This window comes from Lolium perenne, chromosome 4 (assembly GCF_019359855.2).
Source record: "Lolium perenne isolate Kyuss_39 chromosome 4, Kyuss_2.0, whole genome shotgun sequence".
NCBI classification, from domain to species: Eukaryota; Viridiplantae; Streptophyta; class Magnoliopsida; order Poales; family Poaceae; genus Lolium; species Lolium perenne.
Window position 1 is genome coordinate 30,648,155 of NC_067247.2, and position 72,089 is coordinate 30,720,243.

At 44.3% G+C, this 72,089-nt stretch overlaps 2 protein-coding genes and 1 long non-coding RNA gene across 3 annotated transcripts; all 3 read left to right on the top strand.

Annotated features, from left to right (window-relative positions):
- The first annotated feature begins 28,943 nt into the window (after positions 1-28,943).
- Positions 28,944-33,100, top strand: LOC139838891 (argininosuccinate lyase, chloroplastic-like). The gene is made up of 8 exons (XM_071828905.1): positions 28,944-29,096; positions 29,422-29,598; positions 29,915-30,175; positions 30,340-30,450; positions 30,675-30,757; positions 31,175-31,457; positions 31,568-31,732; positions 32,840-33,100. The coding sequence occupies exons 1-8, from the start codon at positions 28,944-28,946 to the stop codon at positions 33,098-33,100; spliced, it is 1,494 nt and encodes a 497-aa protein (XP_071685006.1).
- Positions 33,101-36,813: 3,713 nt separating this feature from the next.
- LOC127292071 (argininosuccinate lyase, chloroplastic-like) lies at positions 36,814-43,226 on the top strand. Its single transcript, XM_051321420.2, has 9 exons — positions 36,814-36,958; positions 37,394-37,676; positions 37,808-37,948; positions 38,389-38,646; positions 38,806-38,910; positions 41,529-41,620; positions 42,156-42,438; positions 42,526-42,690; positions 42,876-43,226. Exons 2-9 carry the CDS (start codon positions 37,407-37,409, stop codon positions 43,110-43,112), a joined length of 1,551 nt encoding a protein of 516 aa, XP_051177380.1. The 5' UTR covers positions 36,814-36,958; positions 37,394-37,406; the 3' UTR covers positions 43,113-43,226.
- Positions 43,227-53,937: 10,711 nt separating this feature from the next.
- On the top strand, positions 53,938-56,828 carry LOC127292072 (uncharacterized). Its single transcript, XR_007844935.2, has 2 exons — positions 53,938-55,104; positions 56,635-56,828. It is a non-coding gene; the product is annotated as an uncharacterized lncRNA (long non-coding RNA).
- Positions 56,829-72,089: the final 15,261 nt, after the last annotated feature.

Genomic DNA, 72,089 nt, shown 5'->3' on the forward strand with positions numbered 1-72,089 from the left:
TTCATCGGTGGGGTGGTGGTGTGGTACCAGTTTTTGTTCTCTGTTGTCGCTGTTTGTTTGTCGGAGAAGGTGCCCGCGGCTACGGTGGTTGCTTCTTCGGCGGAGGTTGGTGGAGGCCAATGAGTGCGCCTAGATTGTTGTGGAGTAGGGGTGATTTGTTGTTGAGTTCGTCGGAGAAGAGTGGAATTGGAGGGCACGGCTACTGTTGAGGGCTGGTAAGTGGATACGTGTTGTTTTCCGTTCATGGATGAGGTTATCTCATCTGATTCCGGTAGTCTTCATCTGATTCCATTCATGGACGCGTTATGTTCTGGTAGTCTTCATGAATGTGAGCTTGTGTTTCCGCTAGGCTTCATGGATGTTCGCTTTGCATACAACTACTTTGTCACGGATAGCTCGTCAGTGTTCACCCATGGTTGGTATGATTTTTGCCTGATTTTAGGCTCATGTTAGTTTGATGTTGTGTTCAATATTGTCTCTGTAGATTTCATGTCATATAATTCCATATGATTCTTGATAAGGGGTCACCACATGATTATGCGCATAACTAGCAAGCTGTACACGCATTACACTACACTGTTCTCATTGATTTTTAGATGATAAGGTGTCACCCTGCATTTTGATGGCTATATTCATCAAAGTTCTAAACTATCATTGATAATATGCGGATTGAGTGAGGTTTAATAGGTGTTTTGAGCTTTTTCATCCGCTCTAACTGTTATTCATCTTCATGTGCAGGGTGTCCTTTGTCTGTGTCAGTAATTCAGAATGGATTGTTTATTGGAAGCATATGGAGATGAATCAGATTCACCTCCAGGATCTATGAAGCACAATGTCAAATTCTATAAAGATGTGCTCACTGATGGTGAGAGTGATGAGTTTTCAAAGGTACAAGAAGTTTATATGAGTAATGTAAAGCATGGATTGTTTTTTTTTTTGCTTTTTGTGACTTTTTTCATCTGTGTTTGTCGTGTTTTTATGTATTTTTTGAATTGCATTTGAATTTTGCAGGAGAAAGCTTTAAAGGTGCCAAGTTTGATGAAGCACTGCTCAAGTTTTATATTAGCAATGTAGGTTTTCTGACTTGTAGTTTGGAGAGTTATTTACCTTTAATATGTGTGACTTGTAGTTTAGCTGGTAAAAGACTGTTGAAGCATGCGTCGACACAAGCCTATGTAGTCATGGTTTTCTGATGTGTGTGTTTTTGTGCAGAAAGTAAACAATTGAAGAGCAGGTTGGCGAAAACGTTTTTTTTGTGTTTTTCACTTATCTAATGCATGATACACAGAAAATTAATTACGTACTGACAAAACAAAAGAACTCGTATACTTGACAGCCGGTACAGATAGATGGCTAGTTGTCTGCTTTCTTACACATAAAGTTCCTTTTAAAAACCTTCTCTCGCCCAAATGTGTTGAAATTGTATTATTTATATAATTAGTTAACCTAGAGACTACAAAATAACTTTTACTCTTCATCTTGGCATACCTTTTGTTCATATCTTTTTAACATGTGTGTAGGATTTTATGGTATCCCTTTTGTATCGGTATACTAAAGGTACCACGATACATATCGGGTTTCGACTAAGATACTACCAAATTAAGATACTATTGCGATACGTATCGATTGGCCGCATAAATATCGCAAATCGTAAGGGCATCTCCACTGGTGGGCCCAATAACGCCTGTGATAGCCATTTCGGGGTCAGTGCCAAAATAGGGCTCACACCAGCACACCTAATAAAGCGGCGGCGCGGTTTCAAGTCCAATAGAATCACCGTCAACCCCGTGCCAGCCCCCGTCACATGGGGTGCGAATCAGGGACGCCAGCAGCCTTGTCATGTAGTGTCAACACCCGGATTTTTAAGTCCAGATGCCTATTATGCCATTCCTCGCAATCCCAGGAATATTGTTTTTGCGAGACATAATAGATTGGTATCACAATACATCATTCATTACATACCATAATTGAGTTACAAATAAAGGATCACATGATCCAGTCTCATTACAATAATAGATGATCTATTGATCAATTACAAAACACATAGCGGAAGCGAAGTAGCGTAGTAGTAGTCCATTTATTCCACATGCAACTGTTGACGTCAGGAGTGATCCTAGTTGTCGTAGATGTCCTGCTGTCCTTCTTCCGGGTTCTGATACTCCTCTTCATAGTCTGGCCATTTGAATAGCCAGGGACACAGCCATGAGTACTTAAAGTACTCGCAAACTAATAATAAGGTAAATACTATCAACTATAGTCAGGGGTTCTAAGCTCTAGTTTCATTTGCATAAAGCCAGTTTTATTTGATAAGCACTTTAATAATCCAAGCCTCTTCATTTGCCTAACTTAACTCAAGTGGGAACATTAGTGTCATTCCCACAACTTAGTTGTGATTCAAAGTCAAAGTCACATTTCAATTCAATTCACAAGTCACCATTCATATTTTTAGAAAAATTCTGATGACGGAACAGTATCGCCTTTCCAACTGTCCATGACCGCGGACGCGGTTATTCGAATAGGTTAAACTCTGCAGAGGTTGTACACTTGTGCCACAACAATTGCAATAGTTCGTCAGGGGTAACTGGCCCTGATTTATCGTACGCAGTACGCGAACTACCAATCCTAACCTTTCATTTACATACCCTAGTATAGACACCTCTCCCCATGAGCTTGGCTTCCCGGTAAAAACAAACCGTCAACCCGGGAACTGCACAGGGCTTGGGTAGGACATTCACCTCATTTCACGTCATTTCACTTTGAATGGAGGCAGCCTCGGCATAACCCCTATGACGCTTGTTTAGAGGGAACTCATACTAAAATACATAAGTTTCCAGTCAAGCCTTACCCAGATTCAGGTATTGTGGGGGTACTTAAGAATTGGAATGGTATCGCATCCGAACCCAACCATCAGTTTTGTAAAATTCACCAAGTCATTCAACAGTCATATTTACCTTCAAAATCTCTCAATAGAATGACTCATCATCCCAAGGTTTTCAAAGTCATTTCAATTCACAAGTTCCCAACTAGAGTAGTCACTTTTAATGTTTAGCACTAGCCACTAGTTATGAGGGGTGCTAAATAGCTTATAGCTCTCTAGGCTAAGTGTGATAGTCTTGTACTACTCCATAACTAAACCCAGTGAATCATAAATCAAAAAGTAACTTTGATAAATAAAATTTACACTAGTAGGAAAACCCTTATAGGCAAAGCTTAGTTCTGTGGCGCACCACTAAAAATGCGCCACAGAAACTTTTTTTGTGGCGCACCAGGCAAGGTGCGCCACAAAAATAGCTTAATTTTGTGGCGCACCAAAGAACCCTGCGCCACAAAAACTTGGTGGGCCCCACCAGCTGACACCCCCCAATCATTGGTTTTACTATTTCTATGGCGCACGTACCGCAGTGCGCCACAAAAATAAGATATTCTGTGGCGCACGGCCACGGTGCGCCACAAAAATAAGCTATTCTGTGGCGCAGCTTGGCTCGTGCGCCCACGTAAATAAGGTATTCTGTGGCGCATTTGTTCAGGTGCGCCACAGAATTAGCGAACCAGATATACAAAAGTGAGCCAACCTCCCACCTACCACACTACACAAGTCATTCTTCTTCCTCCATCTAGCTCGTCCCCCCCTTCTCTCTCATACCATTTTGACTCTACTTTTCACTTGCTTGGGTATTTATTGCACTTACTTTGGTTGATACTTAATTGGAGTTGAGGAGAAGGCTCTCCATACTCTCTCCTCCTCTCGAACTCATCGATCGCGGTCTCGTCTCGGTATCGAATCTAGAAGGTGAGTAGTTGGAGGAGACATACATATGCTTGGAGGAGACATGCATATGCTTGTAGATCTTGTGTGGCCGTCGTGTGTATGGATGCTTGTTGCAGGTGAAGCGCTTGTGTGTGTCGGTGTGGTGCATGGATGTTTGCCGAAATGTTGATTCATTTCCGTTTCGGCAAGTTTTGCACTACCCATATGTCCTACTTTGAGGAGAGGTCATGCCGAATTTTTCCGCTCCATGTAATACCTTGAGGAGAGGTACGGCCCATGCATGTGTGTGCATTTGGTGCGGTTCTAATTTCCTGTTCTATGTATACCATTTGCAGGCAAGCATGGTCCTCTTGATGAGTTCCGCTCGAATCTCTAGATACAAGATAGACGCGAAGGAGGACATGATTCGGAACAATAGGCGCCAGATAAGATGTCCGTGTCGATCATGCAAACTCGAGCGCTGGATCAACCCTGATTCCGGACAACTGGAGGAGCACCTGCTGAGGCGCGGTTTCATGCAAGACAACCAAGCGCGGCCGGCCCCATCAAATGGTGCGCATGAAGACCATGTCGAGCGAGATGACTATCATCATGAAGAAGACTATCATCATGCCGACGGGGACTATCATCATGAAGAAGAAGTCGGCGGAGAAGATCATCATGAAGAAGAAGATGCCGGCGGAGAACATCATCATGATGAAGAAGAAGATTCCGGCGCGACCCCGCTAATTTCGGCCTTGCGGGACTCTCATGTTCAAGATCTTCTCCTCCAGGAGACGAGCAACGATAGAGTTGCAGCTAGAGAGAGAGCCAAGCTGTCGCAAATGGAGAAAGACGGGATGACTCCGATCTTTCCTGGGTGTCGTCCGCAGGATACGCGCTTGCATGTAACGCTTGATTACCTGCAGATGAAGACGCAGAACAAGTGGACCGATTCCAGCTTCGAGAAGAACTTAAAATTCTGGCACGATCGTCTCCCGGAGGGGAACACATTGCCAAGTAGTACCGAGGAGGCCAAGAAAGTCGTGTGTCCCCTTGACCTACCGCACGAAAAATACCACGCCTGCATTAATGATTGTGTGATTTATAGGTGCGAGTACAAGGACAGAACCACATGTCCGGTGTGTGGCCACGGACGGTACAAGGTTGGGAACAAGAAGGTACCTCGAAAGGTGGTATGGTACTTTCCTATCACTCCCCGTCTGCAGCGGTATTTCGTGGACCCTAAGGAAGCAAAGCTCATGCAATGGCACGCGGAAAGGCGAAGCCGAAGAAGATCCAGAGATGGGCTATATCTTTGACACACCCTTCGAGACGCTGGACAAGGCAAACATTGGACATCGCCTTCCCTAGGTTCGGGGGCGACGCAAGGAACATCAGGCTGGGTATGAGCACCGATGGACTCAATCCGTTCGGCAACCAGAGTAGCACGCATAGCACCTGGCCTGTGTTTGTATGGCCTTACAACCTACCCCCGTGGATGTGCACCAAGCAAAGGTACATACACCTGAGTATTCTCATTCAGGGGCCGAAACAACGAGGTGTCGACATGCATTTGTATCTCGGGCTGCTGAAAGAGGAGTTAGACACGTTGTGGAAGACGCCACCCCGTACGTGGGACGCCTACACTAGAACTTATTTCGATATGAGAGCCGCGTTGATCACGACGGTCACGGACTATCCCTGGTTACGCATATGTATCTGCCCGGGTGGGCCACGGATTCAACGGCTGTGTGAAGTGCATGGACGATACCCCGCATCTACAACTACCAAGGGATCCCGGGTCCTCGAAAACCGTCTACCCAGGTGCTCGAAGGTGGCTTCGCTTGGATCACCCGTGGAGAAAACGCGGTGATCTGTTCAATGGTAAAGATGAGCCCGATGGACCCCCACGCCCGAGGAGCGGCGCAGAAATCGATGATCTTCTGAAAAATTGGAAGGAGTGCTCAGCGCCGGGAAAGAAGCGACCGAAGCCAGAGCCGCTGCTCGGTGTATGGAAAGCGAGGTCTGTTTTCCACGACTTGGAGTACTGGAAGGTCCTCCACACGCCCCACAGCCTCGATGTCATGCACATTACGAAGAACGTTACCGAGAGTCCGCTTGGCACTCTTTGCAACTCGTAAAAGTCCAAGGATGGACCGAAAGCAAGATACGATCTTAAACATTTTGGCATCAGGAAAGATCTTCAAGCCCCCGATACGGCCGAGGATGATGATGTTGAGGATCGGACGGAAGGGACTCAACGTCTCCGTAAAAGGGCTAAGAAGAACGCGGTGCAGCTTCCCGCTGCACAGCTTCACAACGAGTCCGGAGGAGCTCGAGCGATTTTCAGGTGCCTCCTAGGAGTGAAAGTTCCTCACGGTTACTCGGGAATATAAGCAGATATCTGGACGTAGCGAAGAAGAGGTTCACCGGGATGAAGTCTCACGATTGCCACGTGCTAATGACGCAGATACTTCCCGTTGCGATCCGAGGCATAATGGACGAGCACGTCCGTGATACGCTGTTTGGCCTATGCAACTTTTTTGACGTTATCACCAGGAAGTCGATCGGCGTGAGGCAGCTCAAGATGCTACAGGATGAGATCGTGGTGATACTATGTGAGCTCGAGATTTACTTCCCGCCCGCATTCTCGTGATATATGCGTCCATCTCCTTCTCCATGTCGTTGAAGACATCAAGCAGCTCGGCCCAACGTTCCTCCACAACATGATGCCTTTCGAAAGGCAGAACGGTGTCATGAAAGGATACGTTCGCAATAGGGCCCGTCCAGACGCAAGCATGGCCAAGGGGTTTCTAACCTACGAGTGCATCTCCTTCTGCCAGAATTATCTAAGCACCGAGGACGACGAGGATCATGTTGGTCTACCCCCCAGGACACACCTCGGGAGGCTCGCTGGAGTCGGTCACCGCGAGGGCTACCGCTCAGTCCATGTCGGCATTGAAAATCGACGCGACGACTTTGACAGGGCTCACCGGGTCGCGCTACAACACTTAAAACTGATCGAACCTTTCGTGCAAGAGCACAAAAGCATGGTCGAGCAGAATTACATCGATATGGGCCGGCCGAGGAAGATGGAAGACGTAACCAAAGAGCACAACTCCAGCTTCACGCGTTGGTTCAAGCAAACTCAACTGCTTGAAGCACAGAGAAATACGCCTTCTACCGAAGATAAAAAACTCATATACACCTTATCACAGGGACCCGCGCATAACGTAAGGACCTATCTGGGGTACGACATCAACGGTTACAGATTCTACACCGAGGAAAATGACAGAAATAGTGAAAATCAAAACTCAGGAGTAACTATGCTGTCATACGCCGATGACGAGACTAATGTCAATGAAAGATTTTTTGGAAGGATCGAGGAGATATGGGAGCTCAATTACTGTGGAGAGACGGTGCCAATGTTTCGTGTGAGATGGGCCAAGAAGGTCAAAAAGAAGGCCGATATTTCACAACCATGGTTATACCCGATGCAAAATCGAAGAACGCATCCGCGAAAAATGAGCCATGGGTACTCGGTAGCCAAGTTGACCAATGCTTCTTCATCACCGATCCGTCGAGGCCTAGCCGTGTTGTCGTCAGGAGGGGCAAGAGGAGCATCATAGGAATGCAAGGAGACGCCAACGAGGAAGACTTGGACAAGAACGGTGACCCGAAGATTGAGGAGGAATTCGACAGGCACTTCGACATGCCTACTACTAGTAAAGTAAGAAGGAAGACCTCCCTACCCTCTAAAGGTTGTCCGTTCACGCGAAGAAATCTCAAGGTGGCCGGCATAAAGTATTCAACCGCCAACAACCGAAAGGGCAAGAAGATTGCGAAGAGACGCTAGCTAGAGCTCGAAGCCGGGACGAAGAAGATCTTTTTTTGGTCTATCACATGTGTGTGAGTGTGTGTTAGACAAGTACATCCATGTGTGTGTGAGAGAAACAAGAACGTACATGTTTGTATGAGACAATTAATTTATAATACTCTACTAATTACTAAATAATGTTGTGTTATTTATTGAAATGTAACTAAAATATGAAAAAAAGGAAGAAAAATTGTGTGGCAGCCAGGGTTCGAACCTGGCTACTAATGGGCTAACATTGACCTTAACCATCGGGCTAGTGCTAAGTAACTGTCAAGACACGCAGTAAACCATTTTGTTTTGCTAAGTGTCTAAATTCTGTGGCGCACGCCTTTAGGTGCGCCACAGAATTAAGGGATTCGTGGCGCATGTCGAGCTGGTGCGCCACGAATGCTTAATTCTGTGGCGCACATGGAGGGGTGCGCCACGTAATTTAGACACTTGGTGAAATATCGATCGACCCTTTCTTCCCCACACTCACAACAAACAGCTTCCTTCCCCGACAACCCTAGCGCCACTGCAACCACCACCACCGCCAAGCGCCGCCACCCAGCGCTGCTGCCGCCGAGGAGGAGGAGGAGGAGGAGGAGGAAGGCCACGCCACCGCCGAGCAGACGCCCAAGCCCGAGCCGCCACCGCAGATCGAGGAGGAGGACGCGCGAGCCCGAGCCGCCGCCGCAGATCGAGGGGGAGGAGGACCGCCACGCCGCCACCCTAGCCGCTGCCGCCGAGGAGGAGGAGGAGGAGGAGGAGGACGGGCACGCCACCGCCGAGCAGGACGCCCAAGCCCGAGCCGCCACCGCAGATCGAGGAGGAGGACGCGCAGCCCGAGCCGCCGCCGCAGAGGAGGAGGATGTACAACGCCATCACCACCGCGCCCTGCCACCGCCGCCGTTCGGTGAGAGTCCCTCTCCCCCTCCCCACTCCCTTGTCCCCCTCCCCACTGTCTTGTGCCCGAATTTCGGAGAAGAAGGGCAACATTGGTCAGATTTTGTATTGTCTCATGTTCTTGTTGTTTGCATTGCCATGATCCAAGCCATCCAAGCCATCAAAGAATTGCCATGATCCTAACAGTAGCTAATTTCTTGGTTATGGCATTATATTCTTTCTATGTGATGAAATTCAGGGGCTCCATAGCTAGATGTAGAAAGTTCTTGCTATTTTTTTAATTCATTGGTTGCTGTTTTTTTTAATTCATTGCTTGCACTAGAGCTAATAAAGTTCTTGCTATTTTTTTAATTCATTGGTTGCTGTTTTTTTTAATTCATTGCTTGCACTAGAGCTAATAAAGTTCTTGCTATTTTTTAATTCATTGCTTGCTGTTTTCATGTAAGAAGATTATTTCATTGCTTGCTATCGTCTGATTGAATCCTAATGCAATGTAGTGAAGATTATTTCATGTAAGAAGGCTGAATAAACAAGAAGAAATACTAATGCAATGTGAATTATTTGTTTATATGTTTGGTATGTTGGTTTTGCAGTAAACAATTAATTGGTCTCTTGTGTTTTGCAGTAAACAATTATACAATTTTAGGACAATTTTAATTAGTTGATAAAGTAGCAGCAGTAGCTAGCAGTAGGTTTATTTAGTTGATATAATTTGGTGATTTAAATTTGCTACTGCTGGGTAATGCTATGCTAGCTATTGGTAGGTAATGCTATGTTAGCAATAGCTCATGCTCATTTTCTAAATTCGAATTGGCAGAGAAATGTAGATACAAATAATTGGTTGATTTAGGTTTTGAATGTAGTTAGTGAATTGGCAGATACAAATTGGTTAGTGAATGTAGTTAGTGAATTGGTTGATTTAGGTTTTGAATGTAGTTAGTGAATGTAGATACAAATTTACTACTGCTAGGTAATGTTTTGAATGTAGTTAGTGAATGTAGTTAGTATATATATAGTATATATGAACTGTGTTCGTTGAGAAAATGCAGTAGAGCTAATAAAGTTCTTGAAGTTCTCTCTGAAAAAGAATGAAGTTTGTTTAAATGAAAATTAAAATGAAGCTGCTACTACTCTGTTGATGTACATGGTTCAATAAAATGAACAATGCAGTAGGTTTTTTAATACAATGCAATAGGTTTTTTAATACAAATGAAAAAATGAACAAGCTAATGATGAAATGATACTGCCTAGTTGATTTTGAATGAAATGCTACTGCCTACTATTGAAGTCATTTTTCTAAGTCATTAGCTACTGCCTTGGCTGCACTAAATATGCTAACAGTTGGTTAAAAAGATGCTCCAGGTTTGTTGTAGTGCTCCAGGTGATTGCTCCAGGTTTTGTTTGATGTATTGTAGATTCTCCAGGTTAATTTGTTGTAGATGCTCCAGGTTAATAATATCTGTTGTATTGATGCTCTAGGTTAATAATGCCTCCTGTATAGATGCTCCAGGTTTTGTTTGATGTATTGTAGATGCTTCAGGTTAATTTGTTGTAGTGCTCCAGGTTAAAAAAAATAGGAACTATATATGTCCAGCAATATATGTCCAGGTTTTCTGGTTTGTAGTACTAACTGATATGGTGGATATGGTGGATATATGGTGTATATGGTGGATATATGGTGTATATGGTGGATATTTTTGCAGGGATTTCATTGAGTTGCCCATTTCTCCCGAAGCGTTGATTAACTTCCGTTTCGGTTGAGAAATGGGCACTCCTACGTAGAAAAAATAGCAAAGGTCATGCCGAATTTTTTGGTTCACTTTTGTACTAACTTGTTGCCTCTTTTTAATGAAGTGCAAAAATAAACATGTCGGGCAACACTTCTAAGCCCAGGAGCCAGAACGAAGAAGCGAGAGAGGCCAACAAGGACTTCTGGGAGGACTACGAGCAGCCCCGGAAGGCCGCCGCCGAGTCGCCCGACGATGAGGAAGAGGGCCGGGACACTGCCTCCGAGGGAGAGGGCCGGGGGGCCGCCGCCGACACCAGCGACGATGACGATACCTGGGACGACGCCGCCCAGACCGGTGAAGAGATGACCGGTGAAGAGAACGCGGCCAATCGCACGGAAGGTGATAGCGGAGGCAACCCTCAGGAGGGTAAGAAGAAGAGGACGGCGAGGAGGGCGAGGAGGGATCGGAGGCCGCAAGTGCTCGCCAACGTCACCGATGTTGTCACGGTAGTCTCCCCAAGTGGCCTACCGATGGAGCCTTCGTGGGTTGCCAAAGGGTACGGCATGCAACTAGGGTGCATCGTCCGTGAAACCGTGCCGATCCTAACTCATGACCTCAGAAGCAAGGAGAACGAGGCTATCGTCCAATCCCTCCTCCAGAAGCTTCACCAACGATACACGTTCCCGGAGCCGTTCAATAAGAAGGTGGACTCTTTAGCTCTCACGAAGATGAGCACCGCCTTGAGCAGCTGGAAGAACTGGCTGAAGAAAAAGATCAACGCCGGTGAAAGCTGGGAGAGGATAAGTACCAAAGAACCGTCGCTCTCCTTAGAAGACTTTAATGCATTCAAGTCTTACTTAGAGAGTGACGATGTTAAAAAATGGACCGCCTGGGGGAAGAAAATGCGGGATTTGAACTTAGGGACCCACCATTGCGGAAGCGGCGGTTACCGAGGAAAACAGCCCACTTGGGACAAGGAGGATGCCGAGATGGTACGTCTGGGGAAAGAAAACCCCTGGCACAAAATCCAGGATGAACAGGCTAGGAACTTTGTCCGGTCCCGCTACTACTTAGACTGGAAGACGGGGGAATTTATTACGGATCACGAAGACGTGAAGGATTTCGAGAAGTACCTGGTAAGGATAGTTCTATATTATTTCGCTCATCTTATTAGGCAATGAAGCCAAATGGGCTAACCTTAAGTTCCTTTGTCTGAAGGATGAAGAGTTGACGAAGGCTGGCCCGTCGTCCCAGGGGTCGACGGAACCGTGGGACACGCCTTTCAACAGGGCGATGAACAAATACAAGGAGAGGGAGCTAGACAAGCCACCGACGTCGGGTGGCCGTGTGTCCGGCTTTGGCACAAGTATGAAGCTATCCGAGTACTACGGATCGGATGCCAAGACGAGAAAGCTGGAGAGGAGGTCATCGGCAAAGGATAAATCCGAGGTTCAGGAGCTGAAGAAGAAGGTGGAGTCACTAGAGAAGCTGGTGGCCGAAAAGCCTCTGGAGAACACGGAGATGATGAACAAGTTATTGGACGAGAAGATCCGGCAGATCATCCCCCCTGGGTTGATGGAGGGGTTAGCTGCTTGGAATGCGGGAGGTCAAGTGGGGCCGATACATGTGCCCAGCATTAGCGGTAGCAACTCAAGCTTCCACGTGTCGCCGACGGTGCCGCTCCACCCGACGCCGGCGTCGGGGCTCCACCAGACGCCGCCGCAGCTCCAACCGCCGCCGCAGCTCCAACTGGTCGCATCGACGCCCCCAACCGCCGCCCTTGTATCGACAGTAGCCGAGATCGACGCCATCAAGGAGGTAAACTCATTAGTTACTCCTTCACGTCATCTTCTTTAACTATATATGCCTTTCGTGACTGCCATCTCACGATGCCCAACATGGCGCCCCTGACTCAGGATGAACAATGCATACTTCTGCAAACGGTGGAGCCCGGCGGCAAGTTGGTGGAAGTTGCTAGCGGCTATGTCATGGCTTCCCGCGTTATGCACGGCACTACATTGGCGAAAGACGTGGCGAAGGTCAAGTTGGTAATGGTAGTGCCGGAGTACCGCTACGCCATCCCCCCCTTTCAACCTCCGGGCACAGACGAAGGCGACGTTTTGCCCCTTGGGGATTGCACCTCATGGCTTATGACATGGCCGAAGAACCAGATTCGTCTGGGGGGGGGGGGGGTCTTCCGAGTGGTAAGAAAAGCACCGGCGCCACCTCCCCTATCATCCGGCCCAAGATCGCCAGCGCCGCCGACACCCTTAAGGAAACGGCGGTCGCCGCCCCCACTACCCTGAAGGAACCGGCGGTCGCCGCCCCCACTACCCTGAAGGAACCGGCGGTCGCCGCCGCCACCCGGAAGGAACCGACGATCGCCGTCACCACCAGACGCCACAAACAGTTGTTGGGAGCGCTACCGCAACGACCGTCTACTAGACACGCGGTACGCCAAGCGGCGGCATCGCAACCGCCACCACCTAAGGTCCAGGACATGGCGCCACTTGATGGCAACGATGTAGATGATGATGATGACATCGATGCCTACATCAACACTGGCGCCTGCAGCCAAGATATGTACATGCCTCCTATGGATGAACAAGCCTTCCGCACACACGGCGATCAACTTACTCGTCCCCCTACAGTCACGAAGCAACGCCTGGTCTTCATGGGTCTTTCTCAAGACACTCCTCCGGAGGCTGGCAATCCAGCTCAAGTCAAGCCTGCTACCGTTTTCAGCCCTAACACGCTGCGTAAGACGATCATCGGGGAGCCACCCAAATCAACCCCAGCAACCTCAGAAGCACCACCAGCACCCGAAGCACCACCATCAGCACCACAAGCACCCCCAGTAGGTCAGGTGAAGAAGGGAAGGAAGAGAGGAGCCAAGAAGGGCGCATCTTCGAGCCAGCCTGCTCCTAAGAGGATCCGGCCGACGACATGGTACCACCTACCACGGATGGCTTGCCCCGGTGTCATGAAGCTGGTAAACCTATACTGCCTCCGGACATGGAACACCTCGCAAGTGGACAAATGCTCCCTTTGCAGCACTCTATTCATTATCAAGAGAGCGTCCTTCTTAAAGAAAAGGATCCAAATTACCCGGTGTTCTCGGTCAAGGTGCCGTCCGACCAGAGCTTCGTCAATGAAGACCCCGCGGATATCTTCTTCATAGCGTTCGAGGACGTCTTCAATCTATTTCACTCGAAACGGCTCGACTATAACTTGGTGCGCCTATACGCGATCAATCTTCAGATGAAGATCAACAGAGAGAGACCCCGCCACATCGCGGTAGCGGATCCCTACTACATGCGCGATAGCCAGCTCCAGGACGGCTCAAGGACACGGACCAAGGCGGTGCGGTACCTCCATAACTTCATGCTCATGCACAAAGAGAGCAACACCATTCTTCTGCTGTCTTTCCCGAGTAAGTACACATCCGCTCACGGCCGTCGTAACTTATGCTTTCTTATATATTTCTTCCATTGCCGATCATTTCCAACATTCCATTTCAATTGCATGTGTTGAGCAGGGACAACATCTGCACACTCATCATCCTAGATCCAAAGTGGTCACTAGCCCATTATTTCGACTCGTCGAGTACGACGACGAAGAAAGACTACACGAGAATAAGGGGTGTTCTCGATGAGGCTATCCTTGGCTACTCCAAAAGTGGAGGCACCTTCGACAAGAATGGGCAATATATCAGGCCGGACACTAAAAAGATCGGGTTCAAGCACGTGATCAACTTCCCTTGTATCAAGCAGCCAGCTGGCAGCATTAAGGAGGCCTTCTATGTCCTCCATCACCTTAAAGGGTTTGTCGAGGATGCAGAGATGATGTCTCTGCCACCTAGTAAGCGAGACCCCATTAAAATGTCGGGGGAAATCAGTGATGATGATCTTAGAGAAGACTTCCATCGCATCCAAGTAAAGCTCTCGGAAATTATCTTACAAGATGTATCCAACGGATCGGGGCTCTTACACGCAGCCAGAGCGTTGCCTAAGAGGGATATCGAAGAACGCCTACATAGGCAGGGTGATGGAAGGACGTGGACGACGAAGGACTTGTACAAGCCGTTCCCGGAGCCGCTCAAGAAGACGTCTCGTTGACCGAGGCCGGTGTGCCTAGCTAGCATTACTTTGAATCGATAGACAATTTGTACCATGTTGTAAATTAAACTTGCTTAATTTGCTCGAAACGGTGGTCGTCGTTGTTGGACTTCAATTTCTATTGTAGTCGTTATCGTTGAACCATATTACTTATGTGATACCGATGCTATATTTCTTTTAGGTTTATTATTATTTCCTTGCTTTAATTCTTGTGAATATGTATGCATGTGAACCCTCTAACTCTTTCCATTGCGTTATATACTAATATGCCTTGTGTCCATAGAGATGACGTACTACGTCGTGTTCGAGGGGCGGGTTCCAGGTGTGTACGAGGAGTGGGAGGAGTGCAAGAAACAGGTGCACAAGTTCAGCGGTAACTGCTACAAAGGGTACCCGACTAGACACGAGGCGGTTGCCAAGTGGAGGGCGCACCAAGCGAACAAGAGCAAGATGAAGGCCTTCCTTGTGCTCTCGCTCTTGCTCACCATCGTCGCGGCGGTACTCTATTTCATCCTAGTGTAGGCGGCGGCCGGTGTCACTTCGTTTGTATCTAGAGATGATGAGAACTTTCTTAATTTGCATGGATTATGAGTTGTATGGAGCTATATGTATAACTCGATCGGGCTCTAAGTAATGTGATGATGATGTGATGATTATATATGTCCATATTATATCTGTCTATATTATATCAGTATATAACCTGTATACTGTGTATAAAACCAGTATAAAACCTGTATAATACACCAGGGAGCACAAAATCGAGTATACCTGTAGATAGTTCTGTGGCGCACCGAAAAATAATTCTGTGGCGCACCTATTTCTGTGGCGCAGCTATATCACATGCGCCACAGAACTACTTATTTCTGTGGCGCACCGGCCCAAGTGCGCCACAAAAACCTTAATTCTGTGGCGCACGGCCAGATGCGCCACAGAAAGCTTATTTTTGTGGCGACGTTTCTGTGGCGCACCCTCCATGCGCCACAGAATCGAATTTTCGTGCGCCACTGATGAGGCTTTTCCTACTAGTGTTAATAAAGCTTGCAAAGTAAAAACATCATAGGGTTTGTAGTATGTATAAGAGGAAGGGGAAAGTTCCACCGGAGTGACAGAAACCTGAGGATGCGAACTAGAACATTGCACGTATGGGAATAAGAGGACCATTAACTTAAGGCTATGGTTGGGGGAATCTTAATGCACTGTTAGTATTTGCGGATGCTTTCTAATAATCCAATCATATAGTACTTGTAATTCCAAGTAGTGGAGTGCATGTATATTTAGCCTCTCCCGCATAGAAAACTACATCGAAGACAATGAACCCGATTTATTTGCTAATTAAACTTAGACAAAGCCACCACAATTACCACCACTATTCCACGCTCATGGTTCTGTTAGTTTATTGTATTTTATTGCTGCAACAACTAACTTTACTTTCTTGTTATTTATTATCATGCAAAGCTATCTCTATTACCAGTATTGTTGCTCTAATTTTATTTCCTAGATAATGCAAACGTTTAGTGTGCGTAGAGTTGTATCAGTGGTTGATAGAACTTGAGAGAACATTTATCCTACATTTAGCTCCTCGTTGGGTTTACCACTCTTACTTATCGAAAAGGTTACACATGATCCTCTATACTTGTGGGATAACATCCGACTACTTCACCAACGATGCAACGCACACGCTGAAGGATTTTTGGCGCCAATTTTGGATGAACAAGGATCTGTTCATGAAGATTGTCTTTGGTGTCAGGGAGTACGCCGACTACTTCATGTGCAACAAAGATTGCACTGGTTTGTGAGGCTTCTCCTCAATCCATAAGTGCAATGCTTCATTGCGGTGTCTTGCATACGGAGCTTCCCAAATGCAGCTGAATACTACCTACACTTGGCAAGAGATGTACAAGGGGCATAAAGGTCAGTGCAGTGTCATTCTTGAGGCGGTGGCAGACCATGACCTCTGGATTTGGCATGCTTTCTCTGGCATGACAGGAACCCACAATGATATCAAAGTGCTGCAGCTCTCTCCGGTGTTTGCCAGGCTAACTGAAGGACAAGCTCCTGCCGTGAACTTTGAGGTCAACGGTCACGCATACAACAAGGGGTACTATCTAGCCTATGGTATCTATCCAATGCATGTTACATTTGTGAAGACAATTCCTGCTCCAGCTTCAGAGATGGACTCCTATTTTGCGACATGCAAGGAAGCAGCTCGCAAGGATGTTGAGCGGGCTTTTGGTGTGTTTCAGCAGCGTTTCGCAGTTGTCAGGTACCCTGCTCTCACTTGGTCTCAGCTATAGGAGGTGATGAGCGCTTGTGTGAGCATGCACAACATGATCATTAAGAACGAGCGTGACAAACCTGTAGATGATGATGAACCATTCGATTATTAAGGCCCTCTTGATGAAGTTTAGAATGTACCCCAAAAGTTGGCGGCTTTCCTTCACATGCATGAAGAAATCCAAAATGCGGTGTTCATGATCAACTTGGCGGGTCTAGCTGTGCATTTGTGGACGAGGAGAGGAGCCGTCAACGCATGATTTAAAATTTAAATTATTATATGAATAATTCCATTTGTATTTGTGTTCAACTATACTAATATATTGTATGAATAAATTAATGTGTTTGAAAACGGTGTCGATGTTTTCGCGTATGCCGGCGTAGCTACCGGCGCCTTACAGATTGCCGGTGGAGATGCTATGATACATATCGGCATACTGACCATGCGTACAATACCAGGGTCTGTTCAATTGTTAAACGGAGTTGAGAGCATCCAGCATTGGTACAAGGAGACGGACTTGGTCTTGGTCTTTTTGCTTTACCTTTGCGCGCTTGAACGGTTGCGGCAGAGAGCGGCTGACCTCACCCAAACATAGAAGCCCAGAGGCATTCAGAAGCCACACATCGCGCACTAGTTTTCCCGTTGCACCCAGCCGAACCCGCGCGCGAGCCTGGGCGTGGCAGCGTCATTCATGTGCATGTGCGACCGAACCGGAGAAAAGCTCGACCGGACCGGGGCTAGTGCAAAATGCATGCTGGTTTTGTTTTCTTGCAGCAAAAGCAAACCTCTCCCTCCCAGAGTTCGCGAGAGGCCGAGAGCGTACTGCCCCACATTTTTTTTAAATGTACTGCCCCACCGCTGGCCGGCCGTTTCTCTTTTCGTACATATGCCAGTTTTACGAGAGAATATCTAGTGCTCCCACCCCTTCGTATGTGCTACCGTATAAAAAATATATTTTATATGTGTCAAAAAATTATACGAAAAATTGTGAGTGCTCATGAAGTATGTTCCTACAACATCTCAAAATTTCAAGTACAAATTCTACATGGACATTGAGAAAAAAAAAGAGAAAATCAGCATGAATAGTGTCATTCTCTGATTTTGTCTTTTTTGTGACACTAGGTAGCACTATTCATGCAGATTTTCTTTTTTTTTTTGTTTCTCAGTGTCCATGTCGAATTTAGAGATGAAATTTTGAGATGTTGTAGGGACATATTTCATGAGCACTCACAATTTTTCGTATAATTTTTTGACACGTATAAAATACATTTTTTATACGGTAGCAATGGTAGCATACAAAGGGGTGGGAGCACTAGATATGTTCTCCCAGTTTTACCTGCTCTAAAGTAACTAGTGTGGTTTAACTCTACTCAAACTTGACCAGAGTTTGGTTAACTCTACTCAAACCTTAACCAGAGTTTGTGTGCTTAACCCTACTTACACCTTAACCAGAGTTAGTGAGCTTTCTCCGACCCTCTTCTCTCCGCTCTGCTATAAATACGCCCGCGCGGCATGTTTCTTCTCCGTCAGTGCACCTGCAATTCGAAATCAAATCAACCACTCCCCCACGCAACCAGCCATGGCATCCCTCTCCTCCGCCCGCGCCCTCCTGCCGGCACCGCACGGCGTCCCGGCCGCCGCGCTCAAGGCGGCCGCGACGAGCGGCGCCTCCTTCCTCGTGGTCTGCCCCGCGGGCGACAGGGCCAAGGCCGTGCTGGCCGCTCTACAGGCCGCCACCAACCGCGCCTGCCTCGTCCTCTCCTCCAGAGTGGTGGCGCGCGCCGCCAAGCGCTCGGGCGGCGGGGTGGAGGACGCCTGCACCGGCGAGGATCCCGAGGAAGTCGACGACGTCTTCTTCGTCGGAGCCGGCGAGGACGTCGCGAACGACGACACCTACACCAAGGCCGGGAACGACTTCTTCCTCGGAGCCGGCGAGGAGGACGCGAACGCCGACACCAACCCCAAGGACGTCTTCTTCGTCGGAGCCGGCGAAGACCGCACCGGCGAGGAGGACAAGGCCAAGGCCAAGGCCGTGTTCTTCGAAGCCGGCGACAGCACCCGTGAGGTACGATATGTCTTCCTGTGCACGGGTGGCTGTCACGGCGAGGTTTACACATCGAGCGTACGTCCTCTCGGTCTCGGATGGATGGGTTTTATTCCTAGCTAGTCTGTGTTCGTTGATCCGTGAGGTTAGTGGGGTCCTGCATGTGTGAGCGTAGGTTCGCTGCCAGGTAGTGAATATTGTCGCCGGATTTGCCGCCGGCACCGCGGTGGTGCGCGGTGGAAGGGGTGCGTGCGCGCGCCCGGCGAGCAGGGTGGAACATCGGCCAGGTTCCAGCAGGTAGGGCAGCGCGCGGCCAGATTGAAACCGGCCGGCGTTATTGTGTGCTACTGTATTTGCCCTGCCATGGTTCTCGACTCTTGTATTTCTCGCAGATCTGCTGGCTTGCAGGCTTGCAGCGGTGTCTTCTCTCCCTAACTGCGATTTCGTTTGCAGATGACCATGGAGGAGCTGGTTCTGACTGTTAGATGTATATATCTGTCTATTGTAGTTTCCCCATATGTTAGGGGGCTTTCTGCATATGTGCACCTGTACATGTACTATATATTGTGGCCTTTGGCCCCCTGGTAATACAACAAGCATATTTCCTAACATGGTATCAGAGCCCCAGGTCTCGAGTTCAAATCCTGGTTTTCGCAATTAAGCCTAAAAATTGCTGTTGCCCCCCTCTTTAGCCACCGCTGTGTTTCGGTGTGCTCTTCTTCTTTCACGTGTTGACTCTCTTCTCCCGTCACACGCGAGTGGGGTTGTTGTGAAGTGTACAAGTAGATTGCCTACCCCTTTCCATCAGTTCGGACGACTGGCTTCGTGTTCCTTCCGCTACCACTCCATCTGCCAGTTATCCTCCGGTTGTTGCCTCTGTCACCGGCTCTTTTCAGCAGTGGCATCATCGTCTTGGTCACCTTTGTGACTCTCGCCTGTCGTCTTTGGTTCATCGTGGCCTTCTGGGGTCTGTCTCTGGAGATGGGTCATTACACTGTCAGGGCTGTAGGTTAGGCAAACAGATTCAGCTTCCTTATCCTACTAGTGTGTCTGTCTCTCAGCGACCGTTCGATTTAGTCCATTCAGATGTTTGGGGTCCGGCTCCCTTCGCTTCGAAAGGGGGCCATCGATACTATATCTTATTCATTGATGATTTTTCCCGGTACACCTGGGTGTTTTTCATGCACTCTCGCAGTGAGGTGCTCTCTATTTATCAGCGTTTTACGGCCATGGTCCGCACTCAGTATTCCTCACCCATTCGCGTGTTCCGTGCTGATTCTGCTGGTGAGTATATCTCCCAGCACCTTCGTGGTGTCCTTGCTGAGGAGGGCACCCTCGCTCAGTTTTTTTGTCCCGGCGCGCATGCTCAAAATGGCGTCGCCGAGCGTAAGCATCGTCATCTTCTTGAGACCACCCGTGCTATGATGATTGCTTCTTCTCTTCCGCCACATTTCTGGGCTGAGGCTGTTGCTACGTCGGCCCACCTCATTAACATTCAGCCTTCCGCTGCTCTACAGGGTGGCATTCCTCTCGAGCGTCTTTCTGGTGTTTCTCCAGACTACTCGACTCTCCGTTCATTTGGTTGCGTCTGCTATGTCCTTCTGCCTCCTCGCGAACGCACCAAACTGACCGCTCAGTCTGTTGAGTATGTTTTTCTCGGATACAGTGATGAGCATAAGGGCTATCGCTGTTGGGACCCCGTTGGTCGTCGGATGCGCATCTCTCGTGACGTCACGTTTGATGAGACGCGTCCCTTCTATCCTCGCCCCACCTCGGGTACTTACCCGGTGGATGATATCTCTTTTCTTCTTTTTCCGGATGCACCCCCTGTTGTCCCTCCTCCCCTCCCTCCTACTTCTGATGCGCCCCCTTCGGCGCCATCCTCTCGTTCGTCTAGTCCACCTAGTACTCCTCGTTCTCCGGCTTCGGCTCCTTCTGATGTTGTCCATTCTTCCTCTTCTTCTGATGACTTGTCTTCTGCAGATGAGCTTCCCCCTTCACGGCCTGTTCGTCAGCGTGGTGCTCCAGCTCGTTACTCTCCTAGTCAGTATGGTCTCTTGGTCGTTTCCGAGCCGACTTCTTATCGGGATGCCGAGCGTCATCCTGAATGGCAGCTTGCCATGGCTGAGGAGATCGCTGCGCTTGAGCGCACTGGCACTTGGGATCTTGTTTCTCCCCCTTCTGGTGTTCGTCCCATCACGTGTAAGTGGGTCTATAAAATTAAGACTCGCTCTGATGGATCTCTTGAGCGCTATAAAGCGCGTCTTGTGGCTCGTGGTTTTCAGCAGGAGCACGGCCGTGACTATGATGAGACTTTTGCCCCTGTGGCTCATATGACTACTGTGCGTACCCTTCTTGCTATTGCTTCTGTTCGCCGCTGGTCTGTCTCCCAGCTTGATGTTCAGAATGCTTTTCTTAATGGCGAGTTGAGTGAGGAGGTTTACTTGCAGCCTCCGCCTAGGTATTCTGTTCCCGATGGGATGGTTTGTCGTCTTCGACGTTCTCTCTATGGTCTCAAATAGGCCCCTCGTGCCTGGTTTGAGCGCTTCGCCTCTGTGGTGACTGCTGCTGGTTTCTCTCCTAGTCTTCATGATCCAGCACTTTTCGTTCACACTTCTCCTCGTGGACGTACTCTTCTTCTTCTCTATGTTGATGATATGATCATTACTGGTGATGATCCTGAGTATATTGCCTTCGTCAAGGCTCGTCTTCGCGATCAGTTTCTTATGACTGATCTTGGTCCTCTTCGTTATTTTCTTGGCATTGAGGTTTCATCCACTTCTGATGGCTTTTCTATCTCTCAGGAAAAGTACATTCAGGATCTTCTTGCTCGTGCTGCTCTTGGGGATGAGCGCACGGTTGATACTCCTGTGGAGCTTAATGTTAAGCTTCGTCCTACTGATGGTGATCCTCTTCCTGATCCCACCCGTTATCGCCATCTTGTTGGGAGTCTTGTTTATCTTGCTGTCACTCGTCCTGATATTTCTTATCCTGTTCATATTCTGAGTCAGTTTGTCTCAGCTCCTACCACTGTTCACTATAGTCATCTCCTCCGTGTTCTTCGTTACCTTCGTGGCACGATCACTCGTCGCCTTTTCTTTTCCCGTTCCAGCTCTCTCCAGCTCCAGTGCTATTCGGATGCTACTTGGGTGAGTGATCCTATGGATCGTCGTTCACTTTCTGCTTACTGTGTGTTTCTTGGTGGTTCGCTTGTTGCTTGGAAGACGAAGAAACAGGTCGCAGTTTCCCGTTCGAGTGTTGAGGCTGAGTTGCGGGCTATGGCTTTGTTGATTGCTGAGGTGACTTGGTTACGGTGGTTGCTTGCAGATTTTGGGGTCTCTGTTACGACACCCACTCCACTTTTGTCTGACAGTACAGGTGCTATCAGTATTGCACGTGATCCGGTCAAGCATGAGCTGACCAAGCATATTGGTGTTGATGCTTTTTACACACGTGCTCAGGTACAGGATGATGTTGTTGCGGTTCATTATGTGCCTTCAGATTTGCAGTTGGCGGATTTCTTTACGAAGGCACAGACTCGAGCGCAGCATGATTTCTTACTCTCCAAACTCAGTGTTGTGGATCCACCATGAGTTTGAGGGGGGTGTTAGATGTATATATCTGTCTATTATAGTTTCCTCATATGTTAGGGGGCTTTCTGCATATGTGCACCTGTACATGTACTATATATTGTGACCTTTGGCCTCCTGGTAATACAACAAGCATATTTCCTAACACTGACGTTCCACAAGGAGACCGCGTCGCTTCTCAGACAGGCCAAGGGATTTGACGACCAGCCAGTCCTTGCCAGCCTGATGGCATCGTGCGATGCAATTGGGCAGCAGATCCGGCAGGTCAAGCTCCTGGACAGCACCGAAGGCCGGCCCATCGTCCACAAGCTCATCGCTCTGCACCTGCGGATGGTCTCTTGTGCCGGCAGAGCCAAGATTCACAAGCCAGGAGCATCCCGGCCGGAGATGTGGTCCGGTGATCGGAATCGCCTCCCGTGCAAGGAGAAGCTGGCCGGCACCCTGATGGAGTTGCTCCTGTATTCCATGATGTTGGCGAATGCTGCCATGGAACGCTTCATCGTTGTGGAGTGGGATTTCACCAGCTATGGTTAGATTGGAGTAGGGAGTAGTATCAGTATATGCAAGTCTATCTAGTAGTAGTTATTTCTGCGAGATTGAACCCTGTTTAAGTCACTAGCTAGTTTGTCTTGTAACGCGCAACTTATCGGTGGACCTTGGAAACTTTTATTTCAAGCTGGCAAAAGATATCATATTCACCTATATATGATGTTCTCTTTGAGGTGCTAGTTCTGTTTTTCTTTTTGTCCCTGCAGCATGCTCATTTCCTAACTTATGTGTTGATGCTGATTATCAGAATTACTAGTTTTCCATTGTTAACTTTCTCATGATCTAGCTTGTTCTTTCTGGTGTGGTGTGGCTATGATCACCATGCGCATCCTGTATAGAGATACCTTGTTCATGGAGATGTTTTCTGCCCTTACCAAAACTCTGATTTTCTCTGTTTTTATGTCCGAACTGGAGCTAGTTCTTTGGCATGCTGCTAGTTAATATGATCTTTGCTGTTTCGGGTTTCATTTCTCTCCTCTAGGTCCTGATGGGGCTGTGTTCTGGTTATTCTACTTGACGTCTCTACAAGATGGTTCAGCGTGGAAGCTGATAACCTTGTGCACAGCTTTCTATTCCCTGCCGGGATCGCTTTTCCTATTTTCTACATCTTGAATGCTCATATCTTGGGTAGATGTCATCTGGTGTTGTTCCATTCACCACCGGAATGGATAGAAATCTTGTGGGGAAAACGTAAGAGTGCAAGTAATTGTGAAAGAGTAAAATGCATTCATGGTACTTAGTTAAACTTGACACCAAAAATCGATACGGTCACCCACCTTTCGAATACAAAACATACGGTAACTAAATATAACTTAGTGTTCATCTAGGTCACTGGCACACCGTGTACCTCGACGGATAAATCTTGGATGTGTATCCGGTTTCCTTGCTTGGGTAATACTAGAGCAATCTTTCAAGCTTCGGTTAAGCCGGTACTTGGAATGGTGAATCATGTGTGTGTGTGGACTGTTGCCCTGTTCAAGAAAGGACTCTTTTAGCCTTTTTTTAAAGGGGATAAATGGACTCTTTTTTTTTTACTTGTGAGGCACTAGGATTGGACGTCCGTTCGCTTGTACAGTATATCCATTTGGAAGGCCTATATATTCTTATTACTTCGAGAGGTGGTCCGGCCTAATTTGAGCCTATAGTAGTTTAGAGTCCTAAAGTTTTGAACTCTAGCGATCTCTTTTTTAGATCAGGGGGAAAAAAATTCATATTAAAAAGATAAAAAAACGTTGAAAAACATGCAAGATCGCAAGGCTAAATTATTTGAATTCTGGGATACATAATACTTTTTTATAAGTTTGTGACTTCACTATACTTATAACCATAATTATTTGAATAAAATATTGTGCAGCGTAGAATATAAAGTAATACAACATTGATAATTTTCATGTTTATGGGATACATCTTTGTGTACATCTAGAATTTGTTCGACAATCTTTTTATAACCTGTAAATATGATTTCCGAATAAAAAAACCGGATCACTAGAGTTCGGAGCCACAATTAAATCTCTACTCAATAGTTTCCAGAACTCGTTTTTAGGATTTGGGGACAAGCCTAGGTGGCACTAGACAATGATCTAGTGCAATACTACGTATTACTGTTCCCTTCCTGTCTCTCGGACTTGTGAAGACCGAGGATCGAACTGCAACCTCGAGTTGCGAGTGATAGTTATTCCATTTTTTTCCTCATGTTTCTACATGGTCTCCACACGCATGTTTAGATATGTTAGAACTTACAAGTTTGCTTTGGCTTCAAAAAAACAAGAGAACAACTAAACATACCCCACAATTTTTCCACGTCAGAGCCACTTGGCTTGGCAATACCCTAAAGTTGATATATGAACTTCGTTATTTTTTTAAACTAGAGCTAGCACACATGTGACTGAGGTGGACTAACGAGCTGCTCGGATCGTTAAGATTTGGCTCGTTAAGCTCGTGATCGTTAAGGCTCGAATCATTAAGCTTATTAAGAATAACGAGTTGAAATCATTGTTTGACTCGACTCGTTATGTTCTTGCGAGCGCTCTCACGAGCAGCTCGTTAAGGACCGTTAAGGAGTGGACATATGCACGTAGCTAAGCATACATATATACCTCATCAGTATTCATACCAATACGGTAAAATATACGTGCACATGCAACTAATCAACCTCTAGGCTATTTACTTAGCATTAGGATAGGCAATGCAAAGCAAACATGGTGCATTTCCTCGTAAGGAAGAGCGGACGCATAGGTTTTTGGATCCTACCGAAGGAGTTTCAAGAACGGTTAAACAATACTATTTTGCTTGGCCCATTCCTTTTAAAAAATTGAGATAACTAAAACGACTCGTGGTCAAAATTGTGAAGCCTAGCTTATTACCGGTCTTAACGAGTAGCTCACGAACATAGTCGGCTCGATTGTTTATCTCGTTAATCTTAACGTGCAAAAACTGCTGCTCAGCTCGGCTCATTAACAAAACGAGCCGAGCTCAAACGAATCGAGCAAACGAGTACCCATTTAACTCGCCAAGTTAAAATTGCGGTGACATCTTTATCGGGCGAATCATTCCTTTATTTTTAAGAGACATTGTTCTTAATTAAAGAAATAAAAAATTACAATTATGAGGCAAATCGGTATGGTCTTCCTTGTACAATGGTCGACGACGCGCAAAGTGAGTGAACACGGATTTGCTTCTTGACCTTTCGAAACATGTCATGGAAATGGTGTTGACACTTGACACTGGCCAAGAATTCAACGGTCAGAGCCAAAAAGGCGTTGGCAAGAGAGTGATCTAATCGCCGTTCCTAGGAAGAATCGACAAATGATGTTTGACCTAGAAGACCTAACCCTTCTAGCTCTATCGCAATGGTGAAGCTCACCAAACCTCGCCAGTCAGAGAATAAGCCAATAGACAAAGACACAACAAAATATGATGGCAAAACAAGATCTGCACCTCTCTCAAGAGCGGCGAGCAGATGATCACTGGCGCTCCTCCATGTCTCCAATGAGATTGTTGTGTGATGAGGTTGATTAGGGTTTGGGAAAATCATATTTGATCCTACTTCACGCAATGCATCGGAAGAACTAAATGTAACCCTAATAGACCTAACCACAACACTGCAACACGAATCCATGGTCTCCACTTCATCCCGTTGCTGGAGCAGCAGTAGGAAGAAGTAGGGATCGATTTAAGGGGGTTGGCGTTGTTTCTCGCAAGAGAGAGAAGGGGACTCGCCATGTTACCTTACTCAAGGGCGGAGCTACTTGGTGCTACCCAGATCATAGGCATCAGGGGCGAAATACTTTTTTTACTAGCAATTAGCTAATGTAAGCAACCAATGTATTAGGTTCTACAAGTATTATCCGTGATAGTATGTGATAATATTATCCGTGATTAACCTCCCAGGTACAAACGATGATTGGTCCTCCGAGATAATCTCGGGAAGAATCACCTTCAATCTATTCGCCCGCACCTTGGATGCAATTTTATAGGTTACACTACATAAGATGATAGTGAGGAACTGGCCAAGCTCTATTGGGCTCGCCACCTTGGGGATAAGGACGATGAATGTTTTGTTGATGGAGCCTGGGTTGTCCTGCTCTCTAAGTATCCGTAGTACCATTGCCGTCACTCCCCTCCCCCCCACGCACACACCTCATCACCTCATCCATCTAGGCCTAGTGAGTTAGTGGGGTACATCTCGAACAACGCCCACTTGACTTCTGCTGCATCAAAAGGAGCGCCTAACTCACGGTTCATTGCTGATTCGACCCTTGTAGGCACACACCTCATCACCTCATCCATACACGAGACTCCTCCTACCGTGTACATGTGCCGATAAAAACTACTCGCAATGATGCACATCTCACTCTCATCATGAATAGTAGTCCCATCCTCTCTAAGTAAAGTCGTTCCTCGCTTATTCTTTTTAAGTTGGCTTGAAAAAACAAGTATTTTCGTCCCCCTCTGAAAGCCATTGAACATGAGAACATTGACGCCACATGATTTCTTCCCGATGTAAAACCTCCGTAAACCTCTCCACTAATTTTAGCTTCTCATAGGAGTTCGCTTCATTGTATCGGTGCGGGGAAAGAGAAAAATAGCAAGGCGGCGGCTCTAAGACTCATCTAGGGTTTCATCCCTCTCGCCGGCGACATTGCCGGTCCGCTCCGCCTCCGGTGGCCTTGGGGCCTTGGAGGTGTGGTGGACTACGGTCTCTCGCCGGCAGCAAGGTTTCAGTTTTGTGTTTAGTTTGTTTTCAGTGTCTTCTTCGGGATGGTGAGGCGGTGGCTACTTCCTGAAGTCAGACTAAGGTCCTCCCCTTCCTATCCTCGCTCCGGTGGTGCATCTAGCACCGACGGAGAACGCGTGTAGTTGTGTGTGCGACGAATCTCCTCTGATCCGACCGTCTTTCGTGTTCGATCGTGGTTTCAGGTCTCTTCTGATCCACGGTTGTCATCATTGGTGATGGTTGCTGCTCTGGTGGGCTTGGGGCGAGGATGGCGACTCGACTTCGGCTCGCGCTAGTGTTTGTAGTCGTTGCTAGGTGGTCAAATGATCTATTTGTAGTTTTTATTACTTTTAGACATCTTTGTACTAATGTTGATGATTATTAATAGATCGGTGGAATTCTCGAAAAAAAATTAGCTTCTTGTAGGAAGGGTCTACTCTCCGTGAAGAGCCATGAGAGTAGAGCCTTCATATCGAGCTCGTTATGCAGCGTGCGAATTTGAAGTCGCACACTACCAAACGTTGCTTTGTCCTAGCTCGATACGGTTTGCCACCCATGCATCTGCAACAATTCTCTTCTGGCTGTTTCTATTTTTATTATTATACCAACACGAAAAATCTCACGTCAACAAAATCACCGTGGTTTGGATCTGGTGCTCAGGATGGCACCCGTAGGGTATGGTATGGGTAGAGCCATCCCATACTCGTACCCGTCATCTTCAATCTTATCCGTCACTCATACCCATACCCGCCAACGAGTACAAATTTTTCCCATACCCGTCATCCGGCAGGGTAAATGGGTACCCGCGAGTAAAAATACCAGTGCTTAAAATACATTAAATTAATCAAAAAATATGACATGAGGTGAAGCGATCATAAACAGGGCTCTAATCATCACTAACCTACCAACGATTGTGAGACCAAGAAGTGTGAGGTTCAACCCTAGTAACATGAATGCATGATTAGGAGTAAAATTAAGTACTTTAGATTATTACATCGGCTCACTTGTTAAATTTAGATGTGTAAATAGATATATTGGTATGAGTTCTACGATCCTATACCCATACTCGCTCTACCTGATGGGTATAATATATTTCTTACAAACTAGTGGGTAATATTTTGTCTCATATCCATACTTTTATTGGATTTTTAGATATGCGAGTAATGGGTACCCATTGCAGCCGCGCCTGGCCTGCTTCACGTACGAGCCCAGTTGCGATAGCCGCGCATCCGCTCGTGGCCCAGCTTCCTCACGTGCCCTTCCGCCGCGCAGCAGCCCGATTAGCTTTTTACGAACTTTTCGGCGCAGGCTACGTGGCCCATAATATCCTCTCCCGTTCAATGCTATTTTTTTTGTGTGAGATAAAATGGAAACCTATATAATTGCAAGATTCCACGCTATTTTGTGTGTATAGAACCCTGCAGCTGTCGTCGTGCCGTACCATAGCAGGTCACCGTGGAAGCCTCTCCACGCTCGTCGCCGCCATCGGCCATCGCCGTGTTCCCTTTCTTCCTCGTCAGGACATCACGTTCCCGCTGTCTTCCCCACCTCAGTCCGGCTATCAAATTGTTCCTGTCGATCGACAGGAGCACCGAGTACGTATGTAGCTTCTTCCTGCTTTACTTTTCCCTTGCGACGGGTGTATGAGATTTACCGGATGGCACTTCCGGCGAGTATAGAACATTATTTTTAGTGGAGATTTACTTTCAAGATACATCCAGTCTAGTCTAGTCTAGTCCTAATCAATCTCACGAGTTGGCATACTGCAGGTCCATGATGAACGCATCACAGCATCAGATGTTGCGACCGAGCCTGTCTGTCCCATGGGGTCAGAAAAAACCACAGATTGCTGTCTTTGACACCAGCCGCCATGATCAGAGACATCGTCTCGCTGCACCCAAGGCCCAGATGAGGACAGTAACTGCAGACCATGACAAGTTCAGGGACACCGTTAAACCATGGTACAGCCTTTTCGGGATGTCTGCGGCCGATGTCTACAAGGAGTTCCCCGAAACCATGTGGGACGTTTTCGGGGACTCCCTCGAGACTCTCAGAAACAAGGTAGGGTATACCTATTTTCGATATTGTTCGCGTGTTAACAAATGCATGCATGGATACCCATCTTTATCTTAAGAATAACTGCATCAACGTTTCATTTCGATAGCTTCGTCATGCCCTTAATGATAGGGGCCACTAAACCTAGTGATTTGAATCATGATTTGACTCTCGCATACTTACTAAATAGGGGATACTCAACCTTACTCGACCGGAACAACATGAGATTTGATTCTTTCATCCTACCAGAAAGTTATGCTTGATCCTTGTTTATTGCTTGATCGCTCCGTCCTATAATTGATTGTCAACATCTTATATTACTGAATTAAAGGGGTACACACTAATATATGTATACCAATTTTGCAAGGACCGGGAGCCAAGTCAGAACAGATGGAGCACTGACGCAGACTTCGACACTGCCTTTGCAGAGTCCATTGCCTTTGACAAGAACCTTTACAAGTATGCGATTTTGGGCTCCAAGACCAACGTGGATAAAATCATGAACGGGGTATTTCTCACCGTCAATTTTATGCTTCATGTTTCTGACTTTTCAGGTGTGGCATGTTCGTGATTTATGTTTGTTTCTGTTCAAATAATTCACCTAGAGTCCGTTCCAACCCTTTTAAGTTCCAAGGTTTGGAACGAGTTTTTCATTTGAATTTATTGCGTTGAAACTTTTAATTAACTAGGTGAATTGTTTAAATTTGTGCCGTGTTACTACGGTCCTTCCCCATATGCCAATGTGTATGTTGAATTGGCCAGTCTTCCTTATCCTTCCGTACGTACACTCTTTCTTTCTTACGGGAAACTTTTCATTTGTGTAGGGTGCCATATCGGCTTGTGAAAGAGACAAAATTATCCATTGTCTTGAAAGTATAGAAAATGACATTGAGTTAGGGAAGTATGAGTGGAAAGATGGTGTGGATATATATTCAAATATTGTGGAAGCACTTGCTGATAAGTTTGTTGGAGGCATACCAAAGGATCTTGTCATAACTAATAAACATGACAGTTGCCTCTTGATCCTGGAAATGTGGTGTAAGAGCTATATTGATCAAATTAGCACACACATGAAGCAACTTCAGGTTCTTCCTTTTCTCTTTTCATCAACTATTTTTGGTCCCAACATTTCGTGCTTACAATTTTAACCTGTCCTAACACACCGTTTTATCTTAATTTGTTGTTGATTGAGCTTACTTATGGTTATTTTAATTGTTTAACGATGATCTTACAAACTGGTTGGTTGCAGGTTGCTCTTGTTCTCTTCGCACTAAGAATTGATTGTTTGGTCCATTGTGGTCGTAGACAAGTTCGGAACAACACGTTCCTAGAGAGTCTTGTTTTGCCAAGTCTTAAAACGGTAAATACTTTTATCTTCCGGTAGATAGCATTTTCAACATAGGGGCCATTTGCTAAGCAAATGTGCCTTGTCGTTACAAAGTTAAAACTTGAAAGCCCCATATGAGTAAAGAAACAAAAACATTTTCCTCCAAGATAAGCAGATGAATCCTTGGGCGTCGAAGATGATAAGTTTCACTAAACGAAAAGGGCTATATTTAACTCTCTCTATTTTCATGTATACAGCTAGAGCATGATGCATCCGATCTTCGTGCCTTCCTTGGGATCATTTATTCATCAAGTGATGGTGTCATTTGTCTCCGGAACAGGTATCTCCTAAATTTTATTTTGATTTTGTTTAATCATTTTGAGAAACTATTTCTCTAATATGAATGTAGACGTATACATCCATTTGATGTATCAAATATTATGTTACTTTGAATACACTAATCACTTTTTCGTAGTCATGAAATATTATTAATTTCGATTTGATTATACTTTTCTTTATCTGTAACTATTGTAGCCTTAATATGTAAATGTTTCGATTTGACAAAAAAACAACTCGACACCACCTAATATGTTCAAAGAAATGAGAGGCATCAATCTTGTCATTTTGTTCCAAATTTGCAGAGAAGACAAATACTGGTTCTGTTATGTTCTCCTTTGTTGAATTATTCTTATATTTTAGTCTGCAATATTGTAGATACTTGATCGTGGATTACTTGACTCCCTTTGAATCTATGCAGATTTCCAGAGGAAATCTCTCTTTCGAAACGTTCTACCATCGCTGATTTGGCAAGATCAATCAATTATTGCATCCCTGACCATCTAATACAAATACTTAAGAAGGTTATTTCATTGAGCCATTTGATGTCGGTGAGACCACAGGGTGAAGCAGCAATGGATTGGGAAATGCTCCAAAAATTCAGTAATGATGAACATATGAGGGAACGGGAACACAGACACTTGGCTTTGTCAAAGTGTCTAAACATTGGAGTCGGTGAGTTAACTCGAGATGGTGAAATCCAGGTGAAATCATTCTATCTTCACAGGTCACAATCATACCGTATTTTGCTGACGACATCGTACATGATCATTGTAGCATCTGCTTCTAACAACTTCACATTTTCTTGGAACAGGACGCAAAGTACCATTTGTTTTCTAGTGTCAAATTTGTGCTAGAAATGATCAACATGTACATACAATGTGTGGAAAATATGACTATCGATTTGAAGAAGGTCCAAATTCCACATCCAAGAGGCTACGATTATGTTATGGGGTTTGCACATTTCCTCACTAGCAAGGTGAACTCCTAATCCAATTTTATTGTCACACGAGTTTAAGAAATGATTTAGGATTTAATAGGTTACTTTCGATGACTCCTTTATTCAGCTTTATATATCTTAGTCACATGACTTTGAGTCAGTTGTTGGATTTACGTGGTTACGTGATCTATGTTCTCTTTTCAGCTGTTGGATTTATGTGATTATGTGACCTAAGTCCTCTTTGCTTAGTGTACGCCCGCTAGACAAGATCGTGGTTTGGGTACATATAGTAAAGCCCTTTCTCTACGCCAGGTTTTTGTTGTGAAGTGTACAAGTAGATTGCCTAAACCTTTCTATCAGTTCGGACTTTTGGTTCAAGTGGCTAGTGCATGAAGCTTAACATGGTATCAGAGCCCCAGGTCTCGAGCTCAAATCCTGGTTTTCGCAATTAAGCCTAAAAATTGCTGTTGCCCCCCTCTTTAGCCACCGCTGTGTTTCGGTGTGCTCTTCTTCTTTCACGTGTTAACTCTCTTCTCCCGTCACACGCGAGTGGGGGTGTTGTGAAGAGTACAAGTAGATTGCCTAACCCTTTCTATCAGTTCGGACTTTTGGTTCAAGTGGCTAGTGCATGAAGCTTAACAGTTTTGAGTATGTTAATTACTCCCTCTGATCCATAATAAGGTGAGGGGTTTTAGTTCAAAATTTAAACTAAAACCCCGCCAAGTATTATTGATAGGAACGAGTATATAACCTCTTTGAGTCTCGCATCGTGCATTTTCCATTTGTTGAGTGCATTTGCACTTCTTTTGGGCACATCGGCATCGTGTCATCTGATGTTTTATGATTATAATAGAGCCCAAAAGTAAACATATCCTCTGTCCAATTGCATGTTTAGAATTATACGAACAAATAGAAAACAAGTAAGTATTTTATATTAATATTTTTGGGTATTGGAAAGTGCCGTCTGTCAAGGAGAATAAGGAAGTCGAAGAATGTTTTTCACTTATTTTCGGTTAACGATTGGAAGTGCTATAATATTCGATGGTTTATCACTTTATAAGTTTTTTTAATCAAGAACAACCCATTAATTAGATAATGTAATTAGCCACAGAACTAATGTGGGAACGATCTTTGCAAATGAAACAGGGAATTGCTTTGGAAACAGCATACGCCGTGGTTCACTTGTGCCTGGAGAAACGATGCCAGCCTTCGAAGCTCACTTTAGAGGAACTGGCACGGATTGATTTCCCCTGCGAGCGTGCTCATGTCCTGTTACATGATAAGGAGAAGGTCTTCTACAAATTCACCCGTCAAGATCTTGATTCGTGCAAGAAGCTGATCAAATGGTGCTGCAAGCTTCGCATCGGTCCGGAAACTATTTTCGAACGAAACACTATTTATTTTTAGTCATGCTTCGATCAAATATGTTGAACAGAGTCTCAATATCTGAGTGCGTATTACTAGCATTTATATTCGAAAAGTTGTGAGACAAAAATGGAAGTATGGCCGGATCCAGCGTGTGTTGTAGTATGTGTGTGCAGAAGAGGAGGAATGCAACAGCGGTTGTGGTTAGAAGAGCCGACACATTCACACATATTAGAGCCCGTTTGGCTCCCATTATTCAGGCCCGAAATTATAGAATTCATTTGCTATTCCTATGATCAGCTTATTTGTCTGCCATAGAAATATAGAATCGGATAGAGAATTCATTTGAGAATTCCTTGGAACGCATCCGCCTGATCTAGCGCGGCACGGCATGCTCCAGGTCCAGCGCCACCGCTGCAAGGTCCTACAGCTTTCTTCCAGCAGCATCAGAACAGCGCCTAGGGCAAAGCCACGAGTGGCCGTTCTGCTTTTTTCTGTTAGCATTGTTGGCCATACGGGAGTGAACTGAGCAGGGGGTTCCCATGGAGCAGCTAGCACTGGCCAGCACAAGGTAGCAGCAGCTTGCGTTTGCAGGGCATGCTGCAGCAGGTAAGACACCGGTCCATCAGAAGACAGAGCAACATGAGGAGCGACTATTCCATTTTGCCTTGACTGATTTTTGTTTTGATGTTTTGGTAGTCAGATTTTGTTTACAAGGTCACGGCAGTGATAAAAATTTCAGCCTAGCAAAACAAAACAATGCGGTAGCCAAACATGATTTTTGAGCTTGGAGTTTTAGTTTTGCCAAACGAAACGATATCATCATGTTATTTCTACCAAATGAAATGAAATAATGGGTGCCAAAACAAGCTCTTAGGGTCTTTTTTGCGATGAATCAGAATTCCAGCAGAATCGGAGCGTCGACCACCTATAACTAGAAAAAAATTCGAATTACAGGTACACACGACAAATTACTATTGTACGTACTACTCACTTGCTACAGTCGAAAACCCTTGTGCATGAAAACCTAAGGCCGGGCCCCTTTGATTTATAGGATTCATATATAAATTACGTAGGATTTAGATCTTATGGCAAATATTCTATATAGATTGTTTGATTTATAGGAACATATCCTATAAGACCTGACATACAGAAAGTAATCCTATAAGAATCTTGTAGTGAAAATCCTATAGAAAAAAACAGTAGATCATACCTCTTGAAAAATTCTTTTGCTACAATCAAACACTTCATGTTCCTATAAAAATCAAGTAGGCATAACATTTAATCTTATGTTATTCCTACTTTTTTCCTATCATCGCCCCAGTCGTCATCAAGCTCGACATCGATGATGAGCAAGACTAGGGCACCGGCAGCCAACTAAAACCATAGGCTAGGGTTTGTTAGTGTTTACTATTTAATTTTTTAAGGTTAATCTCGTCTGTTTAGGACAATTTATGTGTAATCTCACTTGTTTCGGGCATATATCAATGAAAAATTGGTATAAAATAATTGTACTTTACATTGGGAAAAAAATGGAGTGCCCAGCCACCCAAACAGACATGAATAGAACAATGCGTGTGTCCGATCTGTAAGGACGCGTTGGAGATGCCCTTAACATCGAGTAATACTAGCGTGTCATCTGCTGATTTGCACCAGCATACCAAGGACTTGGTCGCGGGCTTTTGCTTTTAGCTTTGCGCGTTTGGACGCCTCGCACGGTCGCACCTCACCCAACGACTGCTGCATGAGCGCAGAGGCATGTTTCGATCGACTCTAGCACGGGACCAAGAAAAACAAACCACTACAACAGCCCAATCAATTCATTTCGTGCATGCATCACCAAATCAATGGTTAATGAACAAAAACGTTTATATGATCAAGTTAGACATGTGGATGTTGCGTGTAGAAAGTGAGATTTACGCACAACTCAAAGTGGGAGCAGGGGCGGAGGTAGAAACAAATTACAATGATGCACAACTTAAACGTCGAGCTTGAATTTGGGGCCTGATGCACCAATACTTGTAGAACCTGATGCATTTGTTGCTTACACTAGCTAATTGCTAGTAAAAAAAAGTATTTCGACCCTGATTCCTATGCATCTAGGTAGCACCAAGCAGCTCCACCCTTGAGTAGGAGATACCATGGCGACTCCGCTTCTCTTTCTTGCGAGAAACAACGCCAACCCCCTTATGTCGATCCCTACTTCTCTTCCTACTGTTGCTCCGACAACGGGATGAGGTGGGGACCATGGATTCGTGTTGCAGAGTTGTGGTTAGGTCTATTAATTAGGGTTACATTTAGTTCTTCCGATGCATTGTGCGAAGTAGGATCGAATATGATTTTTCCTGAACCCTAATCAACCTTGTCACACGGCAGTATCATTGGCGACATGGAGGAGCGCCAGCGATCGTCTGCTCGCCGCTCTTGAGAGAGGTGCGGATCTTGTTTTGTCATCATATTTTGCTAGTGGTGTTAAGTGTCTTTTTCCATTGGCTTATTATCCGACCGGCGAGGTTTGGCCAGCTTCGCCTCTCCGATAGAGCTAGAAGGTTAGGTCTTCTGGGTCAAGCATCCTTTGTCGATTCTTCCTACGAACGGCGATTAGATCACTCTTGCCAACGCCTTTTGGCTCCGACCGTTGAATTCCTGGCCAGTGTAAAGTGTCAACACCATTTCCGCGACATGTTTTGAAAGGTCAAGAAGCAGATTCGTGTTCACTCACTTCGTGTGTCGCCGACCATTGCATGAGCAAGACCATACTGATTTGCCTCATAATTGTAATTTTCTATTTCTTTAATTGAGAATGATGTCTCTTAAAAATAAAGGAATGATTTGCCAGATAAAGATGTCACCGCAATTTCAGCCGTTGAGATGTGGTCACATGTGTGTTAGCTCTAGTTTAAAAATAATAATAACGAGGTTCATATATGAACTTCAGGGTATTGCCAAGCCAAGTGGCTCTGCCCACGGTTAAATGTGGGGGTATGTTCAGTTGTTCTCTTTTTTTTTTGTAGCCAAAGCAAACTTGTAAGTTCTAACCTATCTAAACATGCGTGCGGAGACCATGTACAGACAACATTAAAAAAATGAAATAACTGTCACTCGCAACTCAAAGGTTGCAGCTCGGTCCTCGGTCTTCACAAGTCCGCGAGAGGCAGGATGGGAACAGTAATATTGCACTAGACCATTGTCTAGTGCCACCTAGGCTTGTCTCCAAATCCTAAAAAACGAGTTCTGGGAACTATGGATTAAATTTATGGCTCCAGACTCTAGTGATCCGTTTCTTTTTAAAATTCGGGAATCATATTTACAAGTTATAAATAGATTGTAGAACAAATTCTAGATGTACACAAAGATGTATACTATAAACATGAAAAATCTCAATGTTGTATTACTTTATATTCTACGCTGCACAAAATTTTATTAAAAAAATTATGGTTATAAGTATAGTGAAGGCCAAAATTATAAACAAAATTATGTATCCCAGAATTCAAAGAATTTAGCCTTGCCTTCTTGCATGTTTTTCAATGTTTTTAATCGTTTTAATATGATTTTTTTTATTTTTCTCTGATCTAAATAAAGAGATCGCTAGAGCTCAGAACTTCAGGACACTAAACTACTATAGGCTCAATTTAGGCGGGCCCACCTCTCGAAGTAATAAGAACATGACACATATATAGGCTTTCCAATCGATATACTGTACAAGCGATCGGACGTCCGATCCTAGTGCCTCCCAAGTAAAAAAGAGTCCTTTTATACCCCCTTTAAAAAAGGTAAAAGAGTCCTTTCTTGAACAGGTCAACAGGCTGAGCCAGAGGCTTATAATTAACTAGGTTTCCTATCGCCGACCGGACGAGAGAGAAGGGCTCCTTCTTCGGCCGCCGCCTGCCTCCGCCAGCGGTACGTACGCTACAATCTATACTGCTCCTATAATTTGGTTTTCTAGATGCGATTAGTATATAGTGTACTTCTTGAGCGAGTAGAGACTAGAGATTAGTAGCCAGGTTCCGAAATCTCCTGGTGCTTGGTGCTGTTTCTCATATGAACCTGAAGTATAAATTATGCAATTGCTAGATTGCAGGCTAATCTTGTAGATTTGTGCACACCCATCCGTGATTACGACCAGAGTACTTTCTTCAGCCATATGTGAATACGACCAATGTACTGACTTCACCCATCAGTGAATACAACCAATCTACTTACTTCGATAGCTATTAATTTCGATTTTAAATAAACAAAAAGCCAAAAAGGTTCACAAGATATATAATAGTCCTATTAAAATACAATGAGGGGTGGGTATATATAGTTGACGGAAGTTGTATGTACGGTATGCAGGTTCAGGTTCACAATGAAGGTCTGCTATCCATTGATGCAGCCTTGCCTCGCTGTTCCTTGGGGACAGAAGAAGCCACAACATGTGCATTTTAGCACCAGCCGTCGGAGCAATGTCGGTGCACCCATGTCTCAGCTGACAGACAAGTCGAGAGTTTCATCAGATGATAATATTAAACCATGGTTCAAGCTGCTTGGGATGACATTATCTGATCTCGACGATGGCTTTCCTGAAACCTTGTGGGATGCTGTTGGTGCTGACTCCCCAGAGACTCTTAAGAAGAAGGTTCTTTTTCATATCTTATCTGTAAAACATCTTCTTGGCAAGGCCATACATGATGCATCTATGTGGCTCTTCATTAATTTGGTCATATGCCAATGTATATTTGGGCATTACTAAACCATTGCAACAATCAGGACCGACAGAACCGGCATCTTATCTGGAGCAAGGACACGGACGTTGATCCTAGGTTTGCGGAGTCTATCGTGTTTGACAAAACACTCTACAAGTACGCAATTTTAGGTTGCAGGGCCAGTGCGGACACAATTGTGAAAAAGGTATTCTCATAATGACTTGAATTTTTTATTGTTCACTCAAATTTCAGATCTGCCTCATCCAGGATTTCTAATTGTTCCTTTTAAAATTCTCTTATTATCCGCCCGACCCATTGCTTTGAGTTTGAGTGGATCTTATTGCTTTCTGAATGTTCTTACTGCTCAGCTGAGAGCAACATTTTTCTTTTCTGTTTGTCTTTCTCAGAGGTTGTCCAGGTTGCTGGCTCTCTGATAAATTCTGCCTTTTGGCTTGTAAAGTTTCTCCCTTCGATAAATGAAACCGCAGGGCTCCTGCGGTTTGGGTAAAAAAAAAATGTTCTTACTTATTCCTCGTTTACCAGGCGTACAGATATGCTGATTTTGTAGAAATTAATTATCGGTCAGTTATGTACGTAGTCCGTCACTCCTTATCTTCCCACACTGAATTATTTTCACTTGTGCAGGGTATGATATCTGCCTCTCAGAGAGATGAAATCGTCCTTTCTCTTGCAAGGATAGAAGATGACATTGAGCTAGGAATGTTTCAGTGGGTAGATGGTGCGGATGTACATACAAATATTGTGCAAGCACTTGCTGATAAGCTTGGAGACCTACCGAAGGACCTTGCCGTAGATAGTATATATGACAGTTGCGTCATGATCCTCGATATGTGGTGCAAGAACCACATTGAGCATATTATGACAAAGATCAAACGGCTTCAGGTTCTTTTTCTGCATTACTTTTCTTGCCTTATGTTGTATTTTCTTTGCTGAAATACGAATTTACCCATGTTGTAGATATGTGTTCATGTTAATTTTGGAATTTTTTACCTCAAAAAATTGGAATTAAATGACTGATGTGACATCCACTCTTCGTTGCAGGTCGCTCTGGTTCTATTAGCACTCAGAAATGACGGTTTGGTCCTTCCTGGTAATAGAGAGGACCGCACATTGATTGGGAGTCTTGTATTGCCTATTCTTAAAGCGGTAAATTTTCTACTTCGTAGTTACTTTTAAAGCGCACGGACTTTTGTCAAGAAGCTAACCTAGCATTACAAAATACTAATCCGATATTTTGCTAATCGAATGTACCTCATACTTTTGAGAAAAAATTACACTGATTTTTCTGCAAATTTAATTATTTGACATGCAGAGCGCTGTATCTAAAATTTATTATGATTAGTATAATCCATAACTAAACTAATTAATTGGACTTTGAAAGATTGATGTACTAGGCGATTATCCTAAAAGTCCGAACTGATGGAAAGAGACTAGGCGCAATGTATATATATTCAACGCTTCCCTCGCGTCTAGGTTATTTTGGTCCTTACCGCAGAATCTTTTTTCTTTTCTTTGTAATACTACGAGAGCAGGATCTTAAACTTGAGACCTCTTGGCTTTGATATAGATTGTTATACTAGCAAATTATCCCAAAAATTCGGGGTATTTATAATCAACAGACTTAACCCCTTAGAGGAACCTAATGTATTACTCCCTCTGTTTCATTCTATAGTGCCTATAGTTTTTTGGCACGGAAATTAGCGCAAGAGTATTTTTTACACAAGACCCCCTAGCTGAACGATTTGAGATCAACGTAAAATTTGAGAAATCCATATCTACCTAACTTAACATAACAAATCCCATAAATATCTCTTGTTGATTCTCCATATATGTGCAGCCAAGTTTAATTAAGGAAAGTAAAATATTGCTGCCCAATTTTAAAGAATCGTTGGGTCATGTATTAGAAATCTCAATTAATTGTTTCCAATTTTGTATGGATTTTTTCTCACACATGTTGTGTGGGAGCTAAACGGGGAGGGGGTAATTGAAAAAAAAAAGCCAAGCTACAACCTTATATTCTGAAACAAATGCCAAAAATCTATAGGCACTATAGAAAGGAACGGAGGGAGTATAATTTAGCTGGAGCTTTATATGTGTCGATATGAACTACCCCTGGAAGCCTTGCCTGGAGATGTATTAAGTTCTCAAACAATGTGATTGTCCTCATCCATCATCACCCATCTTGGCTTCGGTCCCTCCCCTCCCTCCTGGGCCGCTCGCGCGAGCGGCTCCGGAGGCCCCAACCCTAAAACTAAAAGGCGTCGCCCATCTGACCCCCCCGGCCGCTGCCGTCGCCGGCACCGGCGGTGGGTGGTGGAGGAGGTGCACCCCCGACGGGACACCTTCGCGCGGAGGCGGGCGTCACTAGGGCAGCGAGGTGGTGGTGTGGAGCGGTCGTCGAGGTGGTGGTGTGGCGCGGGTTTTCGGAGGGCGTCGCCGACGCACGACAGTGCGCGACGAGGAGCGGATGTTCTCGGCCGAGCACGAAGCAAGGAGGGGAGTGGGGGTGCGGCCGTGTGACCTGGAGGCGGTGGTGCAAGATCCCGTCTTGGGGACGGCGGCATGGAGGATGCCTGGGGTGGAGTGCCCTGGTACATCGGCCTCCCTGTGCTGGGGACGAGCAGCAAGGCCTCCCGGTGGCACCAGCGTGGGAGATGGTGGTCGGGTGGCTCGATCTGGGCCTTCTTGGGCCAGATATGGGCATTTGAGGGTCGGAGATCGGTGGGCGGTTGCCTGGAGTGGGCGTGTCGGCGCAGACGTCCTGGCACTCGCCGAAGGTGGTGGGGAGTTTGCTGTGCTCCGTCGAGGGTGGTGCTGCTGGCTTGAGCAGTCGTGTGGAGGCCATGGCTTTGCAGACACGACGATGAGAAGCTGCGGTGACGGCGGTGTGAAACTACCTGGACAGTGTGGTCTCAAACCCCGGAGGCGCGACGAGCGGCGATTCGGATGAAAGTCTAGCCTAACTTGTTGGGCCGGCGGCGACGGCGCCCGCGGGTGTCGTGCCCCTTCTTGGAGGCGTCGCCAAGGAGTGCCGACGTTTCCTGCGCTCTCGCTTGGTTTGGTTGTTGTCTCCAGGTGAAAGCCTAGATCCATCGGATTAGCGCGATGTTGGCGTCCTCGACGTCGTTCCTCTATTGGGAGTTCCGCGTTTGGAGACACGGCATTGGAGGTCCTGGTGTGTTTCCTCCGGTGTTCGCCGCTCTCCGAGGTTGACTGCAGGGGCGCTATGCACGCCATAGCTAGCAAGTCCAAGACGACGCCTTCTCGGGGCCGACTGAGTTCCGCCATCTTCTGCTTTGATGGTGCGTTGACAAGGAGAGTCTTCTGAAGTTGTTGTTCTTCGGAGGTGTCTAGCGTCAGTCGAGACGCGGTTCAGTTGCTTAGGTTAGGTTAGGCTCTTTCATGTTGTGTTTGTGGGGTCGGTGGTGGCTGTCTTCGGACTAGCCGATGTGGAATTTGTGCCACGTGTGGTAGCTTTCTTATACTCAAACCTCTGGTTTCTATAAAGATAAGGTACGCCTACTCTCGAAAAAAAATTGATTGTCCTCATCCCAAAGTCACTATACATAATCTACTAGCTAAACTGTGTACCAACATTTCATAGAAACTTTGACGAAATGGGCCGATAGGGTGGGAATTATACTCCTAAGAGGCAAGAGAGTGTATTTGAGCCCAAACCATATTGCATAAAGTATATCGCTGCCATGAGTTGCTTGTAAGAAGTATGTTCTCAGTATATATGTTTCCTCTGTCTACACCTACAGCTGGACAAGGATGTATCAGGTCTTCGCCACACTTTTGGACGCCTTTACTTATGTGATGCCTTCATTTTACATAGGAACTCTGATATTTGCAGGTTTCATTTTGATCTCCTCCTCTCTCCTCCCTTAACCTTTTTTACATCACTTTTCTATAAAGATTACAATTTGATTCTCTAATATGACTTTATGCTCTATGGTCAGGAATGCGATACATGTACATGTTCTAATTGCAATAATTAATTGCTTTCCATAATTGTAGTAATGGACTGTCAATAAATTTTGTTCAGTGAAATAAAAACATGATACTATCTGTGTATTAATAAAATCGAACAAAAATATATATACTATGAGGTAATTCTCAAGTATCTAGAAATATTTTGAAATATGTTAATTTGCAAAGTTTTGAAAATGAAGCCTAGTTATTTCGGATAATTGTTCTGGAGGGAGCAATTAACTAGGTTGTGCTAGTACTAAAGATTGTATAGAAAAGTGCACTACTTCAATATGTGCATCATCTTCTTACTATGTATCTGTATTAATGATGGCCGTTGGTTTTGTAGCATTTTGTTATTCTGTATCCGAGCATTTAGATATTTCATTTACCTCATTTTTAGCCCCTAAACTATGCAGCTACCCAGAGATTGATACAACAACTAAGCGTTATACCATCGCCTATTATGCAAGAACAATAAGTTACGACATTCCTAACGATATAGCACAATTTCTTGAGAAGTTTGTTCCGTTGAAGGATCTGCTTTCTTTCAAACCACACAAAGATGCAACACACGGCACAATCCTAGAAAAGCTCCTTCCAGATGGACCGAAAAGGGGTCGTGGACATTCTGCTTTGTCAAAATGTCTGAACATTGCATACAGAAGAGATCACGGATTGCTGCAAGATTGTGAAATCGAGGTATAATAATGATCTTAGTCACAGTGCAGCACTATACATCATGGTACATATATTTGGTTCTAACAATGTTTGCTTTTCTTCAAACAGGATGCCAAGTCCTATATTTTTTCTAGTGTTGAAGCTGTGCTACAAATGCTCAGTGTATCCATCAAATTTGCAGAGAAGATGTCCTTTGATCTTGTAAAGATGCAAACCCGTCTACCGAGTGGCTATGGTGATGTTGTAGAATTTGCACATGTCCTGACTAGTAAGGTGAGTTCCTACTGAATTTTACTGTTGTATATGCCTTTGAGTAAGCTCCATTGTTTGCTCATCGTACTCTGCAGGCGAATTTCATCTGGTGCAAAATCATTTGAATGTCTTAGAAGCTCTAGTTCTAACATTTATCAAAGTTAAATTTAAAGTAATGATGAATACAAATATTTGCAATGAAACAGGGAATTGCTTTGGAGACCGCATACGTGTTGGTTCACATATGCCTGGAGAAAAGGCTCCAGCCTTCGGAGCTCACTTTGGACGAACTACAGCGGATAGGTTTCCCATGTGAGCATGTTCATGATCTACTGCAGGACAAGGGTAGTGTCTTTCGTGATTTTAGCTGTCGGGATATGTCCAAGGAAATGATTAAGTGGTGCTGCAAGCTTCGGATCAGTCCGGAAACAATTTCTTCTTGATGCCCAGCATGGACTTGGTGCAATGAGTGCTGTCTTCATTTTGCTCCTCTTGAACAGCAAACACATAAATTCTATTCCTCTGAATTAATTAGCCGTAAAGCGTTTGTGTGCTAATTTTTCTCTAGAGTTTCTACTATGCATTTGTGCATCTATTACTTTCTAGTACAAATTAGTCATTAAACATTGTGTGGAAAATAATTCGAAATTTGTTAGAGCCTGCGAATCATATATATGTGGATTTACAAAGAAGCGGTAGCACAAGCAGAAATGAACCCAGGTGCACGTGCATCCGCTTTCTTCAATATTGAAAAAATATGTTATTTGAAAATCTTTAAAAATATTTATTGAAATAAAAAATTCATGTACATATTATGTTAATAAGTTGTGTAAGTTTGCACGGAAAAATACGATTGTATGTGGCCTACGCGAAAATGGAAAAATGTACAAATGACACTATGATGATTGGTTGTGTACTGTTCACGAAAATAGGGAATTCCATTTTCACATTTATGTGTAGGTCACACATGGTCGTTTTTCAATAACAAAATGTGCGCAAATAAGTGTCAGCATAGAATATACATTTGTGCATTTTTTACAAAAAAAATCGAAACTTTAAAATACTCCATCAGATTCATATTAGTTGCAATTAATATAGATGTATCTAGACATATTTTAGTTCTACGTACATCCATACTAGTGTCAAGAAAAAATATAAATCGGAGGTAGTAGCATTTTAAAAAGAAAAATCATAATGGGTGCGTGCACCCAGGTTCACATCGTCTGCCTCAACAACTGCAATCAAAGATTTGCTGACTGTTCATAGTGGGAGTAACTTAGCTAGCAATATCACAAACTCCAAGATGTTTTGGTGACATATCATAACAATAAATGAAGAAATAGATGTATGTGGTAACTAGCTATGTTACCATAACATCACACCCCAAAAGACAAAATGAGTCTACAAAGTAATAATGCGATTTTGCATGATACCGCTCCTATGCTACTTTCTACTACGAAGATAATAACATGAACTAGTAACTTACGCATGACACCACCTTATGTTAGTCACCATTATAAGTAGCCTTACCTCATTTAACAGGAATGCATTATCACTCCCAATGTGAAGTAGACCAGCATATCTACTGAACATCTTGTTTCACACAGGTATCTGTTTAATAGATACAGATTTGTTGTTCTCGGATGATCTAGAATTAACTTAGAGCTTGGTCAACTTTACAAATTTTGGATTAGCATCGTGATTAATGATTTTTCTGATAAAATGAATATATTAATATCAAGATGATATGAAGTACACCTCGCCTCTACAACAATATAAAGAATAGAGCCAATCTAGACATTAAGGATGCACATAGCAACCCCCTCCCCCACACACACACAAAAAACAATTAGAGTCTACTAGAAGTAGAAACAACTCCACCAGTGGTGAAAACAGCATGGTTCCTTCTCCAAATGATGCCTCCAGGAGGGCTGCGTTGCACAATAATCGTCGTCATACGGTCCAACCAGCATGCATGTCTAGATCCTGGGTTTACAGCCTAGAGAAGGTTCAAGCTCTAGATAACACCTCTAACAAGAAAATGACCAGGGAGCGACCATTGCCAGGTACAACCACTTAACGTCAGACCTACCATTCTCCCCGGAAACTGAGACACGGAGGTCAAAGAGCACCGCCAAGAATGGAGTCCGCCCCCACTTGTCGAGAACACTGCTGAAAGAACTCGGTCGTCATGCACACATACTTCTTCCGATCTGCATCAACTCACTGGTATCTTCTCGACTTGCATATGGGGAACCTCCGGATCCTTTCCGGTCTTCTTAAAGCCAATGGCAACACATAGCGGTCTTGAACTAAGCATGCGTGTATGGAGATCATCTAGCCTTTGAACCACCTTGATGTACCCACCATGGTGTAATTGCGGCTAATTTTCCGTATTCGACATGCCCAAAGGAGCCAACATAGGTGGATATTGGAGTCACCAATGTACATAAACTATCAGCGGCAGGCTCGGGTGGAGGTGATATTGGAGCCTCGGAGATTGGTCCCTTCACACCGGTTCGGGCTTCTTGAGCATGATGATGCTGACGAGTAGCGCATCCGGGTTGGTGATCTTCCACCGGCATAGTGATGGCGTGTGTTTGTCATACGCAGACTTCACACTGTTGGGGAACCCCAAGAGGAAGGTATGATGAGCACAGCAGCAAGTTTTCCCTCAGTAAGAACCAATGTTTAATCGATCGGAGAAAGGCGTGACTTCTGAAGGTGTTGCTAGCTGACTAGTGGCAGGGCCCACTACCGATGTCAGCAACAACGTGGAACCTGCATACAACACAACCAACATACTTTGCCCCAACTTCCAGTGAGGTTGTCAATCTCACCGGTTTTGCTGAACACAAATAATTAAATGTATCGAGTGGAAGGAGATGTTTGCAGTAATAAAGGAGAACATAGCTTACAGTAAATAAACAGAGCAGGATTGCAGTGGGGCCCATAGTTCACTAGAGGTATATCTCCATAAAGATAAATAACATGCTGGGTGAACAAATTACAGCTGGGAAATTGACAGAATATCGACCATACATGACAAGATGATTACTATGAGATTTGTTTGGGCATTACAACATAATACATAGACCGTAATCCAACTGCATCTATTACTAATAATCCACCTTCTGGTTATCATCCGAACCCCTTCCAGTATTAAGTTGCAAGCAACAGATTATCGCATTAAGCAATGTGTGTAAAGTAAACAATAGAATTACCCTCAGATAAAACATTGTTGTTTTCTCCCTAGTAGCAACAACACATCTACAATCTTAGAAGTTACTGTCACTCTTCCAGAAAACTAGAGGCATGAACCTACTATCGAGCATAAATACCCCCTCTTGGAGTCACAAGCATCTACTTGGCCAGAGTATCTACTAGCAACGGAGAGCATGCAAGATCACAAATAACATATGACATGAATATATAATCCACCTCAACATAGTGATGAGGACATCCCTACCGAACTACTACCTCCGTCATTGCAAGATAAAGAAGATGTTGTTGTGAAGCTTAAGTCCAATGAAGTCGGGATTGGACCTATGACAAGGGCTCGTGCGAAGCTACTAAAACAACATGTGAACTTGTTCTTAAACGATACTTTGATTGGTGAGAATTTTATACTCCCGAAGTCCTTTGACTTGTGTATGATCAGGTATGAGGATGGAGGAAGCATCGCACGAGGAGAAGAGAAGCAGTTGGGCATGGTGATGGACGAGAAGATACCCCATGGACGTGCGAGGGAGGAGAGGGAGGCATGCACAAAGGAGGGAGAAGAAGAAGTCGAGGCCGGCGCCAAGCTCGGCGACACAGGCCTCCACGCCAGCCAACCCGGCGCCGCCGACCCACACGCTGGGTGACCCGACGCCTGCCAGCGCCTCCACCGGTGCACACCGGGCACCGTTCCAGGGAGTCTAGCGCCTCCGCCCGGTGCCAGCCCGATGCCAGGCCCGGTCCCTGCCGGCACTTCCGGCCCCCTGGCCCGGTCGACCGGCCCCTACGCTAGCCGTGTCCGAGTCAGTCTCGACCAGATCACGATCTGGGTCGGTTTGTAATCGTATTTTTCGACTTCTGTTCGTCGTGAACCCCTATATAAGTTTCCAGGATGCCCCCAAAACAACCTTAGACCAATTTTAAGATAAACCCTAGTTCATAGTTGATAGCTTTGCAACTCTATTGAATCTATACACCAATTCGCATCGATCTAGTGTTTTGCTACTGAACGTTTTGTGTGATCTGTTGTTCCATTGGGAATTAGACGGTTGCAATTTACCGCTTTGAGGTCGGCGGCTACGTGCGCAAGTGTGTGGAGTTGCGAATATCTTGTAGGATTGAGAGCTGTTGCATTAGCGACCGGAATCAATCGAGAGACTTCGTCGGCGTCATACAAGTTATCTTCACCTCATTATCGTGTTATCTCCGCTGTGTTCATCAAAACCACCGTGCTTACTGAGCAGATCGGGCAACCCCTTATCATCTTGGTATCAGATTTCAGCGTTTCCTCGGTAAACCATCCACAATCCACTCCATAGTTGAGTTGTGAGTATTTCCTATCCAGAAAAAGCCAAAAGTATTAGGGTTAGGGTTTCGCCATAGCCTTAGATTGCATCAATTTCGAGTTTTAGTTACTTTTCGTAGTCTTGTTTTTGCATATCTTTGTCTTTCATCTAGTAGATTGTCTAGGGTTTGTGTTTTTACTATCATGCATCTAGTAGTCAGTTGTTTTTGCTCCGAGTCCACATAGCGTACAGTTTGCTTGTTCCCAACCATAGACACAGCCTTTCGATATACGTGACTAGGAACTTTCCCAAAAGAGACTAGTTTTACCGCTCGATGGGCTGCTCATTAGGGTTTTGGTGCTTTGCAATTTCTGTCGGTCGTGTTAGAAAGAGTAGAGTCATAAAATCAAAAAAAAGCAAAGAAGCAAAAAGAGCTACATAGTTGCGTGTGTGATAAAAAGAAAAATCAGAAAACAAAAAAGTGAAGTGCTAGTAAGATCAAGTTAAGGCCTTGTTTACTTTTCTGCACCCGTAGTTGAGCAATCTTGTGTCTGTTTCGTTGAGTTTTGCTAGTGTCTCTCTAGTGCATTGCAACATGTTCATCCATATAGTTGCATTGCCACATTTATCGCCTTGTGTGAGTATCATTGGTTATTCTACGGTCAGCGCTAGAGCTTGTTATTGGTGCAAATAGGTAGCATACCTACAGCCCCACATATATCCTGCTTTGTCGTGTGATTGTTCTTATACCCTTGATATTCGCTTCGCTACGTCCGTGCACTAGTTTGTTAATCCAATTGGTAACAAATACTAATTCACTTTGGAGCGGTAAGATTTACCCTTCTTCTCGGTTTTGAGTGAGTTGTGAGAGTACCACCACAGATATTTGTTTTAGTGCACTAACCTACTAACCATGTCTTCTAGTGATGCTAAACTTGTTGACCAGAAAAAGAAGGATGGATCTGATCTTGTTTCTTGGAGGGAGTATGAAGCTCTTCGTAATGAGATGCGACGTGAATTCCTAATAGGACGAACCCCGAAGAAACGAAGGAGATACAGAAGCATGTACAAGCGCTACTCGACAAAGATTATATTCGCATAAGCCTAAGTCCTTGTGGTGTTCCTGTTATTCTAGTTCCTAAGAAAGATGGTACATGGCGCATGTGTGTTGATTGTAGAGCGATAAACAACATTACTATTCGATATCGTGATCCTATCCCCCGTTTAGAGGATATGCTAGATGAATTGAGTGGTGCTGCTGTTTTCTCCAAGATTGATTTCCGTAGTGCTTATCATCAAATTAGGATGAAAGAGGGGTGAATGGAAAACAACCTTTAAAAAAAAATTGGTTTATATGAGTGTTTAGTAATGCCTTTTGGTTTAAATAATGCACCTAGTACTTTTATGAGACTAATGAACCATGTTTTATGTGATTTTATTGACAAGTTTGTGGTTGTGTACTTCAATGACATATTAATTTACAGCCGCAATGAATCTGATCATACTATGCATATTCGACATGTTTTGCAAGTGTTGCGTGATAATAAGCTCTATGGCAATCTTGAGAAGTGCACATTTTGCAAACATAAGGTCATATTTCTGGGTTATGTTGTCTCTAAGCATGGAGTAGAAGTAGATTCATCTAAAATTGAAGCAATTTAAAATTGACCTAATCCCATGAATGTGAGTCAAGTAAGAAGTTTTCATGGTCTTGCTGGGTTTTATAGAAGATTTGTGCCCAATTTTAGTACTATTGCTTCACCTTTGAATGAATTGACTAAAAAGGGTGTTGCATTTGAGTGGGGCGCAGCCCAAGATCATGCTTTTGATGAACTAAAAAGATTGTTAATTTCTGCACCGTTGCTTGCACTTCCTGATTTCAATAAGCAATTTGAGATTGAATATGATGCTAGTGGTATTGGAATTGGTGGTGTGTTGATGCAAAAGGGTCACCCAATTGCATATTTTTCTGAGAAACTTTCTAGTGCTAAGTTGAACTATCCTACCTATGATAAAGAATTGTATGCTTTAATTATAGTTCTTGAGGTTTCGCAACATTATTTGTGGCCAAAAGAATTTATCATACATTCTGATCATGAAGCTTTGAAATATCTGAAAGCTCAATCTAACTTGCATAGGCGTTTTGCTAAGTGGGTTGAGTTCACTAAGTCTTTTCCATACATTATTAAGCATAAGAAGGGAAAAGATAATATTGTTGTTGATGCTCTATCTAGGAAGATCATGCTATTAACTCAACTTGATGTTAAGATTCCTGGATTAGAGATTCTATGTGATCTGTATGCGACTGATCATGATGTTGCTGAACCATATCGCTTGTGTGCTATTGGTACAACATGGGAAAAATATTACATACATGATGGGTTCTTGTTTAGAGCTAACAAACTATGTGTTTCAGAATCGTCTGTGTGTTTGCTCTTATTGCAGGAATCACATGCTGGAGGTTTGATGGGTCACTTTGGGCGTGAGAAGACGCTACTCATGCTCGCTGATCACTTTTATTGGCCAAAGATGAGGCGGGATGTGAAAAGGTATATGAAGAGATGCATTACTTGCAACAAGTCTAAGCCCAAGCTGAAGCCTCACGGTTTGTATACTCCTTTACCGGCACCTACTACACCGTGGGAAGATATAAGTATGGATTTTGTGTTTGGTTTACCACGTACTAAAAGAGGCCATGATTCTATATTTGTGGTAGTGGGTAGATTTTCTAAGATGTCACACTTTATTGCCTGCCACAAGAGCGATGATGCGTCGCATATTGCTAACCTGTTTTTCAGGGAGATTGTACGTCTACATGGAGTCCCGAAGACTATTATTTCTGATCGTGACGTGAAGTTTATGAGCTACTTCTGGAAGACACTTTGGGGTAAGCTGGGGACAAAGCTACTTTTCAGTACTACTTGCCATCCCCAAACTGATGGTCAAACTGAGGTGGTGAACCGAACATTGTCATAACTATTGAGGTCCATGATCAAGAAGAACTTGAAGGAGTGGGAAGATTGTTTGCCGCATGTGAAGTTTGCTTACAACAGGGCGGTACATTCTACCACACAGTTGTGTCCATTTGAGGTGGTGTATGGTTTCAAACCCATTACTCCACTTGACTTGTTGCCTCTACCCATCCATGAGAGAGTCAATATGGAGGCATCAAAGAGGGCGGATTTTGTACGGAAGATGCATGAGAAGAATAAAGAGTTGATTGAGAAGAAAGGCAAGAACAATGTTGCAAGGGTGAACAAGAAGCGCAAGGAGATGTTGTTCAATCCTGGTGATATGGTATGGGTTCATTTTCGCAAGCACAGGTTTCCGAAGCTACGGAAGTATAAGTTGCTTCCTCGTGGTGCTGGTCCTTACAAAGTGCTTGCCAAGATCAATGATAATGCATACTCAATAGATCTTCCAACTGATGAGTTTGGTGTCAGCAATTCTTTCAATGTTGCTGATTTGACACCGTATGACGGAGAAGACCTTGGAGCGTCGAGGTCGAAGCCTTTTGAAGGGGGGAGATGATGAGGACATTGATGGGATTCGTAGCATAGAAAACAAAAAAATTCCTACCGCAAGAACGAAAACACAAGCCAAGATCTAATCTAGTAGATGGTAGCAACGAGGAGATGAAGATATTAACCCTCGAAGATCGCAAAGCTTAACGAGATTAGATCTCGGGGTGGATGTAGTCGATCACTTGCCGCTTGCAAAAGCGCGTAGGAGATCTTGACGGTGCCATAATCGGGCAGCACCTCCGTACTCGGTCACACGTACGGTGTTGATGAAGACGACGTCCTCCTCCTCGTTCCAGCGGGCAGCGGAAGTAGTAGATCCTCCTCGGAATCTCGGCAGCACGACGGCGTGGTGGCGGTGGTGGTGGAGAACTCCGGCAGGGATTCGCCTATGCGCTGCGGGAGTTGTATGTGGAGGAGGGGCGCTAGGGTTTGGGGAGAGGGGGGTCTAGGGCGCCGACCACTTGGGGGCTGCGGCCTAGATGGCTTTGGTGTGGCCGGCCCCTCCCCTTTGCTCCTCATTATATAGGTGGAAGCCCCAAGAGTTGTAGTCCAAGTCTTCGAATAAGACCCCAACACCAAAACTTGCCTTTGGTGGGAAACCTACTCAAGATGGGAGTCCTACTCAAGGTGGGACTCCCACCTTTCCTTGAGGGGGGTGGCCGGCCACCTTAGGTGGAGTCCACCTGGGACTCCTCCCCCTTAGGGCTGGCCGGCCATGCTAGTGGAGTCCCTCCGGGACTCCGCCTTCCATAGTGATTTCTTCCGGACTTTTCTAGAACCTTCTAGAACCTTCCATAAATGCACCGGATCATTTTCAAACTTATAAAATGACTTTCTATATATGAATCTTATTCTCCGGACCATTCCGGAACTCCTCGTGATGTCCTGGATCCCATCCGAGACTCCGAACAAAACTTCGAACTCCATTCCATATTCCATATCTACTTAAACGACATCAAACCTTAAGTGTGTCACCCTACGGTTCGCGAACTATGCAGACATGGTTGAGACTTCTCTCCGACCAATAACCAATAGCGGGATCTGGAGATCCATAATGGCTCCCAAATATTCAACGATGACTTAGTGATCGAATGAACCATTTACATACGATACCGATTCCCTTTGTCACGCGATATTTTACTTGTCCAAGGTTTGATCATCGGTATCTCTATACCTCGTTCAACCTCGTCTCCTGACAAGTACTCTTTACTCGTACCGTGGTATGTGGTCTCTTATGAACCATTCATATGTTTGCAAACTAATTAGACGACATTCCACCGAGAGGGCCCAGAGTATATCTATCCGTCATCGGGATGGACAAATCCCACCGTTGATCCATATGCCTCAACTCATACTTTCCAGATACCTAATCCCACCTTTATAACCACCCATTTACGCAGTGGCGTTTGATGTAATCGAAGTACCCTTCCGGCATAAGTGATTTACATGATCTCATGGTCGAAAGGACTAGGTAACTATGTATCTAAAGCTTATAGCAAATGAACTTAATGACGTGATCTTATGCTACACTTAATTGGGTGTGTCCATTACATCATTCACATAATGACATAACCTTGTTATTAATAACATCCAATGTTCATGATCACGAAACTATGATCATCTATTAATCAACAAGCTAGTTATACAAGAGGCTTACTAGGGACTCCTTATTGTTTACATAACACACATGTATCAATGTTTCGGTTAATACAATTATAGCATGGTATATAAACATTTATCATAAAACAAAGATATATAATAACCACTTTATTATTGCCTCTTGGGCATATCTCCAACAGTCTCCCACTTGCACTAGAGTCACTACAAGGATTCCGGTGTATTGCAACAAAAATTATTGCAACGACCATGTTTTCTTGCAATAAAATGCAATATTACCACCAAATTCCCGTTTGTGGTAATAGGCTCTGCATATTGCCACAATTTAGTTTTGTCATGATAAGTATCATGTTTGTTGTAACAGAGGACATGTATTGCAACAAAGAGCATTGGCGTCGTAATATGGTGGTGATATTGCGACAATAATGCTTTGTTGCGTGAACTATTCATCATGTTGCATTACCTAGTCTCTAATGCAACAAAACGCAAAATTTGTGGAAACATTCGGACAAATAATGCAACATTTTCGCCATGTTGCATTAATTATTCGCATTGTTGCAAAAAAATAGTATCGTATTGCAACAAAATATGTCTTTGTCGTAACAGAACACGTTTTTGTCTCAACCTCATTTTGTTGCAATAACTATTGCATATTACGCCAAATTATGTTCTATAGTAGTATGTAGAATATATTGCAACAATCTTGAGTTTTCATCATAGATGTCATCACTACTAGAAACCGAATTTTTTTGTGTGCCTAGCGATTTTTCTATCGGCCTCGTGATTAGCCTAGAGAAAAATAAATTACCACTACAATAAATGTTCTGACTTGTGACCTTTTCTCAGTGACCCTGGGTGAAATACCTTACCGAATGGTGGTAATCTATTTGAGGGGTTCAAAACCCTAGAATATTACGACGATTTGAGTCAAGAATGTCATATTTTCCTTGCATGGAATGGCCAGAATTTGAGCCATGCGGTCTACGACCTTATATTTTAGTGATAACAACCAATTAAGATCGTCATGTCCGCTAATCCTGATGGCTTAAAATGATCGGGCATCCATCTAAGCCATTTCGTCTATGTGGCTTGTCCACATATCGATTTTCGCTCATGTGTCCGAATATATAGTAGTTTTAAGGTGACAACCTACCAGATGACATGGAGGATCAATCAACATAACCGCATGGGACCCAATGTACTACACAAGTGAGAGCCTCATTAAAACGATGGTAACATAGAACCAACAAGGCGCCGTTTTATCTTGGATTTTTAATGAAACGTGTATTTATTTTTGCAGGAACTTCAAAAAAAGATCTATTTGGCTTCACCCTACGATGGAACACTAGATACTGGATAGATACACCTCACAGATCAACCTAAAACAAAGGCTGGCCTGTGGGGCCACTAGAACCATGTCCCTAGTGATAGTCACTGCCCAGTTCCAAATTTCCGCAGTCGCGCCCAACCAAATTTATGGTTTAGTTTTAAGTTGCCCGCGCCTGGTCAAACCAAATTTCTAATTTCATTTTGAATCGCCCGCGCACGCGGTGAAGCGAAATTTCTGGATTTGTTTTAAGTAGGCCGTGACATCGATCATCGAGTATCTTCCAAATCCCTAAGCCACGCCGCCGCCCCTCGCTTCTCCTGGCTCGCTCGTCGGGCTTCTTCACCAGATCCAATCGAGGCACTCCCGCCGCCTCCCTCCCATCAATTTTCCTAGCCTCAATCAACTCGCCCCACCGCCTCCCTCCCATGGATTTGCCAAGTCTCACTCCCACAGAATCGCCTAGCCCCGTCTTGACCCCGTCGCAAGGAGGAGTCGTGTTTCCGTCCGCCATGCCCACCATGCATCCGTCGTATTTCCACACCACCACCACACACGCCCAAGCTCTCTCTCTCTATCTCTGCACAGATCTTACCGTCTTTGGTTTTTCAGGTCGCTGGTGGTGTAGTGGCAGCAAGTACACGCTCCAGAACCGTCTCGATGCGCGCAGCCGTCGACCTCGCGCGGCGTGATGGACGAAGTCCCCTTCTGTCCCCGGCCCTGTTGGCCCGTCTGATGCCGCTTTCCACTTCGGGCCCGGCGATGTGTTCGACGCCCACCGACTTCACGACCCCCCCGACGCGGCACGTTCGTCCTCCACCTGTGTTCCGAGGCCCTGGCGATGGTAGGTTCCTCCCCACTTCCTTCCAGATAGAACGTGGGTAATTTCATCCCTTTCTCTTCTATAGATGCAGGGCAGACTCCACTTCACGGCTGAACAGAACCTGCGGTATAGTTTTTTTTCACACATTTGTCCTCTTTCCTGAAATTCTTAGACTCTACATGGTAGATCAGACTAACACTTCGTGATGAATTACAATGGTTTTAGGGAAAGTAACAAGTCTGAAATAACCAGGTTTGATTGGTCAATTGAACTAACCAATGTTCTGGACTCGGTATAGACTAACTGTTTCTGCTCTGTGATTCTACACATCTCGGTCCATATATTACTCTACCTAATTTGCTTTGCAGCCCGTTCTATTGAATCACCTTTATTTGTTTAGAAGATTGTATTCCAGCGGATGCCCTCAATGGTACATATTTGGACCCTCATATCGCAGTACCCACACACACACACACTATATTTGTCTTTATATTGATTATATCATTTTATTGCTCTCTCTAATCACGGGATGAACTGATGCAGGTTGTTGGCAGTCATGTAAACCAGATCTAAGCTTTCAGTCAGGGTACTTACCACTCACTCAGCACGGTTTCAGCTGTCTTCTTTTGCCTGTATTGTGTAAGTTTGTGACTTTGTGCTATTGTGGCCGGTAGATTATTCACCTTTGAAGTCGCAGCTTGGTATTTAGTTACTCTAGATTGGTATATCTGTTCCAGTTCCTTTATCTGAATGAATGATAACATGATACATGACTCAATGTAGTATGCGTTTAGACTCCAGATTTCCTTTTCCATATTCATCTGTTGGTAATCATTATGATTTGTATGTTTGACAAGCTATTTAAAATGCACAAGATGAAAAAAATATCTTGGCGTGCTGACATAGCTTTGACATGGCATTTACGAAAAAAAACCAAGTACATAGTAGAATTCACTATACCATTGTTATCACCAGATTTTGGCCAAATCAGGAGATGGGCCGTAATTGAGATGGGCTTGAAGAAGATGCACGTGGAGAATATCTGAAGCGGCCTCGCATGAGAGTTTGGGCTAAATTGCCCGTGTATCTGTATATTATTAGATCGTATTTAGAATTAAAAGATAGAGTCTGGCTCGTACACGGTCAGGTGTACTTCCGAATTAGAAAGTCCCTTCGACTATAAATATGTATCTAGGGTTTTTGGGAAAGGAGGACAATCACGTTCACAACAAACACAAACCAGGCGCATCGCCACCCCTTATTTCGAGGGTTTCTTCCGGGTAAGCATCATGCTGCCTAGATCGCATCTTGCGATCTAGGCAGTACATGTTTATTCGATTACCTTGTGTTACTCGTGCTGAAGCGTTGTTGATGGCGAGTAGCACTATTTATCGTAGATGTCTTGGGGCTTGCATTGATGCTTTCCTTATGCATATTTGCTTAGCAATGCCGTCCCTCGATATCTAGCTGTCCTTACACCTGAATAGGTGTAAGGCCAGCACCTTGCTTATTCGTTACTTAGTAGATCCAATCTGTTATAGTTGCTCCTTGTTTCAAGGATTAGTTTAATATCTGCATGATTAGGCCTTATGCTGGGGTTGGATGATCCGGTAGTGCGTGAGGTGTTGTTTTACCGTTCCTATAAGGGATGTTCCGGGAATTGACTTAACGTTGGTTTTTAGGCCTCTTTTAGGGATAGTTTCCATCATCTTTCGTATCTGCTAGGCCCAACTACGCGTAGGATGTTCCGATTATGCGGTGAAAACCCTAAACTGTCGTAGATTGGTTTAGCTTTGTTTTGATCAAGCAGGATCCCCATGTCATCGTAAATCCAACGTGAACCATGGGGCGATCGGCTCTTTGAACCGATCCACAGGGCAACCTGAGAGCCGATCGGGCTCGTATTTAATGTTTACGTGTCTACCATGCAGGAGACTAGTTGAAGCAATCCAACACCTTCCTGATCAGGTATAGGTCAGGTGGCACGCCCTTGCAACCGCCAGGACGTGTGCTGGGACTTTGCGGGACGACGCGAGGCGCCAGGGCCCACTAAGCGGTCTTGGGAGTCTCCCGGCTCTTCGTGTTGCTTAACCACTGCTCGCCGGTGAGTTTTGGCAGGCAACAACCATTGCCTTTGGACACTTTGTACTGATAATGATTTTTTTGCAGGTTCCATAGATCAGCGGAACTTGCTATATTTGGAATCAGTTCTGAACATGTTAGGCAAAATATTGAAAGGAATACATATAGTAATAGGTAGAATATTATATTCCGAGGCAAGATTATCATCTATTGTTCAAAAAATTTACATGTATCGGATGGTGTTCTAATAATAAATATTGAATTATTTGTTACTACATTCATACTGAATTCTATCATTTGTGTGTATTGTGGTATGGTTCTCTCGCCAAGATTTTTTTTATCTAGCCACCAGCGTAGTAGTGGTCCATGGCAAAATGACTAATGCCACAAAAACAAGGATTATTGCTATAGTTTCTTGCCACGATTGATTATTAGATTTGTTACATGTTGCATTAAACTACCTCCACAAACCAAATTGTCGCATCAAGTGAATGCTGCCACGAGTAAAAATGTGGCAATTTTCCGCATGATTATTGCAATAGCACACTTCATTGCCACAATTGGTTTTTTGTGGCAATAACCTATTACCATACATTCAATTGCAACGGTTGCCAACGAATGTCATTTTGTGGCAATAGATTCATATTGCCACAATTCGGTATGTATTGCGACGAACGATTTCGTTGCAATAGACCCGAATCTTTGTAGTGAGTCAATAATCTAGATTACATTGTAAGGTACCTAACACCCATGGCATTCTGGTGTTGGTCATGCTTTGCCCTAGGGAGAGCTTTAGTCAACGGATCTGCCACATTCAGATCAGTGTGTACTTTGCAAATCTTTACTTCTCCATCTTCGATGTACTCGCGAATCGAATGAAAGCGCAGCTTGATATGCTTCAGCTTCTTGTGTGACCTTGGTTCTTGTGCATTGGTGATGGCACCCATGTTGTCACAATAAATGACTAGTGGGTCCAATGCACTAGGAACCACGCCAAGCTCAACAATAAACCTCTTCATCCATACCGCTTCCGATGAAGCCTCCGAAGCCGCTATGTATTCCGATTCTGTTGAAGACTTCGCCACCGTGCACTGCTTGGAGCTGCACCAGCTTACTGCAGCACCATTCAATATAAACACGTACCCAGACTGAGACTTAGAGTCATCAGGATCAGTGTTCCAACGACTTGCATCGGTGTAACTGGTTACAACGAGCTCTTGGTCACCTCCATAACAAAGAAACATATCATTAGTTCTTTTCAAGTAATTCAGGATATTCTTGACCGCTGTCCAGTGTTCCATTCCTGGATCACTTTGATATCTGCTAGTCAAACTAACAACATGTGCTATATCCGGTCTAGTACACAACATGGCATACATGATAGAGCCTACTGCCGAGGCATAGGGGATCTGATTCATCCTCTCTCTTTCTTCTGCCGTAGCCGGACCTTGAGTCTTACTCAAGACCTTACCTGGCAACATCGGTAAGAACCCTTTCTTACTTTCATCCATTCTAAACTTCTTTAGAATCTTGTCCAGGTATGTACTCTATGAAAGCCCTATTAGGCGTCTTGATCTATCTCTATAAATCTTGATGCCTAAAATGTACGCTGCTTCACCAAGGTCCTTCATTGAAAAACACTTATTCAAATAACCTTTTACACTGCTTGATAGTTCTATATCATTCCCAATCAATAATATGTCATCTACATATAATATCAGGAATGCTACAGAGCTCCCACTCACTTTCTTGTAAATACAGGCCTCTCCATGACATTGTATAAACCCGAAGTCTTTGATCACCTTATCAAAACATTGGTTCCAACTCCTGGATGCTTGCTTCAGTCCATAAATGGAACGCTGAAGTTTGCACACCTTGTCAGCATTTTTAGGATCGACAAAACCTTTGGGTTGTACCATATACAACTCTTCCTCAATGTCACCTTTAAGGAACACCGTTTTGACATCCATCTGCCAAATCTCATAATCGAAAAATGCAGCTGTTGCTAACAAAATTCTCACAGACTTTATCTTCGCTACAGGTGAGAAAGTCTCATCGTAGTCAACACCTTCAATTTGTCGGAAACCCTTTGCGACAAGTCGAGCTTTATAGACAGTAACATTACCATCAGCATCTGTTTTTCTCTTGAAGATCCATTTATTCTCGACAGCCTTACGGCTATCAGGTAAGTCTACCAAAGTCCACACTTTGTTATCATACATGGATCTCATTTCGGATTTCATGGCTTCTTGCCATTTGTTGGAATCTGGGCTCATCATCACTTCTTCATACGTCGCAGGGTCCTCATCATTGTTGTCCACAATCATGACATTTAGACAAGGATCATACCAGTCAGGAGTGGTACGTTCCCTTGCGATCTGCGAGGTTCAGTAGCTACCTCGCTCGAAGTTTCATGATCATTATCATTAGCTTCCTCTGTTATCGGTGTGGGCGGCACAGGAACATCTTCCGGTACTGCGCTACTCTGATCAACGAGAGAAGGTTCAGTAACCTCGTCAAGTTCTACTTTTCTTCTAGTCACTTCTTTAGTGAGAAACTCTTTCTCAAGAAAGGTTCCGTTCTTAGCAACAAAGATTTTGCCTTCGGATTTGTGATAGAAAGTATACCCAATAGTTTCCTTAGGGTATCCTATGAAGACGCATTTCTCCGCTTTGGGTTCTAGCTTGTCTGGTTGTAACTTTTTTACATAGGCTTCACAACCCCAAACTTTAAGGAACGACAGCTTAGGTTTCTTATTAAACCATAATTCATACGGTGTCGTTGCAACGGATTTAGATGGTGCCCTATTTAAAGTGAATGCAGCTGTCTCTAATGCATAACCCCAAAACGATAACGGCAAATCAGTAAGAGACATCATAGAACAAACCATATCTAAGAGAGTTCGATTACGACGTTCGGACACACCATTGCGTTGTGGTGTTCCCGGCGGTGTCAACTGTGAAAGTATTCCGCATTTCTTTAAATGCATGCCAAACTCATAACTCAGATATTCGCCTCCGCGATCAGAACGCAGAAACTTAATCTTCTTGTTACGTTGATTTTCTACTTCACTTTGGAATTCCTTAAACTTCTGGAAAGTTTCGGATTTATGTTTCATGAAAGAGATATACCCATATCTACTCAGATCATCGTGAAGGTTAGAACATAACGATAACCACCGCGCGAGGCTACACTCATTGGTCCGCACACATCGGTATGTATGATTTCCAATAAGTCTGTAGCTCGCTTCATAATACTAGAGAATGGAGTCTTAGTCATTTTTCCCATTAGACATGCTTCGCATCTATCAAGTGACTCAAAATCAAGTGACTCAAGTAGTCCATCGGAATGGAGTTTCTTGATGCGTTTCACTCCAATATGACCAAGACGACAGTGCCACATATAAGTAGAATTATCATTCAATTTAATTCGCCTAGCATCATTGTATCACTACTATCGAGATTTAATAGAAATAAACCATTCGTCTCAAGCGCATGACCATAAAAGATATTATTCATAAAAATAGAACAACCATTATTCTCAGACTTGAATGAATAACCGTCTTGCATTAAACAAGATCCAGATATAATGTTCATGCTCAACGCAGGCACTAAATAACAATTATTGAGGTTTAAAACTAATCCCGAAGGTAGATGTAGAGGGAGCGTGCCGACAGCGATCACATCGACCTTGGATCCATTTCCAACGCCCATCGTCACTTCGTCCCTCGCTAGGCTTCGTTTATTCCGTAGTTCTTGTTTCGAGTTACAAATATGAGCAACCGAACCAGTATCAAATACCCAGGCACTAGTACGAGAACCAGTAAGATAGACATCTATAACATGTACATCAAATATACCTTTCTTCTTCTTGACAAGGCCTCTCTTCAGATCAGCCAAGTACTTGGGGCAATTACGCTTCTAGTGCCCCTTCCCGTTGCAGTAATAGCACTCAGTATCAGGTTTAGGGCCACCCTAAGGCTTCTCAGGAGGCGCGACAGCTTTCTTGCCGCCCTTCTTGACGTTGCCCTTCTTAGGTTTGCCTTGCTTCTTTAAACTGGTGGTCTTGTTGACCATCAACACTTGGTGCTCTTTCTGTATCTCAATCTCAGCAGATTTTAGCATGGAGAAGAGTTCAGGTAACTCCTTATTCATGTTCTGCATGTTGTAGTTCATCACGAAGTTCTTGTAACTTGGTGGCAGTGATTGGAGAACACGATGAATACCCAGCTGGTTGGGGATGATAATCCCCAAGTCACTGAGCTTCTTCGCGTGTCCGGACATAGCGAACACGTGCTCACTAACGGAGCTGCCCTCTTCCATCATACAGCCAAAGAACTGTTTCGAGGCCTCATAGCTCTCCAAAGCCGCATGAGTTTCAAAGATAACTTTGAGCTCATTGATCATATCACAAGGGTCATGGTGCTCAAAACGCTTCTGGAGCTCGCCTAGGGCCGCACGTAATGGCACACTGAACTTGAGAGTAGTGAGTCACCCGAGTCTCGTAAACATTTTTCTCATCCTCGGATACTGCAGGGGGTGGTGGGGGACCTAGCGATGCATCAAGCACATATTGCAGATTTCCGCCATTGAGGAAGATCCTCACATGACGGAACCAGTCGGTGAAGTTGCTACCATTGCTTTTAAGCTTTTCTTTCTCTAGGAACTGGTTAAAATTGATTGATGGGGACGCCATGATCTACAACATATATTTGCAATAGTTTAGACTAAGTTTATGATAAATTGAGTTCAAATTTTTATTCAAAAAAATTAAAAACTAGGTGAACTCCCACTCAAAACAATATCCCTCGTATTGTCTTAGTGATCACACGAACCAAATCCACCACACCAAGTCCGATCATCACGAGACAAGATGTAACTTCAATGGCGAACACTCAAAGTGTTCATCATATCAAGCATATGACTCATACTCTACCTTTCAGTATCCCGTGTTCCGAGACCATGTCTGTACATGCTAGGCTCGTCAAGGCAACCTTAGTATCCGCGTGTGCAAATCTGGCTTGCACCCGTTGTATGCACATGTAGAATCTATCACACCCGATCATCACGTGATGCTTCGAAATGACAAGTCTTAGCAACGGTGCTACTAAGGATGAACACTTTATTATCTTGATATTTAGTGAGAGGGATCATCTTATAATACTACCGTCGCGATCTAAGCAAAATAAGATGCATAAAAGGATTAACATCACATGCAATTCATATGTGATATGATATGACCCCTTTGTCTTTGCGCATTTGATCTTCATCTCCAAAGCACGGACATGATCTCCATCATCAACGGGCATGATCTCCATCATCGTCGGTGTAGCTTCAAGGTCCATGGCGCCGTCTTCATGGTTGTTCACCACATGTAGCAACTATTACAACTACTTTGAAAATAATACTACTACATGAAATATAAAGACAACCATAAGGCTCCTGCCGGTTGCCACAATACAATAATGATCATCTCATACATATTCATCATCACATTATGGCCATATCACATCACCAAACCCTGCAAAAACAAGTTAGACGGTTCTAATTTGGTTTGCATATTTTACGCGGTTTAGGGTTTCGAGTAAGATCCAATCTACCTACGAACATGAACCACAACGGTGATACTAGTGTTGTCAATGAAATATTAAATTAGATCTTCACTATAGTAGGAGAGACAGACACCCGCAAAGCCACTTATGCAATACAAGTTGCATGTCGAGCGTGGAGCAAATCTCATGAACACGGTCATGTAAAGTTAGCCCGAGCCGCTTCATCCCACTATGCCACAAAGATGCAAAGTACTCGAACTAAAGACAACAAAGCATCAACACCCACAAAACAATTGTGTTCTACTCGTGCAACCAATCTATGCATAGACACGGCTCTGATACCACTGATGGGATTCGTAGCATAGAAAACAAAAAAATTCCTACCGCAAGAACGAAAACACAAGCCAAGATCTAATCTAGTAGACGGTAGCAACGAGGAGATGAAGAGACTAACCCTCGAAGATCACAAAACTTAATGAGAATAGATCTCGGGGTGGATGTAGTCGATCACTTGCCGCTTGCAAAAGCGCGTAGAAGATCTTGACGGTGCCACAATCGGGTAGCACCTTGATACGTCTCCGACGTATCGATAATTTCTTATGTTCCATGCCACATTATTGATGTTATCTACATGTTTTATGCACACTTTATGTCATATTCGTGCATTTTCTGGAACTAACCTATTAACAAGATGCCGAAGTGCCGCGTTCTGTCATTGCTGTTTTTGGTTTCAGAAATCCTAGTAACGAAATATTCTCGGAATTGGACGAAATCAACGCCCAGGTTCCTATTTTCACCGGAAGCATCCAGAACACACGAGAAGGACCAGAGGGGGGGCACAGGCCCACCAAACCCTAGGCCGGCGCGGCCAGGGGGGGCCGCGCCACCCTATGGTGTGGGCACCCCTTCGACCCTCTGGCGCCGCCTTTCCGCCTATTTAAAGCCTCCGTCACGAAAACCCTGATGCGATTGACGAAACCCACAGAAACCTTCCAGAGCCGCCGCCATCGCGAAGCCAAGATCCGAGGGACAGGAGTCTCTGTTCCGGCGCGCCGCCGGAACGGGGAAGTGCCCCCGGAAGGCTTCTCCATCGACACCGCTGCCATCTTCACCGCCATCTTCATCAGCGCTGCTGCTCCCATGAGGAGGGAGTAGTTCTCCATCGAGGCTCGGGGCTGTAGCGGTAGCTATGTGGTTCATCTCTCTCCTATGTACTTCAATACAATAATCTCATGAGCTGCCTTACATGATTGAGATTCATATGATGATGCTTGTAATCTAGATGTCGTTATGCTAGTCAAGTGAATTTTACTTATGTGATCTCCGGAGACTCCTTGTCCCACGTGTGTAAAGGTGACAGTGTGTGCACCGTGTGGGTCTCTTAGGCTATATTTCACAGAATACTTATTCACTGATGAATGGCATAGTGAGGTGCTTATTTATATCTCTTTATGATTGCAATGTATTTTGTATCACAATTTATCTATGTGCTACTCTAGCAATGTTATTAAAGTAGTTTTATTCCTCCTACACGGTGTAATGGTGACAGTGTGTGCATCCGTGTTAGTACTTGGTTTATGCTATGATCATGATCTCTTGTAGATTGCGAAGTTAACTATTGCTATGACAGTATTGATGTGATCTATTCCTCCTACATATGCATGAAGGTGACAGTGTGCATGCTATGTTAGTACTTGGTTTAGTCGAATTGATCTTTCATGCACTCTAAGGTTACTTAAATATGAACATTGAATTGTGGAGCTTGTTAACTCCGGCATTGAGGGTTCGTGTAATCCTACGCAATGTGTTCATCATCCAACAAGAGTGTAGAGTATGCATTTATCTATTCTGTTATGTGATCAAAGTTGAGAGTGTCCACTAGTGAAAGTGTAATCCCTAGGCCTTGTTCCTAAATACTGCTATCGTTGCTTGTTTACTGTTTTACTGCGTTACTACTGCTGCAATACTACCACCATCAACTACACGCCAGCAAGCTATTTTCTGGCACCGTTGCTACTGCTCATACTTATTTATACCACCTGTATTTCACTATCTCTTCGCCGAACTAGTACACCTATTAGGTGTGTTGGGGACACAAGAGACTTCTTGCTTTGTGGTTGCAGGGTTGCATGAGAGGGATATCTTTGACCTCTTCCTCCCTGAGTTCGATAAACCTTGGGTGATCCACTTAAGGGAAAACTTGCTGCTGTTCTACAAACCTCTGCTCTTGGAGGCCCAACACTGTCTACAGGAAAAGGAGGGGGCGTAGACATCAAGCTATTTTCTGGCGCCGTTGCCGGGGAGGAAAGGTAAAAGGTACTCACACTCCGGATCTCGGTTACTAAGCTATTTTCGCCGTTGTAAGTACTCGAAGCTATTTCCTTTAGATCCTGCAATTGCATCTTTTTCTTTCTTGTTTACACTAGTTTGGCATAATGGACAAGAATGAGCTTCTTATTCTATTTCCTGATTTAAAACATGGATTGTTTGATGCGAAAATTAAAAAACCTATGGAATCTTATTTGCATGCTGGTAGTAATATTAGTATGAACGCTTTGAACACCATTGTTGATAATGATATAGAAAGTTCTAAGCTTGGGGAAGCTGGTTTTGATGAGCATGATCTTTTTAGTCCCCCAAGCATTGAGGAGAAAATTTTCTTTGATGATACTTTGCCTCCCATATATGATGATTATAATGATAGTGGTCTTTTGGTGCCACCTACTATGGAGAGTAAATTTTGTTGTGATTATACTATGCCTCCAACACTTGATGAGAATAATAATGATAGCTACTTTGTTGAATTTGCTCCCACTACAACTAATAAAAGTGATTATGCCTATGTGGAGAGTAATAATTTTATGCATGAGACTCATGATAAGAATGTTTCATTTGATAGTTATATTGTTGAGTTTGCTCATGTTGCTACTGAAAGTTATTATGAGAGAGGAAAATATGGTTGTGGAAATTTTCATGTTACTAAAATACCTCTCTATGTGCTGAAATTTTTGAAGCTACACTTGTTTTATCTTCCTATGCTTGTTACTTTGCTCTTCATGAACTTGTTTATTTACAAGATTCCTATGCATAGGAAGCATGTTAGACTTAAATGTGTTTTGAATTTGCCTCTGGATGCTCTCTTTCGCTTCAATTACTATTTCTTATGAGTGCATCATTAAAACTGCTGAGCCCATCTTAATGGCTATAAAGAAAGAACTTCTTGGGAGATAACCCATGTGTTATTTTGCTACAGTACTTTGTTTTATATTTGTTTCTTGGAAATTGTTTACTACTGTAGCAACCTCTCCTTATCTTAGTTTTGTGTTTTGTTGTGCCAAGTAAAATCTTTGATAGTAAAGTTCATACTAGATTTGGATTACTGCGCAGTTTCAGATTTCTTTGCTGTCACGAATCTGGGCTAAATTCTCTGTAGGTAACTCAGAAAATTATGCCAATTTACGTGAGTGGTCCTCAGATATGTACGCAACTTTCATTCAATTTGAGCATTTTCATCTGAGCAAGTCTGGTGCCATTTTAAAATTCGTCAATACGAACTGTTCTGTTTTGACAGATTCTGCCTTTTATTTCGCATTGCTTCTTTCGCTGTGTTGGGTGGATTTCTTTGTTCCATTACCTTCCAGTAGCTTTGGGCAATGTCCAGAAGTGTTAAGAATGATTGTGTCACCTCTGAACATGTGAGTTTTTGATTATGCACTAACCCTCTAATGAGTTTGTTTCGAGTTTGGTGTAAAGGAAGTTTTCAAAGGTCAAGAGAGGAGGATGATATACTATGATCAAGAAGAGTGAAAGCTCTAAGCTTGGGGATGCCCCGGTGGTTCATCCCTGCATATTTCAAGAAGACTCAAGCATCTAAACTTGGGGATGCCCAAGGCATTCCCTTCTTCATCGACAACATTATCAGGTTCCTCCCATGAAACTATATTTTTATTCCATCACATCTTATGTACTTTACTTGGAGCGTCTGTTTATTTTTGTTATTGTTTGTGTTTGAATAAATTGGATTACATCATGCTTGTGTGGGAGAGAGACACGCTCCGCTGGTTCGTATGAACACATGTGTTCTTAGCTCATAATATTCATGGCGAAGTTTCCCCTTCGTTAAATTGTTATATGGTTGGAATTGGAAAATGATACATGTAGTAATTGCTATTAATGTCTTGGGTAATGTGATACTTGGCAATTGTTGTGCTCATGTTTAAGCTCTTGCACCATATGCTTTGCACCCATTAATGAAGAAATACATAGAGCATGCTAAAATTTGGTTTGCATATTTGGTCTCTCTAAGGTCTAGATAATTTCTAGTATTGAGTTTGAACAACAAGGAAGACGGCGTAGAGTCTTATAATGTTTACAATATGTCTTTGATGTGAGTTTTGCTGCACCGCTTCATCCTTGTGTTTGTTTCAAATAACCTTGCTAGCCTAAAACTTGTATCGAGAGGGAATACTTCTCATGCATCCAAAATACTTGAGCCAACCACTATGCCATTTGTGTCCACCATACCTACCTACTACATGGTATTTCTCCGCCATTCCAAAGTAAATTGCTTGAGTGCTACCTTTAAAATTCCATCATTCACCTTTGCAATATATAGCTCATGGGACAAATAGCTTAAAAACTATTGTGGTATTGAATATGTACTTATGCACTTTATCTCTTATTAAGTTGCTTGTTGTGCGATAACCATGTTTCTGGGGACGCCATCAACTATTCTTTGTTGAATATCATGTGAGTTGCTATGCATGTTCGTCTTGTCTGAAGTAAGAGAGATCTACCACCTTATGGTTAAGCATGCATATTGTTAGAGAAGAACATTGGGCCGCTAACTAAAGCCATGATTCATGGTGGAAGTTTCAGTTTTGGACATATATCCTCAATCTCATATGAGAAAATTATTAATTGTTGTTACATGCTTATGCATAAAAGAGGAGTCCATTATCTGTTGTCTATGTTGTCCCGGTATGGATGTCTAAGTCGAGAATAATCAATAGCGAGAAATCCCATGCGAGCTTTCTCCTTAGACCTTTGTACAGGCGGCATAGAGGTACCCCTTTGTGACACTTGGTTAAAACATGTGCATTGCGATGATCCGGTAGTCCAAGCTAATTAGGACAAGGTGCGGGCACTATTAGTATACTATGCATGAGGCTTGCAACTTGTAAGATATAATTTACATGATACATATGCTTTATTACTACCGTTGACAAAATTGTTTCATGTTTTCAAAATCAAAGCTCTAGCACAATTATAGCAATCGATGCTTTTCCTCTATGGAGGACCTTTCTTCTACTTTTATTGTTGAGTCAGTTCACCTATTTCTCTCCACCTCAAGAAGCAAACACTTGTGTGAACTGTGCATTGATTCCTACATACTTGCATATTGCACTTATTATATTACTCTATGTTGACAATATCCATGAGATATACATGTTATAAGTTGAAAGCAACCGCTGAAACTTCATCTTCCTTTGTGTTGCTTCAATACCTTTACTTTGAATTATTGCTTTATGAGTTAACTCTTATGCAAGACTTATTGATGCTTGTCTTGAAGTGCTATTCATGAAAAGTCTTTGCTATATGATTCACTTGTTTACTCATATCATATACATTGTTTTGATCGCTGCATTCGCTACATATGCTTTACAAATATTATGATCAAGGTTATGATGGCATGTCACTCCAGAAATTATCTGTGTTATCGTTTTACCTGCTCGGGACGAGCAGAACTAAGCTTGGGGATGCTGATACGTCTCCGACGTATCGATAATTTCTTATGTTCCATGCCACATTATTGATGTTATCTACATGTTTTATGCACACTTTATGTCATATTCGTGCATTTTCTGGAACTAACCTATTAACAAGATGCCGAAGTGCCAGTTCCTGTTTTCTGCTGTTTTTGGTTTCAGAAATCCTAGTAACGAAATATTCTCGGAATTGGACGAAATCAACGCCCAGGTTCCTATTTTCACCGGAAGCATCCAGAACACACGAGAAGGACCAGAGGGGGGGCACAGGCCCACCAAACCCTAGGCCGGCGCGGCCAGGGGGGGCCCGCGCCACCCTATGGTGTGGGCACCCCTTCGACCCTCTGGCGCCGCCTTTCCGCCTATTTAAAGCCTCCGTCGCGAAAACCCTGATGCGATTGACGAAACCCACAGAAACCTTCCAGAGCTGCCGCCATCGCGAAGCCAAGATCTGGGGGACAGGAGTCTCTGTTCCGGCGCGCCGCCGGAACGGGGAAGTGCCCCCGGAAGGCTTCTCCATCGACACCGCTGCCATCTTCACCGCCATCTTCATCACCGCTGCTGCTCCCATGAGGAGGGAGTAGTTCTCCATCGAGGCTCGGGGCTGTACCGGTAGCTATGTGGTTCATCTCTCTCCTATGTACTTCAATACAATAATCTCATGAGCTGCCTTACATGATTGAGATTCATATGATGATGCTTGCAATCTAGATGTCGTTATGCTAGTCAAGTGAATTTTACTTATGTGATCTCCGGAGACTCCTTGTCCCATGTGTGTAAAGGTGACAGTGTGTGCACCGTGTAGGTCTCTTAGGCTATATTTCACAGAATACTTATTCACTGATGAATGGCATAGTGAGGTGCTTATTTATATCTCTTTATGATTGCAATGTATTTTGTATCACAATTTATCTATGTGCTACTCTAGCAATGTTATTAAAGTAGTTTTATTCCTCCTACACGGTGTAATGGTGACAGTGTGTGCATCCGTGTTAGTACTTGGTTTATGCTATGATCATGATCTCTTGTAGATTGCGAAGTTAACTATTGCTATGACAGTATTGATGTGATCTATTCCTCCTACATATGCATGAAGGTGACAGTGTGCATGCTATGTTAGTACTTGGTTTAGTCGAATTGATCTTTCATGCACTCTAAGGTTACTTAAATATGAACATTGAATTGTGGAGCTTGTTAACTCCGGCATTGAGGGTTCGTGTAATCCTACGCAATGTGTTCATCATCCAACAAGAGTGTAGAGTATGCATTTATCTATTCTGTTATGTGATCAAAGTTGAGAGTGTCCACTAGTGAAAGTGTAATCCCTAGGCCTTGTTCCTAAATACTGCTATCGTTGCTTGTTTACTGTTTTACTGCGTTACTACTGCTGCAATACTACCACCATCAACTACACGCCAGCAAGCTATTTTCTGGCACCGTTGCTACTGCTCATACTTATTTATACCACCTGTATTTCACTATCTCTTCGCCGAACTAGTACACCTATTAGGTGTGTTGGGGACACAAGAGACTTCTTGCTTTGTGGTTGCAGGGTTGCATGAGAGGGATATCTTTGACCTCTTCCTCCCTGAGTTCGATAAACCTTGGGTGATCCACTTAAGGGAAAACTTGCTGCTGTTCTACAAACCTCTGCTCTTGGAGGCCCAACACTGTCTACAGGAAAAGGAGGGGGCGTAGACATCACACCTCCGTACTCGGTCACACGTACGGTGTTGATGAAGACGACGTCCTCCTCCCCGTTCCAGCGGGCAGCGGAAGTAGTAGATCCTCCTCGGAATCCCGGCAGCATGACGGCGTGGTGGCGGTGGTGGTAACTCCGGCAGGGCTTCGCCTATGCGCTGCGGGAGTTGTATGTGGAGGAGGGGCGCTAGGGTTTGGGGAGAGGGGGGTCTAGGATGCCGGCCACTTGGGGGCTACGGCCTAGATGGATTTGGTATGGCCGGCCCCTCCCCTTTGCTCCTCATTATATAGGTGGAAGCCCCAAGAGTTGTAGTCCAAGTCTTCGAATAAGACCCCAACACCAAAACTTGCCTTTGGTGGGAAACCTACTCAAGATGGGAGTCCTACTCAAGGTGGGACTCCCACCTTTCCTTGAAGGGGGGGTGGCCGGCCACCTTAGGTGGAGTCCACCTGGGACTCCTGCCCCTTAGGGCTGGCCGGGCATGCTAGTGGAGTCCCTCCGGGACTCCGCCTTCCATAGTGATTTCTTCCGGACTTTTCTAGAACTTTCTAGAACCTTCCATAAATGCACAGGATCATTTTCAAACTTATAAAATGACTTCCTATATATGAATCTTATTTTTCTCCGGACCATTCCGGAACTCCTCGTGATGTCCTGGATCCCATCCGAGACTCCGAACAAAACTTCGAACTCCATTCCATATTCCATATCTACTTAAACGACATCAAACCTTAAGTGTGTCACCCTACGGTTCGCGAACTATGCAGACATGGTTGAGACTTCTCTCCGACCAATAACCAATAGCGTGATCTGGAGATCCATAATGGCTCCCACATATTCAACGATGACTTAGTGATCGAATGAACCATTTACATACGATACCGATTCCCTTTGTCACGCGATATTTTACTTGTCCGAGGTTTGATCATCGGTATCTCTATACCTCGTTCAACCTCGTCTCCTGACAAGTACTCTTTACTCGTACCGTGGTATGTGGTCTCTTATGAACCATTCATATGTTTGCAAACTAATTAGACGACATTCCACCGAGAGGGCCCAGAGTATATCTATCCGTCATCGGGATGGACAAATCCCACTGTTGATCCTATGCCTCAACTCATACTTTCCGGATACCTAATCCCACCTTTATAACCACCCATTTACGCAGTGGCGTTTGATGTAATCAAAGTACCCTTCCGGCATAAGTGATTTACATGATCTCATGGTCGAAAGGACTAGGTAACTATGTATCTAAAGCTTATAGCAAATGAACTTAATGACGTGATCTTATGCTACGCTTAATTGGGTGTGTCCATTACATCATTCACATAATGACATAACCTTGTTATTAATAACATCCAATGTTCATGATCACGAAACTATGATCATCTATTAATCAACAAGCTAGTTATACAAGAGGCTTACTAGGGACTCCTTGTTGTTTACATAACACACATGTATCAATGTTTCGGTTAATACAATTATAGCATGGTATATAAACATTTATCATAAACACAAAGATATATAATAACCACTTTATTATTGCCTCTTGGGCATATCTCCAACAGACATCCCTACCGAACTACTACCTCTGTCATTGCAAGATGAAGAAGATGTTGATGTGAAGCTCAAGTCCAATGAAGTCAAGATTGGACCTATGACAAGGGCTCGTGCGAAGCTACTAAAACAACAGATGAGCTTTTTCTTAAATGATTTTTCATTGATGAGAATTTTATACTGCCTAAGTCCTTTGACTTGTGTATGATCAGGTACGAGGATGGAGGAAGCATCGCACGAGGAGAAGAGAAGCAACTGGACATGGTGCTGGACGAGAAAATACCCCATGGACGCGCGAGGGAGGAGAGGGAGGCATGCACGAAGGAGGGAGAAGAAGAAGTCCATGCCGGCGCCACTCTCGGCGACACCGGCCGCCACGCCGGCCAACCCGGCGCCACACCCGGCACCACCGGCCCACACTAGGCACCGTTGCCCGGTCCCAGCCGGCCCGTCCGGCCCCTGGCCCAGTCGACCGGACCCTACGCCGGTCGTGTCCGAGTCAGTCTCGACCAGATCCCGATCTGGGTCGGTTTGTAATCGTATTTTTCGACTTCTGGTCGTCCTGAACCCCTATATAAGTTCCCAGGACGCCCCCAAAACAACCTTAGACCACGTTTAAGATAAACCCTAGTTCATAGTTGATTGATTTGCAACTCTATTGAATCTATACACCAATTCGCATCGATCTGGTGTTTTGCTACTTAAAGTTTTGTGTGATCTACTGTTCCATTGGGAATTAGACGGTTGCAATTTACCGCTTCGTGGTCGGCCGCTACGTGAGCAAGTGTGTGGAGTTGCGAATAGGTTGCAGGGTTGAGAGCTGTTGCATTGGCGATAGGAATCAATCGAGAGACTTCGTCGGCGTCATACAAGTTATCTCCACCTCCTCATCGTGTTATCTCCATTGTGTTCATCATGTGTTCATCACCATCACCGTGCTTACTGAGAAGATCGGGCAACCCCT

What these genes read in the sequence shown, in the direction of transcription:
- LOC127292071 (XM_051321420.2), top strand. Translation starts at nt 37,407, where the DNA reads ATGAAGGTCTGCTATCCATTGATGCAGCCTTGCCTCGCTGTTCCTTGG. An exon ending in CGGACACAATTGTGAAAAAG is followed by an intron (nt 37,949 to 38,388) that starts GTATTCTCATAA and finishes TCACTTGTGCAG; the next exon opens with GGTATGATATCTGCCTCTCA. An exon ending in TATTGCCTATTCTTAAAGCG is followed by an intron (nt 38,911 to 41,528) that starts GTAAATTTTCTA and finishes CTACACCTACAG; the next exon opens with CTGGACAAGGATGTATCAGG.
- LOC139838891 (XM_071828905.1), top strand. Translation starts at nt 28,944, where the DNA reads ATGAGGACAGTAACTGCAGACCATGACAAGTTCAGGGACACCGTTAAA. An exon ending in TGGATAAAATCATGAACGGG is followed by an intron (nt 29,599 to 29,914) that starts GTATTTCTCACC and finishes TCATTTGTGTAG; the next exon opens with GGTGCCATATCGGCTTGTGA. An exon ending in CACATTTCCTCACTAGCAAG is followed by an intron (nt 31,733 to 32,839) that starts GTGAACTCCTAA and finishes CAAATGAAACAG; the next exon opens with GGAATTGCTTTGGAAACAGC.